The 60,948-nt window shown below is 38.5% G+C and overlaps 2 protein-coding genes across 2 annotated transcripts; one reads left to right on the top strand and one right to left on the bottom strand.

The window, feature by feature from the left end:
• Positions 1-5,328: 5,328 nt before the first annotated feature.
• On the bottom strand, positions 5,329-28,359 carry nagpa (N-acetylglucosamine-1-phosphodiester alpha-N-acetylglucosaminidase). Its single transcript, XM_085291321.1, has 12 exons — positions 28,194-28,359; positions 24,595-24,800; positions 24,144-24,411; positions 21,855-21,994; positions 19,586-19,694; positions 15,928-16,056; positions 15,550-15,755; positions 14,248-14,295; positions 13,782-13,910; positions 11,465-11,596; positions 8,515-8,596; positions 5,329-6,461 (listed from the first exon to the last, which is right to left on the bottom strand). Exons 1-12 carry the CDS (start codon positions 28,274-28,276, stop codon positions 6,200-6,202), a joined length of 1,794 nt encoding a protein of 597 aa, XP_085147447.1. The 5' UTR covers positions 28,277-28,359; the 3' UTR covers positions 5,329-6,199.
• Positions 28,360-28,639: 280 nt separating this feature from the next.
• On the top strand, positions 28,640-55,213 carry ndufaf6 (NADH:ubiquinone oxidoreductase complex assembly factor 6). The gene is made up of 9 exons (XM_085291320.1): positions 28,640-29,005; positions 30,762-30,861; positions 31,404-31,526; positions 31,757-31,813; positions 32,159-32,261; positions 33,192-33,325; positions 43,421-43,522; positions 49,724-49,780; positions 54,722-55,213. Exons 1-9 carry the CDS (start codon positions 28,815-28,817, stop codon positions 54,848-54,850), a joined length of 996 nt encoding a protein of 331 aa, XP_085147446.1. The 5' UTR covers positions 28,640-28,814; the 3' UTR covers positions 54,851-55,213.
• Positions 55,214-60,948: the final 5,735 nt, after the last annotated feature.

Below are 60,948 nucleotides of genomic sequence, written 5' to 3'. Positions count from 1 at the left end.
TTTAATATAAACATCTGAAAAGCTGAAAGGTGACATCCTCCTCTTGAGTTGCATCAGCTGAGCTGAGCAGACTAAGGGGCGGGACAAGGTGCTGAGAACCAGCAGGCCATTGGCTCTTAATGCTGGCTGCAGCTCCAGTCCTGCTGCTCATAAAGTGAGTTAATAATAGTGGTGAAGTTATAAAACACAGACAGTTTCCTTTCTGTTTTAGGAAATTGCAGGAAGAACATGAGTCACAGCTTGGGAAAAAGAGTTTGACTGCATGTAAAAAAGCAATGCAACTGTACACAATGACACTATGGTTTAATATTTTGCAAGACAGCATTAAAGGTTATTCAAATGTTGAAAAAAGTTAAGGAAGAAGCATTTAAATACTTCAGAAACATTACTGAACAGGTTTAAAAAAAAAAAAGGCATAAATGCATGTGAGTTTTTAAATTAGGTAAATGTGTTGATGAGTTGTTGTGTTGTAGAGGTGCGGACACTTAAATCCTCTTTTATACATGAATATATTTACTCACTAATGACCAAGCAGCATTTTCTGGCTTCATTTTAAAATGACTTTATAGAAGACACAAATAGCAGACACTTTTGAATGACTTATACATTTCCTCATTTAATTGAATGATAATATTAACTCATTCACTGCCAGCCATTGGCAGTGAATGAGTTAAACCCATTGACTCATTCACTGCAATTGACGGCTATAGACGTCAATGGCAGTGAATGAGTTAATAAAATTCCTATTAGTCCAGAATGACACCACGTCTAAACTTTCTATACTTAAAATAGGGACCTACAGTACAGTACGTGGATAAATGTACCTTTAAAACTAACTGGTCTAGAATTACCAGGTAAATTGGTTGCATTGATATGGAGTTTCTATACAAAAACATTTAATCCCTTTTTAACCCATTCATACGGATACAATGAGGACAGGGTAGCATTCACAGCACCAGCCTAGCCATTGGATGCAGTGGGAAGATCCATTGTTTCTTCTCAATGACGCTTTTCTGAGTGAACAGCGAGGAGTGACCCACCCACCTTGAGATTAGAAGTTAGCTAATGGACGACCCTCCTACTGTGCAGCCGAGGTTGGGCAACAAAGAATTTGCATCCGATTTGCATCCTCATTGTTCTACAGCAGCTTTTAAAGGTAGAAAAGCCAAATGACTGCTCTCTGAGATGAGTGAAATCTGTAAATTTGTGTTTTTCATCAATAAGAATCATGTTGACACCTTGAGTTGTGATTATCACAAAAATTATATTATAAAACATTTTTTTCTTATTTCATGTATAAGGATGTGTGGCTTTTTTGCACAACTGTTTTCATCATGATGCAGAAGGAAGTTTGTGATGATGCCACATAACTGATGAATAAACAGCAGTTTTCTTTTTTAAAAAAATACATGTTACAATTAAAAATGTCATGTGGAACCCTCTCGTAGCAAAACAGTGACATACCACGTTAGGGTAGTTTGTGCAGTATAAATCCCTGTATTCCTGCTATGATTGGCTGGGAAGCCTGGAATTTCAAAACTCTTAACAAGCGAGAGTCTTCTATCTATATAACCGGTTTTCCAGCTGGTTTGCTCGTGAACTTTTTGAGATGAACGCGGAAGTGAAGCCAACTAAGCTGCTGAGTCACAAACTGTGTTTCTCCACAGATGGTCAGTGCTAACATGGTTACTAAACATGGTGGAGCTCTGCAGAGCGACTGTCAGCAGCTGCTCAGTGTTAATATCCATTGTAGGTTAACTAGGAATGCTTGAAATAAAAGAAATCAACAGGAGAGCATTGTCAGAGAGACCGACAGGAGGTCCTCTACAGAGAGTCACATAACTTTTTATCCATGGAACAGAAACAATAAACTTGCTTGGTTCAGCTAAATTTGTCCTGGTACTGTAAACATTGATGTTACTTTGGTTCCTGCTGACATTAGGGAAAATATCTGTATTTATTCAAAAGCAGTATGATGCCTCTCGTGTCTCTCTGTTAAACGTGAAGCTACGGCCTGCTGTCTTTTAACCTAACTCAGCAAAGCAAACAAAAGCATTCCTTTCTGCAGACAAACATTTTTTTTCTGACTTAATATTCTATTGAATGCTTTTCCTGTTAGTTTCACAGAACCACAGCTGATGGTTTACAGTGAAGAAACTATTTGGATGACTAAGTTTAAAAGCATGGGTTTTCTTTGTCTGAAGATGAATGAGACTGAAAACACTCTTACATTTCCCATGCTTCCTGTACAGAAGTGTGGCAAATATCAAGTTGATAGGTTAGTGTAAGCATACGCAGTGTCCATACTCTTATGCAATGGTGCACTCGCATGTACTCAAAGTAAAAACAGGTCTGAAGGATTTTTTATTTATTACAAAACTAACTTACAGCTATGATTTTTTTAAATTTTACATGTGTAGTTGTCAGTAAATTTGATGCCTACATTTGTAAGATCTGGTTGCATAAGTTAACAAGCAAGTAAATAAACTGACAACACTGGTGTCCACATACCAGAGTGGCAGTGTATAAAGGACTTAGTGTCCTCTGTTTTTTGGTATACTGTGTTGATTCGATTTCATCTTTGTGACTGCCACACTGAGGTGTAAAGGGTGTTCTTCACTTTGCAGTTGCAATCAGTAAACATTGAAGGAGAAAGCATTCTATTAATGCAAATATCACCTTTTATTCAGTGTATATTATGCAACAGTGTGTCGGTCTAATGGCATGATGACTGCAATTTGTGTGGTTTAGATCATGTAAGAGCAGCTAATGCAGCACTTGTAAGTGGTGGAGTATTTGTAGCGTGTTTTATGTGTCCAGATGTCATATGAGTGGTGACCCAATTCTTCAGCTGATGGTATAATACTCAGATCCCCACAGCGCCATGGTGAACTACATAACTCGTTCAAATATTTTAACTTTCCTCTTAGTCCTGCTTTATCCTTCTACCCCTTCTGTAATCAGTTTACATTTGATTGCATAAGTTAAGGGGACTGTGCCTGAATGAGCTCCAGTTATATATTTTCTTTGCCTTCTCCTGTAACTGGTCTGCCCTTTGATTGCTTTGTGGATGCTTTTGGACCGTGAGTTTTGAACATAATTAGAACTGCATTTAAGTTTCTTGCAACTGCCTTAGGAAATAATTAATTTGGCAATTAAATAAAGAATCCATAAATATATACAGAGCCCGCAAATGATGAAAGTCTCATGTCACTGTTTATTAGGGACTGATAGAGAAAGAAAATGCCTTCCGGAGCTACAGTATTTTTCCCAGGGAAGGAAGAGAAATAATAGATTCTCCCATAAAGAATGAAAAATGTATTTTATTAATAGAACATCTTAAGTCCATCATTTAGACTGCCTTACAGAGCAGAAATACAAATGTCCTCAATTCCCTCGTCTTTCTCAAATAAAGCAAAATAAAATGTGAAGCATTCAAGCAACACACAAAAAGCTGAAGATAGGAAATTCAGAACAAGTTAAAAAAAATCATCACTAAAAAAAAAAAAAGTAAAAGTGAAAGTAGGACAAAGTTATATAAAGTGACAAGTGAGCAGCTCATGGTTAAGGTCCGAGGACAACTGTATGCCCCAGTCACCTGCAGGTGAAGGTTCAGCCTGTTTATCTCTGCACAGTTAAAACTTTGTCACTGTGTAGCAGCACTAGAGTTTCCTCATGGAAACACAATGCTGATTTAGAACAACAAATAAACAAAGACAGGATAAGGCCAGTCAGTGAGAGAAAAAAAAAGACAAGTGCATCTACAAAATCGGCTTTAACAGTTAGCACAATGCATAAAATCACTCCATAAACATCCATCCATCCATCCATCGTCATCCGCTTTGTCCGGGGTCGGGTCGCGGGGGCAGCAGCCTAAGCAAAGAGGCCCAGACCTCCCTCTCCCCAGCCACCTCCTCCAACTTGTCCGGGGGAATACCAAGGCGTTCCCAGGCCAGCCGAGAGATATAATCTCTCCAGCGTGTCCTGGGTCTGCCCCGGGGCCTCCTCCCGGTGGGACATGCCTGGAACACCTCACCCAGGAGGCGCCCAGGGGGCATCTTTGTCAGATGCCCGAACCACCTCAGCTGGCTCCTTTCGATGTGGAGCAGCAGCTGCTCTACTCTGAGCCCCTCCATAAACAGTTAATTAAAACATCAAAATGACCCAGTGCTTTCTCTTTGTGCCGTTTGACAGTTAGTGCAGAATGAAGAAAACAGGAAATATAAGTTTCACAAAACATCTAGCAACAGAAGCCAAGCCTGTTTTCCTGTTGGTTCACCGTCTTGATGAATGTTGGGTGGATTCCTCTCAGTATCCCCAGAATCCCACTGACTTTGGTGGTCAGACTTACTTTTCCCAAACAGCCAACTGAAGTCCCTTCTAGAGCTAATTCCATGCAAACACAATCTTTATATAACACAGGACACTAACACAACCGTGTTAGCATGCTGACAAGATGATTTTACTTTTTGGCTAATGTTATCGTATACCAGTGAACCTGCAAACTCCAGTGCTGAACTGAAAACTGCAGTTCCCTCTGATGGCCACTTGAGGCTGGCTCCAGAAGACTTTCATGTTAAAATTCCCAATTTTACAACATTAAAAGCATTTTTAGCTCCAGATCAAATCATCGAACTGGATCTGAACTGAGTACTGTTGGTACTTTTGTATAAATTCATGCATGCTATTGGATAATATGGTCTCTTGTGAGATAGAGTCTGTCCAAAAAGTTTGCACTTCAGATTTCGTGAGAAAAGCTTTAGTTTAGTAAAGTTTGTTAATTAGCAGTAATTAGTGGATTTCTGTTTCAATGTATTACAGTTTACAGATACAGTTTGCTAACCAAGCCTGCTTGCTTACAACTTAGTACCATAACGTCTTGTCTAAATATGATTGGTTCAGACACCACAAAACCAACAAGTCAGTGGCCAAAACACTATTGTTAAAGCCTGGTAATGAAGAATCTAAAGACCAGTTGCTATAGTACCAGCACAAGTTAAAACTCAAGATCTTTTTGCTAGCTTACTCAGAAGCTTTAAAACACATCTCACTGTGTTTGCAGCTAGATTTTCTAAAAGGTCAACTCTTTTAGTCATTTATTTTTCCTGACAACTGTAGCAGTCAGTCTTTATGGTGGTGTTTCAGTTAGCATACAATATTAGTACACTACTATGCTAAATGCTAACGCACCGACCAGATGACGTTGCTTTTGCATGATGGTGCTGTTTGAGTGCAAGAGCAGCGAGTATAATGGCCCCGACAACTGTGTTAGGTTGAAAGTGAACATAGAAAGAAAAGTAAATGATTTCTACTTTGAACAACCAAAACTGAATCGTGATATTTACTTTATTTCGCTTAAAACAAAAATAAATCATCTCATAAATACACTCTGGGTGTCCGATTATGCTTATAAATGACATAGTAATAATTTTCTTAATAACATTTAATATAAAATTGGCACCTTTCTACACAGAAATTCAAAGGGATTATTCACATTTATCTCATAGATATCTGAAATTCAGACATGGAGCTCAGTGCAAATTGAGTAAACTCTATCATTTTGTTTAAAAATTGTCTGATTGAACCACATTTTGCTTGGAACATCAAACGTTTTCATCTTCGTCTTCTTCATCCGATTACATTGCAACACGGGGAAAAGTTTGTCCTATCAGGAATCAGTATCATAAAGTAAGCTCAACAGTCTGGGAGTTCTTTGGTTACATAGCTTCACTGATCTTAAAAATATTGCTGATGCGTTCAAATTAAATCTGATTCTAAAAAGTCAGCTATGAAAAAATATCCATCTGTTTTATACTAAGTGGAAAGATAGTTAACTGACATTTAAGTGAGATAACCCATTAATGCGATCTTGTAATACAGATTCCTGACAGGAGTTTAAAGTTCTTCACAACTTGAAAAGTTGTGGTTTTGCTGGAGTTTAGCTGGAATGGAGACATTCAGATTGCTGATCAAGTTTCAGAGCTGTAAACAAAAACCTTAGGCATGTATGTGGGTTAAAGACTGCAATAAAGCTGTTGTGCTTTGTCCTTTAGTTTCAGTTTCATTTTATCAGGAGTGTTGATAGAAACCTGTCATTGATAAGAAGAGCAAATAAAGCAGAGGGTTACAGAGTTCAGCGTTATCTTTTTGTGCAATAACTGTCTTCACTCACTATCCTTGGTCCTCTTGACAGCTACGACTACCCTGAGTGTGAGGAAGACCAAATTTCATCCTGAGAGTCTGAGTCCTCCAATTGAAGATCCTCTTTCTCAGCTCTCTCAGTGTTGCCTCTGGCACATGAAGTGACTCTGTTGATGTTGTTCAGAGGGACGTACGAATAATCCTTGCGCTCGGGAAAGTGAGATGCCACTGAAACGGCACGGCACGCCTGTACGAGGTGAACCAGCAGGCTGGCTGAGAGGACAGTAGCCAGGGTGAAGGTGATGATCAGCCACGTTCGCCTGAGGAGTGGAGGAGGTTAGATCATTTCAATGATGAATCCAGAAGCCACATGTATCAGTACAAAGCACTCACTGCCTTACTGTAATGAGAGCAAGCAAGGTTTCCTTACAGTGTGCCTTCATTTTAAAACTGGATTTTACTGAGTGACTGAGTTCAATAATGTCCACAGCTGTATTTGCACTTGTGCAGTTTCTCCTTCTCCTACAACTTTAAACAGCTTTTCATACAGGAACTGACCCACTTGTGTGGCAGGGATAATATAAAGTTGTGGGAAATATGTGCATGTTTTTTTTTTAAACATCAAATGTTTAGATTTTTAGGTTCCACTTTTATAGTATTTTATAGTGAACCGCTAACAGTCCTACAGTAGGAAGATTTACTGCTGCAGGGAGATTTAATGCCCAAAGTGACAATGGAAACAATGTAGCTGATGGACATCAGTTGGGAAAACTATATTTAGACTATTTTAAAACATTTACTATATATAAAGACAATGTTATGGGTATGCTAAAGAGAAAAAGAGCCATTAAAAATTACGTGTTCCTGAGTGTTGGTTAAAAACCAAATCAGTTGCTAAAATAGCTGCTTTAGGGTTCAAATGTATTTTTCCAATGTATCTCATTCCTTAACCAATTTGTTAGCCTTCTGTTTATGTAGAATATGTAGAATATAGTTTATCATTTCCTGAAGCAAATACAAATACTTTTCCTTGTCTGATAGTAAGTAGTGAGAGGAAAAAGCAACAAGCCGTGAGAAGAAGTCTGAGACATTTCTCACATGTGGCACACAACATGAGATAGTCTGCTAAGGGTTTCTTCTGACCACTAGAAACTTTCTGTCAGTACTGAGGCAGTTGCCTGGAGGAAGCTGCGTGCAGGACGACTGCTCACTTGCTTTAAAAAGCTACTTTCAGCTGCCTTCTTATTCACAAAGAGGTCACCATCATGTGGAGCTCTGCATGTTAACAAATTTCCCACGTGTGGGACTAATAAAGGTTATCTTATCTTATCTTATCTTTGAATTGGCAGATTTTTACACTATTTGTTAGAGGCAGGTTAAAAACTGTTTAATATTCAATAAGACTGTGCATGAGATTAGCATATATCTAATCAGTTTAACTGCCAGACTGAAAAGTTGGTGGTATTATTGTTACCGTGGTCTTGAGTCAGTATCTCCTTCACATGCTTGTTTGGATGATAAGGGACAGAAACAGTTAAAGATAAAAGAGCTCCACCTACTTTGTCGCAGCTGATCAATCCCTGCCTGAAGTGGGAGTTGGTTTTGGAAAGTTACAAGAAATGAATGACAAAGACAGCCCCATCTGGAAGGCCCTGGGGGAAGGGGATTTCAACGCTGACATGCACTTTGACTACTGCTGAATATAACAAATTGGAACGTGTCCAATTTTTTTAACAAACACTGTTTAAAGGGATTAGTTCTTTTTAAACGTGTCCTTTCCTACATAAGTGACCAAACATTAGAAACCATAGCAACAACTAACAATCCCTCACTTCCATGTGAAAGGTAATGAGGCCAGTGAATGCATCCCACCCCCAGAGTGTCTTTTACATGCCTTGTTTACATGTAAAAGAGAGAGTGTGAGAGAAAAAGCCAAATGCGGGTCTGGGCTGCTTCAGATGTTTTCTATTATTATTAAACTGAACTACAGTATTTAGAGCAGAGGGAAAAACTGGATCACTTATTAACAGGATCTGTAATTTTCTGTATACATAGCAATACCATATATACATGGAACATGGCCAAAGCCTTAGATTTCACAAACAGCTTTTTAAAAGCTCTTGGTTCTGTGTGCAGCCAGTGTGAGTGAATAAGAATTCTTGAACCTCATTCCCATTCATATTCCTTCTTATTTAACACATTAATACTACGTCGAGAGCTGAAATCAATGCTAAAAATGGTATCAAAATGGCAAAATGTAACCACTTTATTTTTTAAAAGGGAGACAATTTATTGAAAAGACCTCAAGATGCACAGCAGGGTAAAAGGTGACAGGGGAGGGTGGGTTAAGGTTGTGTGATCTTTGACACTTACTCCGTAAAATAAGGCCGCTTTCTGTAAGCGTCTTCTTCTCGCCTCCAAGATATAAACATCTTTCTAGCCAGGCAGTGTCCAGCTATGGTGAGGTGAGGAAAAAGAACAAGCGATAAATGACAGAGGACACTGACTGTGGCTGGTCAGTGTTTTTAATCCCATCCTGCATGAAAAGGTAATTTTCTAACCCAGACTTCAGCCACAATTACACTGGCTGCTCCTCCTGTAATTGAAATCTCCTCCACAGCCAAACCTTGGATTTCAAATTGGTGTTTTTCCAAATAGAGCAGCATGGCCTACTTTTATATCAGCTCTGTGTGAAATTTAACCTACAGGCTGTCACCATTAAAGGGAAACTGGAGTAGTTATTAGCAGCTCAGGTTTCCAGCGCAGTTATAGATATTCAGACTATCACTGATATAGTTGGACATGTAAATTAGTAATCAGAAACTAAGGCAAGAAATCAAAGATAATTATATGCAAGTCACACTAAATTTTGCCAACTTGTTACTCTTAGAAAAAGGATTTCTGAATAAAGTCTCCCACGCCTGTGCACCTCTGGGGAGAGGTTTATGTTTCTGTGTTGGCTTTGTGCACACGATGCCTGCTACAGACCTCATCTCATAAGTTATTGTTGGATAAAATATTGCATGGACCAATGAGTTAAACTGCTTAATATTAATTTACTACGTCTTTAAAACTGATATCATAAGTCAACTTTGGAAAATGTTAACAGAATCAGGTGAAGACAGTATTTAAAGCTTCACTTTCTCCCATGTAGCACACAGCTTTAGATGTGTTGTCACGAGACTGAAAACACTGGAGCGATGGATAGTTAGAGCATGCAGTTAGGAAGGTAGGAAGGCCATTTGGAAGTTATGAATTATAGGTTTGTGGTTTGAACTCATACAGCGGTATCCGAGATCATTTTTTCTGTTTTTGTTGTTCCTATTAGAAACATAACAGAAGCAGTAAAAAACAAGTCTATTTATATCATGATGTAAGTAAAATATCAGACCTGTCAGGCCACATAAACAGTGCTTTAGGTCACAAAAAATGGCGTTCCTGAAAACTCGTTATAGGGTCAAGATTTTCAGAAACTTGTTCTGCAATGACATCATGTAACATCAAAGGTGTGTGGCTTTATCACATTTTTATGCTTTTTTTTTTGCTTTTGTGCAATGGCGGACATAGACAAAATACTTTTTCTGTTAACGATATTATCTGCATTTTTCTAAGCATGCGGACACATGCGCACAAATGCAAATCTCGCTTCTTCCTCTATGCACTGTCTTTTGTTTATATAATAACTTCCTGCCCCAGGCGTCTGATTGGCCAGGATTTCTATACAGTTATGCTCTTCACAGCCCTTGACACTGTGTTTTAATATGTTCGTGTGGGTGGAAATATTTTTCAAAACGATGCTTGAGAGGATAGGATTTAAGGAAAAAAAAGAAAGCTGAAACCCCCCCCACAAAAAAACAACATCAATGATAATAATAACATTAAAGGGTATAATGTAATACAAGTAGAGTGCAGAGTGGAATTAAAGCCTCTTTTAAATAAACAATGATTGAACATTACTAACTTTTATGAGGATATTCACTGTACTAGTTTTGGCTACATGTACCTAATATTCTGAAAACAGATTGTAGAGCAGAAAGACATAACCGTATGAGTTACAGTGGAAAGTTTTGAGAGCTGACATGCAGGTGAGTAACATTTCCAGTCCTCCCAGATGAGCTGACACGGTGCTCCTCTGTTTAGACAGACGGCAACAAAGACAGAGCTGCGTCTACATCTGCTCTCTGCAAATATTGAATCATTTGCTCATGTGAGAATATGCACACTTCAACACAATGATAAACACCATCTCTGCCTTTTCTCCTCACGCACACACATACTGAAGCTGATTTACATAGTGTCACATTACTTTAGTGTCTCCTCTCACACTGACTGTTTTTCCTCACATATTCTCTCACTTTCTTACACTATGTTTACTATGTGAGTATCTCACCCTACTTTAAGGAGATGGGATAGAGAATGACTGAATCAACAAATGGAAATATATTTGAAACAAAGTAGCCACATTAACCAGCTGTAAGGACTGAGAGCTGGTTAATGTGTACATGTGTAGTGCTTATGGGCAGCAGGCAAATCAGTATTTAATATCTGCTCAGCTGTTTAACAGGAAAAAAAAAACGAAAGAAGAAAAATGTAAATGAGAAACACCACAGTGGGACTTCAGTTGCACTGAAACACAGTACAGATGACCACATTTTGAAATGTGATACAGTGAAACAGCAAAGTATGTTAGACAAAAGATTTGGTCTCCAACCCTGTGGAACTACATGCTTTAAAAGGTTGCTACTTGCTGTGATTTGGTCAGAAGGCATCTATTAAATAATACTTTAGTCTTTAATCTTTCTCCTCTCTTGTATGCTGGCTGTGAATTTTGCCCAGAAGAAAGCAGGCAAAGGAGATGAAACTGAGTTATTTGCATCTTGTTTCACTTCAAATTCTCTACAAAAACAACCATAAATGTTCCTGCTTTCACAACTAGCGGCATAATTAATAATTAAATATGGTGTAACAAACAGGCTAGGGATGAGGGAAAAGGAAGGAACAGAGGCGCTGTGCATAGAAAAAAAAATTCAAACTGTTCATTCACGTGAAAACCCCTGCAGCTAATCACCAGCTGCATGAGAGCTTAAGGACAGGGTTTCGTTCATCTCTTTACCGCTACCATCAACCACCATATGACCCTGTGTGTACAAGCAGTATGTATGCCTATATATGGGTCTGCACAGGAGTTATTGCAGTTTTGTAACAACTTTGTTTGCATTCTTTTTATTTCAAGCAGTTCTTTTAAGTTTACTTTATGCTTTACGTAGCTTTAAAACAAAAAAAATAATTTAGCTTGGTTAACTTTAATAACCTTGGTCTGTACCTGTGTGTAAGGTGTAGTTGGTGCTTCCTGGCAGTGTGGTGTGGCAGCTTCCTGTTTGTGGGTCACATGGACACCGATCCTCACATTGACACTCATGAGCGCAGGACAGACCATAGAAACCCAGAGGACACACTGAAAGAAAGAAAAAAATGAAGTGAATTTACATTTTTTAATATTTAAATAAAGAACAAACAAATTTAGCAAACTAAATGGTTCATTTTGTGACTGAAATGGTCGTCAAGTTGATTTTTCTCTGTTTCTTTTCAATCAAGTTTAATCGTCGGATCTTTTAAATAAGTTCTGAAAAGTTTTAATACCCGTTTCATTTTTACAGCCAAAATAAAAGCATGAATGAAAACAAAAAGGTTATTGAGTGACTTCACTCAGACTTTTTTTGTGATACACCTGTTCAACTGCTCATTAATACAGATATATAGTCAGCCAATCACATGGCAGCCTCTCAGTCCATTTAGACATGTAGACATGGTCACAACAAGCTGCTGAAGTTGAGTATAAAACTGAGTATAAGAGTAGGGAAAAAGGCAGTTTGGTGCCACACTGGTGGATTTGCATATTTCAGAAAGAGCAGATCTGCTGGGATTTTCCCACACAAACATATGGTTGTCTGCTTTACAGAGAATGTTCTGAATATGAGAAAATATCCAGTTAGCAGTAGGGCTGGGCCATACCATACTGTTCACAGTAATACCGGTATAATGTTGAGCAACGATAAGAAAATGAAATATCGCGATAGAATATGGGTAAAACGCGCATGCGCAGCGCCTTTGTTTTCATACGCACATGGCGGAGAATGAGAAGGACGAAAGCGGATCATTGAATGAAACGGATGAACCAGAATTGGTTTGTAAAAATGTTGCAACTTCAGTGGTGTGGAACTGGTTTAGCTTTCGTCTGTCAGAAAGCTAAACAAAGCACTATTTTTGGTAGAGCATGCTAGCGGGCTGTCGTTATTACCGTGTTCTTTTGAAAATACGGCACACTTAAAATCAATCCTTTTATTTTTCTGAAAATCGACAGTGCCCCTGTATAATCCAGTGGGCCTTATGTATGAATTCTGTTTGTGTTTACTGACCTCGAAATGATTTTATGTGGTACACGGCGCTCGAAAAGCTGTCAAATGTTTTAGTACGACTTTGCTAAGCTACGAAGCCGCACCACTTGATGGATTGTTGGAGCATTACGGCTATCTTAGGCAGGAGCCTCACGGAGTGATACGTACTGTGCTTCAACATAATATTACCGTATTGTGTGTGTATAACCTCTTTTTAAAGTTTTGTGGATATTATACATGGTTATGCTGAGGATATGTCAGCCAACTTCCACTGGAAATGCCTTTTGGTTAAACTGTCAGCAAGGAATTTGCATTTGCACTGTTATATTTTTATATAACTTTAATGCACATAAAAAACAGCTGCTTGTTTAAGTGAAAATACATTGATGTTTTTTTTTGCACTAATAAAGTTGAGGAGTTGTAAAGTATTTTGTCTAGTGTCAATTATATTGTCAGTTATATCGTTATCGCAAATTTTCTAATGTATATCGTGATAAATATTTTTGGTCATATCGCCCTGCTCTAGTTAGCAGTGGTTCTCTTTTTGAAAATGCCTACTTGATGCCAGATATGAGAGGAGAATGGCCAGAGTGCTTTGAGCTGACACAAAGGAAACAGTAACCCCAATCACCACTTTTTGCAAGCAAGGTTTTCAGCAGAGCATGTTTGAATGTTCAAGAAGTCGAACTCTAAAGCAGACGTGCTACGGCAGCAGAAGACCACATTGGGTGCCATTACTCCTCCCAAGGAGAGGAAACTGTGCCTACAATTTACACCTTCTCACCAAAATTGGACAAATGCTGCCTGGTCTGATTATTTTTAGTTTTTGCTGTTACATTTGGATGGTAAGGTTACAATTGAAAGCATGAATCCATCTTGCATTATATCAATGATCTCTATTTCTGGTGGTGGTGTAATGGTGTGAGGAATATTTTCTTAGCACACTTTTGGCCCCTTCGTACCTGACCATGCCTTGAAGACCATAGTGTGATCCACATGTGACACATAATACTAACTTGTATTAAGTGGTGTGAATTCTAGCCAACACAGCAAAGGTTTAGTTAATGATTTCCTTCTACAGCATAAATAAAATGGATGGAAATCAAGTTGCAGTTCAACACATGTGACAGAACATACATGCAATAGTTCAACACAATAGTAAAGAAAATCCTTTTATTTCCACTAAAATTCCGAGTGACTTTCAACAGGTCCGGGTGAAGTGACATTTAGCATGCATAGCTCTACCTTGCTCACAGTAGTTGCCATGGAAACCTGGAGGGCAGGTGCAGCGTCCGTGGACGGGGTCACAGGAACCGCCATTAACACAGGAGCAGGTCTGATTGCAGCCGTCACCATAGAAACCAGCGAGGCACTCTGCAAACAAAAAAACAAAACAAAACAACAGAGACATTTCATGTAAGGAGCGTGTTTTATTTTTGTGTCACAGGACAGCAATCAAACAATGTGTGAACATACATACACATTTAAACAAAATATAACACAAATGAAAAAAAAAAAACAACATGTAAAGGTGCAGTGGGATGACCAACAGACCCACACGGGTGGGAAAAATGCCACATTTAATCAAACCATAACTCACCATTAGAGGCTGGTGTTGGTGAAAGTTAATGAGGTTGCGTATGTGTATAGAAGAACAAAAACATGTGTTTGCATTCTTGCGTACGTGTGACTGGATGAGGCTTTTGATTACCTTGGCTGCAGTTCTTTCCTCTCCAACCAGCATCACAGACACAGCCATCTGCAACACAGATGGAACAGACAGAAAGACATGAATCACAGAGGACAAACAATGAGTCAACAATCAGTGGGGAAAACAAGAAGTTTGATCTTTCACTTATAATACCCCCTCTAGGCAGGCTTGAAATATAACTGTAAATACTGTGCTGCTCTACGCTTCCACCACTCAAGTCAAACTGCAGTTTGTATCCAATTCTGGAGTTTGGAGCATGTCTTTGCACATTGAGCTGACAATCATTGTCAGCTAGACCTCACATCTGTTAACTTGAGTCATCGGACTTCTTAATTATGTTTGTGAAGTTTGGACTTCAGTTTTGAAATTCTACATTTTATTAGTCTGTTACTTTGCACTACTTAGCTGATATCCATGTCTGCGGATTTCAAAAGTACTGTTTATTGTGGCAGCTTGCCAGCCAAGCTTACTAGCGTTTGCTGGTAACTTAGCACTCAACCCTCTTGTCCATATGTGGTAACTTCTGGGCCCAAAATACTCAAATAGCAGCAGCCAAAACGGTAAGACTGAGGTATCAAAATGTGAACAACACAAGCTAAAAAAAAAGTAGGTTTTTAACAGTGTTTTTAAATGATTAAGAGACTGGGCAGCACTTATGTGAAAAGGATTGTTGTTGCAAAGATTAGAAGCCACCATTGAAAAGGCTATCACCTCTGATTTTAAGCCTGGATCTATGATATCAAAGACCTCAGTGCTCAGCTAGGATTTTGCTGTCACCAAACCACTGACACTCTTAAAAAGAAGCAATCAAATTTTAAACTGGATCCTGAAATGGACTGCAAGTCAGTGTAAAGAGGTCAGTATAGGTGTAATGTGTACACCTATCTGTAGGTCCTCTAAAAAGCAATGAAAGGAGATGTTGTTTTTTTAAAAATGGACCCCAAGAGAAGCATATATAAAATGAAAAAAAAATGGAGAACCCTTAGGTATTCCTCAACCAAGTGGGGACACACATAATGAATACTGTCCTAAATGCACAGGGGAACTCCTATCTGACAAATATGACTGGAAATTTTTAAAGGCTGTACTCTTAATACCCAGACATTGGACAAAGATTACTCTTAAACCAGCTGCAACTGCACTAAAAGCTTTAAAACTCAAATTTTAGAGGAACTTAGAGTGCACTGATGTCAAATTCAGTACATCACTGATGACATGTTTACAGGGCTAAAGGTTTAGAATTACTGTACTATAAGTAATCCTGCTATTTTGCTTTATCTTTACCAGCACTTTCATACTTACTGGCGGTACAGATGCCATGGGGTCGGCAAGCTGATGGCTGACACACCAAAGAGTCACAAGCAGCACCCTGCCAACCATCATGACACAGACAGTGTCCGTCCACACAGTCACCGTGCTCGCTGCAGTTTGCTGGCTGGCATAGTCTTTTATGGATACACAAGATGGTGGAGACCTTTCGCTCACAGCGCCACATGTTATCTGAAATACTGGGAGGGAAGGAGATGTGTTGACAGCATGGAAGGACAGAAAAAAGTCTATTAAAAAAATCAATCATTTATTAATTATCATGTACACCTATATGCACACTTTAACATTAAATGTTGGAGAATAAAAAAGTAAGTGTAAAGTTTCACAAGTGTGAAGGGACAACTCACTCACCAATGATCAGATGGATAGCTGGCCAAAACGCCATTTTTAACATAGGTGGCAGATCCGCCCCCATCCAGATTAATGGCATTGATCACTCCATGCTCCTTCAGGAAATCAGCCATCTCCCAAAGACTCAAACTGTGTTAAAAAAAAGCAGCACTGAAAAAACTGAAGACAAACACTGTGGCCATAGAAATGTTGAGGACTTTAGTCATACTGGCAGCGTGTCAGAATCAGTGACTGACAAACAGCCTGGTGCATCTGTTACTGTCCTGTCTGTCTACATTTATTTGGTTCTGTGTTTTGTGTTTGTAATTATGTAACTACCATGTTTCTCTCACAAAATCTTGTGCATGAGTCATTCAGCTTTGTGTATTGTATGGAAACAAACTTGCATGGGTGTTGCATTAGCTTGGGCTATAAATTCCTTGGTATATGCTGCTGTACATTGCATACTTATCCCCACATACAAAAACAATAAAACAAAACAGATATCCATTTACAAGAATATCTCAAATAACTGTATACAAACATTCATAGTCCTCGGAAGGTGAATCCTACTGACACACAGGTAAAAGCTTCACGTGATAAAAAGATCATTTTTGGAGCAGATACAAGGTAGTGCTGACATTTTGCAAAAATGTCCCACAGATCACCTCTCATGGTTGGATATGAATTGCTGGCAATGTGGATAAGTGGCAAGCTTTGGTCAAAGATCATATATTTCAGACAGTAGAAATTACTTCTAAAAGTTATCTAAAAGCTTAGTCTCCAATTTGTCTTTTGCAAACAGTGTTTTTGATCTTGATTCTGTATGATGTCAACAAGGGGAGGGGGATATACTTAATATGGTCACCTCAGGTACATGGTAGCTCTGGGTGTGTGTCTCCACAGAAGCCCCCCTCTGTCATTTAAATCTTTTTTGAGAGGCAGTCATGCAGAAGACAACAGGCCTAAATACACAGTGTCCTTTAAAGGAGAGGAGCTATCATGGTTTGCCTCAGACAGAAGATGACCTGGGGCCCTGCACCAAAGTCCATTATTTTCCACTGTGAATGATGCAAGCAACTCTAGCGGAGTCACAGTTTGCCACAGGTTTTCATGTGTCACCTGCCTGCCAAACTTAAAAAGAGTGAGTCTTTTCAAGGATTCAAGGGTAGAGAAGAAAAGAAAGGTGTGGGATGCTGTAGATGACGTAACTTTAAAATTGAAACTGTGACAATAGATGACAAAACCTCATCTCAGTAGTCTGGCTTAATTTTTGTTTTGTTAATCTAAATGGAATGAAACAACCATTAAACTCTGCAAATAATTAAGATTATGCAGATTAAGATAAAAATGATAGTCCCTGAAGAGAAATATGTTCTTGATCATGAGAGCATGCAGACCTGCCTGTGTCAGAATTAATACAAGAAGAACAAATACCAAAATATATTGTTTTTCATTTACTCAGTATGACTTACCATCATCGTGGTTACAATGGCACTATAATATGAGAAATAAAGTATATACAAAACACAAAATCTTCAAAAGCTAATGAGTCAAAAACACTGCAGTCAAATATTTTCATGTTGTTGGCATTTTACTTTATGTTTGGGTTTGTCTGGCCAAATTTCTAAAACAGACGCCTGATTATTTCACCAATCGCGTGTAGATTAGGCTAAAAAGTCCAAAAATGGCCACTGTACTGTGGATAAGTGGTTCTTTGCAGTTAAGATGTCTCACAATTCAATGCTAATCAATGCATCACATAATGAACACAGAATGATTAATTAATTGTGAAAATAATCATAGATTAAGTGTCTGACTGGCTGATCATCTAGGGCAACCTCCACTAGAATTAGTTGAGAATTTCAAAGAACTAGCATGTCGTTCATGGAAACTAGAGGTCAGTTTCTGAGGTCACAGCTTCCTTCGACCTGACTTTTTCATGTTTTATTGAGTGGGAGGTGGCCCTATATTGAGCAGAGATATACAGAGGGCAGCAGACATGTTCAGACGTGTCCGATTGTTGTGCTTTTCAAACCCCGATCATAAACACAACAATAGAATATCTGAAGTCAGTGCAGGTCTGTGGGGTCACAGCACTAAAGGTGGAGGGAAAATTAGATCAATGCAATTGATTGGTGGAGTATCTAAGAGGGTTGAGCTAATATAAGCCTGATAGTGTTATCGGATCTCTGTTTACTACATTCACTGTCAGCTTGTTTTTATTTTTCAGCCTCCAAATGACCTCGACCTGCATTAGTCCATCATCTTGTTGTTCAATGCTGTTGTTATTGATTAAACTAATCTATAATTAACAGCTATATTTTGAAACAACTTTATATATTTTTTTTTGCATCTTGTGAAAATATCATTTCTCTGCAGAGTTTGTGGACACATTTTTACTGTTGCTGCTTCTAAAAAAAAAGATGTTTTGTTGTCAAAACAAACCTACAAGACAGGAAACAAGCAGGTCGAAAAAGCTGTGTGTTCATGTGTGTTTTGTGTGTTTACGCTTGAGCATCTGTTTACATTTGTGATGTGTCTTCTTAAGCCTTTTCCCACCAAAATACCTGTGGGGGTTTTGTGTGCGCTACGAGTTCAGGAGCCATCCCTGAGGGTCTTCTTTCTTTTGTTTTTTTTCCTGGGGGAGGCAAAAGCAGATCTAATCGTTTGTAGGCTCTGGAAACTGCTGTTCAGTGCTAACTTGGCTGTTTCTGCTCAAAGCTGATTGGCCATTTCTGAACCTTTTGTCCTTGACGGCCAGAAGTCTTCACCTCTTCAACCTCGCCATTAACAGTGTGAAGTTTTACTGACTGACAACAAAACAACAATGCAGCAACCTTGCCTACATTTATAAAACCCGGTGCTGTACCCTGGTGTTGTGACAATAATTCCCTCCATTGTTCTCATTGTTTTTATGGTTTAAAAAAAGAAAGTCATCAGAAAATAAAAACTGATTAGTAGGATGTTGCTGCAAAATGTTTGCAATACCTTACAGCCAAACCAGTACCTGTTGTGAAAAGTTTGAGAGGGTCTTAGGGCTGCTCACTGAGCCCAGATCAGCCAAAATGTCTTTGTTAGACGGTCGTTAGGTAATTTGTCTTGCTTATTCTCTGATATTTCCTGACCACAACAAGGAAGCTGCCAGTGTTAGGCTGTAGATGCTTGTGTCACAAGATCAACAAAAGATAAACACTGATGGATTAAGTTTGGTGTTGGTATAAAACAAATTTTAAAGATTCACTTTTTTCAAGGTTTTAAACATCTTTAGAAAACCAGCAAGTGGAAAATATGCAAACAGTCAACATGTCATTTTCATGGTCATGTCAAGTCTTTCAATGAGCTGAAGTAAACTGGAGACATTCCAACGTACATGGAGGTTGTTTTTCTCTTCACTGTGTGTGAAATCGGTTCCTGGATAATAAATTCCCACTTGGGACATCCTGTGTTGACTCAAAAACCAGTGAATCACTTCAAGCTAACAGGATAAATTGACTCTTTTCTTACATTTACACCCGTGTTTGCCGTTTCTTTTCTAATGGTTGGAGTAGATAGCTTCCCACTCACTGTGTGTAATTTTAAAAACAAATTGTTTCAATTTCATCACTACTTCTTGCTTCAAATTTCTTAAAAAGAAAACAGCATTGTAAACATTGTTTATCACCTTTCCTTTTCTTACCCTCGTGCTTTTGTCTGTCCATCAAAATGAAACAGGATTAACCTTCCCTCTGCATCGTGGCCCACTGCCGTCCTCGCTGAAACTACATCCACAAAAGTGCGGAAACCCCCTGTGAAAATATGAGAAAATGCTTTTTTAATTATGATGTACGATTAACAGTTCAATAAAACCTGTTAAATCAAACTGTCTTGAATTTATCCCACCATAGAACTCAGGATCTACAGAAATGTGCACACCAGTATGAACCAGTTATTCCAGATTAGGAGTTTTGTGATTAATTAACTCAATATTTTGTCTTTTTTATGCTGACCTCACATTTGGGAATTTAAAGTCTAACACCTTTTCCTAACCATGCCTTTACATCCAAATGATGCATTATAAAGACATGACTCAATAATGCCTCAGTGCTGCTATTTCAAGCTAATGGCTGATTTAAACTTCTGCAGTGAATGCTTGTAGAGCCTACAATGTAATATGTAAGTCCCCAGCGTTGCTGCTGGCATTTATGTTTGTGCTTGGTGCATTATGTGTCAATTACCTTGTGGTCATGTCCCTGTGTTTTATATTCCCTATTCCCTCCTGGGTCCCTACTCTTTGTTGTTTTTGGGGGCCAACATACTTTTCCCTCAAGTTCTACCATTCCTTTGTGCACCCCTCACATCCATACTGACAGTTTCATCAATGTCCTTTCAGGAATTTGCTGACATTTGTGAGTCCTTATGTTGAAGCTGACATTAATATTCCTTATAGTGAGATGATGATTGTTTTTCTCTCACTGATAAATTCAAAAACTGCAGTGAAAATTAGCCAGAAATGTGTTTTAATCATACATCCCCAGTAACAAGACCAAACATTTAACCGAACGAATGAAGAAAAAGCAATTACCTTTATTAGAATGACCAATAAAATTTGATAAAAATATTATTTCAATGTTGTGTCTTTGCTCCAAAACAATGTTTAAAATCACTTTTTGTTTCAGTATGGTTCGATTGAAGAGTCAATCCAGGGTACCAGTTCAGTTCAGTAAAGTTTTAAATACTGTAATCAACTGTTGGCTACAGGAACAAGGCAGCAGCTATTGAGACAATAAGGTCGTGACCTTTGAATTTTTTTTCTGGGAGCCAGGTGCTCCAACACTTAAGGTTGCTGTAAGTGTTCCCTATACACAACTAAATTAAGGCAAGCTGCATGACATTGATGAGTAATGTGGCTTTTGGCCATTACATTTAGTCATTACTAATATCTATCAGTCAATACTGAGAACTACTACTTATTCCAGCTAGCTGGTACACAGAGACATATTGTACTGGCTGTTAATGGGCAACACATGAAAGGCTGCACCATGTCTCTTGCACTGCTCTATATTTTTCCATGTTATAAATTCAGCCTTGAAAAAATGTATGGGTTGATAGATAAGGCTAAATAAGACAAGATAAAAATTACTTTAATAACGACTATAGTGGCTTAGGATTAGTTTGCTCTTTGTGTAAGACAAATGACTCTAGACGTGTCATGTTTATCATCTGGCGCCATGCCACACCCCCCGTGTTAGTTCAGAGCTAGATTTAGAAAACCTGGGTCTACACACATGATAGCAGCTGTTAATTTTAGTGAAGACAGAGAGTGTAAGCACAGACAATGTAAAAGAATTAGCTGTCTATAAATGTAAAGACATTGTGGGCATTATGAACAGGCCTCTGGGTTATGCCAGTACTGAAGCACTCTAGCCAGTTAGTTACTGAATCTGATTGAATAAGCCCCAGACAATTCCAAGGTCAGAGAAAATGATGCTGGACAAGCAGAGAGTAATCTAAAATAAATTACCTCCAAATGAACTCTGTTTTTTTTTTTTTTTAACTGAAATCCTGAGAAATGTTTTTTTATTTTATTTCTTCATTTTTTTTTTTTTTGGGGGCGGGGGGGGGGGGTTGGTTACTGACAGCCTGGATCCTTTTATGTAACAGTTTAACGTAACCAAAAATCTGGGTCAATACCGGTCCTAATATCAAATTTTCACTATGCAAGTATCGTGGAATAAGACTTTACAGATAATATCGCAATATCCATATAAGATTTAAAAAAATTCTACCAGTCAGAATCAACCTTTACTTTTATTTGCTTAACTTCAGTCACCATCAATATCAGTATACCGTGACAAGATTTATAAATATCTCTATTTCTCAAATCCTAAAATCTTACGATTGAAAACCTTTATACATACATGTGGTCAAAGAAATGAATCCAGCTGGATGTGGATTTGCATCATTACCTGTTTCCTGTGTCTTGTTGCACTCGGCCTCAATGCTCTCATTGATGTAAATCTCGCCGTTTCTCAGTAACCACACCACCCCGCTGACTAATTGGACAAACGGATTGGACTGATCCAAAACGTCATCCTGAGATAGATACCTGAACGGTAAGAGGGGAGAAAGGAATTCAAAAAATATATAAATAATAAAATAATATAATACTACTGTAGTACATATTATAATTTCATGTTTCTATATTTGATATTTGTGGTGATAAATAATGCTGGTAGGTAATCCTCTACTTTAGTCCAGGCTGAAATGTCTGACATCAATTTGCACAGTTTTTTTATGCACCCCAGAGAAAACAAAGAATATTTTTTTACTTTTGTGTTACGACTACTAACAAATCCTCTTTTTTACCACTTTAGGTTCAGGCAGCTTTATTAACTTTAACAGCATTTCTGTTAACTTAGAGGGATAATGTTAAAACAGCATAGCACGGTGGTTCCCACATTTGTACTCGCTGTAGCTGTTTGATGCGTCTCTTAATAAAAATAAAAAAACCACACAACCCACACACAGATATCAACACTTCAGTTATCTAACAACATATTAGTCATAGCAAACAGCTGTTTGGACTCTGTACTTGATTTAGTTTAGTAGACCAAAGCTACTGAACTTTTGGACACTGTGTCTACAAAGAAAAACTGAGCTCGGCTCCATCTGGAGGAGTAAACAGCCCAACAGTCACTTCAAATTAGGACCCAAAACTGTCATTTTGTGGGCGAAGCAATGCGTCCTATTTTAAATCAGAGGTAGGTTTATTATGAGCTCGACTGACAGGTCATGGACGGCACAAAGGGCCCAAGCAGGACTGTGAGCAGGTTATTTTTTTACTGAGGTCCACTCGCTCCCTGGGAGTGTGACCGACGACACAAACCACATCATGTTGCATCATGTGCATTTCTGACCTCAGTTATCAAACAAACAAGTTACATAGAGTACTTCATGGTTTAAAGATAGACGATGAGCAGATGTTTTGTTTTTGTTCATCGAGGAAAATGTGGTGGCTTCACATATGAGTGTTATTTAACTTCTAGTTCAATTTTAATGTGATTCTCTTTAAAGCATTAATGTAAAGATATGCAGTTTTCTTTTTCTACAACAATTTGATGATAGTTTAATGCATTTCCACTGATTTAACATGCTACAATGATAAACACTAGTTAGATCAGTGAGTGATTCAGACATGAGCTCATCTTCTTTTGTTTTTCACATTAAAAAAGAGCAGAGGTTATAAGCTTATGCAAACAGGAAGTCACTGTATTGCAAATGTGCATTACTTGGGACAAAACCTGAAAAGAGGCCAGTATCAGAGGCAGAGGTGAGAAGATATTTTAGTGCCATGATGTCAGGTACAGTTAAGAACAAAGAGGGAATGGAAAGAGGTTTGTTTTTATTCACGGTGTGGTTTCTGGCTGTTTGAAAACACTGATGATACAAACTGTGAAAGTGGGCTGTACCTTGTAAAAATAAATGCTGGCTTGTACGTTGAATATTGTAATCTGAGAGTTCAATCTAGCAGTAATTCTACAATTATTGGTAACTTCACAGCGTGTCTTCTGTCCTGTCTCCCTCCCTTCACCCCCCCTAACTGGTTGCAGCAGATGGCTGCCCCTCCCTGAGCCTGGTTCTGCCAGACATTTCTTCCAGTTAAAAGGGAGTTCTTCATTCCCACTGTTCCCAAGTGCTTGCTCATACCAGGATGTTTGATTGTTGGGGTTTTCTCCATATTATTTTAGTGTCTATGCCTTTAAATATACAGCACCATGAGGTGACTGTTGCTGTTATTTGGTGCTATATATAAAATTGGATTGACACGAACATTTGTTACTTTAATTCTGCATCTTTTCTTTTTCCTTTGTTTTACAATTTTTATCTTTTTAGGAAAATATCCAACAGTCAGCCATATAAAGCACAGATGCCTGACAGAAACGGTACTTGAGACACACTTGACAGAGGAGAAAACGTGCTGTCTGGAAAATAAAAACATACTGATATGTATGATCACACTTCTTAAAAGGTTTGACTTTTTTTGCCTCCTTGCATACTGTGTGTAATATGCTGTTTAAAGGGTGTTTAAAACTGCATATAAAACATTACCTCACCTTGGATCATGTCTGTTCATGCAGATATCTTTGAGTATTTGGATGAACTCATCCTTTGTCTTTGGGGCTATGATCTAATGGTGAATCAACAATCACTGAAACGGATTTCTCTGTTTTACATTTTCAAGCCGCATTTCTTACCCAAACACTAGGCTGCCGTCTTTTCTGATTCCAAACTGGGCATTTTGCAGTCCTCCACTGTCCCGCACCACCCTGCTGTTGCTCACCACGTTTCCCAGACACTCCCTTGTTACTGTATTGAAGAAACCAGCATTTTGCGCATACAGGCACTCAGCCGCTTCAGCCGTCTCTCGTACTGTTGCCCTCACTCTCATTTCGCAGCCGCCTGGCCCCCCTGGCTCCAACACGGACACCGTCCTCAGGGGGTCGTTGACCACTGTCATGTGTCCTGGTAAGAAAGCCGCAGCAGGATGAGGTGAAATTGAATCTTCAGTGATATATAATAAAGGATTCTTGCCAACACTTTGAGATGAAGGTGGGCGAGTACAGAAGTAAAAAGAGGGATCAATAAATCAAACACCAGAGATTGATATTATTCTTTGTTCCTTTAACTTATGATGTCATCACTAACCATAAACAATTCTGGAGCTCCCCGGAATATTCGACACAAACAACTTGGTCTCAGCAACCAGCTGCCCGCTGCGGTTACTGGAGGCCCAGCTCTCATAGGTGGTGCTGCCATGAATGATGGGCTGACAATCCCTGACATAGCGATGAGAGTGGGAGGGGCCGTGGCCTTGTGTGTAGGGCAGCAGGATGTCATCGTCCATAGCCTCTCTGCAATGAGAGAAGAGTTGTTGGTCTTAATTGAAAGTGACAAAAGTCAATTAGAAAGTGCCACCTGTGTACGTTTGTGTACGTTTGTGTGCAGAAATGCCAAACATTTTCTAGTTCCATCTTCTCACAACAAAGCTCTGGTGCTTTGCTTTGTCATATACTGCCAACCTATCACATATCATATTATTCTGGACAGTTTTTTGATCAATGCCAGCAAACTGAATATTACTATGGGTTCTTTGAGATTACAAGGGGCTCCATGCTTTTATAACCAAAACAATAATAATAAAAAAAAATAAAATTATTGAAATCATTAGTAATCATTAGTTAGTAGCCAACAAATATGTGTTAAAAACAGACACCTCGACTAATATTAGATGCTGCAGTTTCGCTAGAAAAATAACAGCAACAAAAATAACAAATCCTGATATCCACTGCACCAACATGTAATGTCAATAAACCCTTTAGTAGCTCAGTGTGTCCCATTGGCTCTCTGTGAGGAAGAAAAACATTCCCACATCTCCAAAAATAAGAGCTACAAAAACCCCTTCCCCTTAGGGACGCTGTGGAAATAAAAATGCATTTGCGTGTTAATCTTTAAACAAATAAATCATGTGAGGACATATTTTAATGGAGAAAATTTCATCACAGCCTTAGCTGGTCAAATCACAGTTTCATCACATGAAGGAATGTGTTTTCAAAAGTGCTGAGTTGTGGTTTCTGCTCAGGGTCATGCAAAAATAGTCCATGCACAGCCTGTTTTTTTTCCTAAATCTTCAAAGATCCCATTATTACTTGAATGTTAAACTCTTACTCCTTAATTTGGTTTCTTAGAATTCTTATATTCTGAAGTATATATACAAAACAAATAACTTGTATGTATGCCCACTGCCCAGTAAGAATATTTTGGTTCTTTTTACTATATTTTTTTATTCAGGTTTCAATGAAACCAATAGCCTGATGGCCCAGAGCCAATAAAAACGATGTCACTGGCCAGCTGGCAGTTTTTCCACCATTTGGGAACTTTTGCTGTAGCCAGTATTTTTTCCACTAAAAGGGCCATAAATGTTCTTTCTCAAACCACCTGTTTGGACCTCCTAACATCTACCACTAGTTTCTTCATTAAGGTGTGTTTTATAGTGTCAATGCACAATAACATCAAGTTGTTTTATACTATAAGGTAAAGGTCCTGCAGTATTTAGGAGAAAACCCTAACATTTAAGCAACCACCTATCAGCAAACACTTTGAGATCGTGGAAAGGAAAAACCCCACGACCACTTGGGGAAGAGAAGAGAAAAAAAGCTAGTCCAACCTAGAATCTATTAACTAGTTTTCAGCTTAACACTGAGGCAGGATGTCTCTAATTTTAGAGATATTGCTTACATGAAAAAGGAAGACCTACACATTTGTTTAATGTGAGCACTGAAGGAGATATCCTGGCAATAAGATTTCTCACAGTGTTGCTAGGTGAGTATCTGGTTAATTACATCAGTTCTCTCTGAATTTAGGAAAAGAAAATTACAGGACATCCAGATGTTTATGTATTTAAGACGTGCCTGTAGCTTAAATGTGTTATCTGGCTTCACAGATAAATATAGCTGGGTATCAACTGCATAGCAAAGATTATGTATGCAGTATTACAAGCATGTATGGATAGTACTGCACATAGATATGTTTCAAACCATTCCAGTGCAGTTTCTTTTTAATAACAGCAGTATGTTCTAATCTCTGTAGTAAAACATTGTGGTCAGTGGATGCTGCAGTTAAGTCTAACAGGGCAAACAGAGTCCACTGCCCTAAGCATAGGAAAATAATTTGTAACCTCCACTAGTGCTGTTCCTTTGCTGTATTTAACTGAAACTCTAATAATATTATTTAACTATTTCTTGCAGATATCTTTAATAATAGTGTATTCGTAATACCAGTTGAGCTGTGCTAGGAATGTTTAGAACTACTAGGATTTATTGTATAACCAATATATAACCACTGCAACCACTAAACACAATCCTTTACTTCTTAATTATCAATATTAACATATAGAATATACAACTTTCTTATTGCAAATCAGTATGTGCATTCAAAGCAAAGGGGGTTCCATTTCAGAGAGTGTTTAATCTCAGCTGTTCTGAGTTAGTTTCATCTCATTAGGTGTAGAATACTGGCTTATATTTTGTTTGTATATTTTCTTACATTGTGAGTTCTTGTGCTTTGCACCTGTCAGCGCTGACGGACTCGTAATGTACTTGAATTTATATTGTACTTTTGTAGTCTAACTGACCTCAAAGATCTTCTAACAACAAGTCACACTTTTAACTATACATTTATATAACACTTTAATACATACACTTCATGTGCCTGTCAGTACAGAATTCCTACTTATTCAGACACATATGTATTTAGACAGTGGAAAGAAGCTAGGCTACCAAGAGAAAGCTCAGTACCTGTCAAGTTTTTTCCCTCAACCTCTGTAACTGCTGTCCCATAAAAAAAAAAATACACATACATGATTGGTGAATCTAAAAACCATCTAAATAGATATGGGTCAAACTGACCCACATTTATTCAAAGAGTGGTGAGCCTCTGTGTACAAAAATTTGTAGCACCTGTACAATAGCACAAAACCTTAAATTATTGTAATTTTTGTGTATTTTGGTTAATTTTAGGAGAAGTCATAACGTTTCTGGCTAAAAGAATGACATTTAGGCTTTACTTGCTACTGTCAAATATCAAAACTGATCCAATTTAAGTTTCAAGTTTATAATACATCAGCGCCGTCTTGCGGCCAATAAATCCAACTGCGTCAACATTTTCTCCAACCGTCAACTTCCGTGTTAAATGAAACCAAAAACGTGACGGCTCGTCTTGTGACCAAAAGTTTGGGTTAAATAAATATTATGTACAGTTGCAATCACAGAAACACGGGAAAAGTTAAGTGTAAAGAACACTGTTAGTTAGTGAGAAGACATTCAATCGAGCCAACCACAAATGACTTACACGTGTTTGTTAATGCTGTTATTATTTATTATTAGATGTATTTAAATAAGCACATTAAATTACGTACTGTATTTGCGGTTACTAGTGAATAACCGCAAGAGTGAATAGTGAACTCTGGACTCTTCTGATAAGACTTTAAACATTGGACACTGTTACCCAACAGCTGGCAAGTGACCTTACCTAAGTTTGTATGCTGACGTGTAGGTAATTAAACACTGCACATTAAGTCAACTTCATCCCGAAATATCGTCAGCCACCTACCTCAAGTGATTTTTTATTTTACCAGAAAAAGAAAATGAAGAAGACACGTTTCTTTTAATCTTTATTCTTGGCTAACAACAGTTAGTTAGCAGTTGACTATATATAACAGTTAGCTCAACCAGGAAGTAGCGCCTTACCGGGTATTTGTGGTCTGGGACAGCCGGACACAGAGCCACAACAGCAGCCAGACACACGTACATTTCACCGACTGTGTTGCCATATGAAGAGGAAAATTAGCCTGTCAAACTCCTGTCTCCTCCTGTGGATCCCACATCCTTATCAAAGCCAGCAGAAAACACACGGCAAACTCCTTTTCCTGCTAAATTTCAAAATAATGGTTGCTATGTGGCACATCGTTGTCAGAAGAATAGATATGAAAGTTATTTCATGTCTATTTTGCAATATGTTCGTAAATCATTCAAAAACAAACAGAATCTCCCCTTATTTTAATCATCAACTATTTGTGGTAAATGTGAGTATAGGATACCGGCTCTTATTTTGGCAGCAGAGTCATGCCATATCCGGTGGTGTTACCGGAACACCGGTAACTACAATCAGTTCAATTGAATTAGGACTTTTATACCTATTTAACAAATCAGATGTATTTTTTATATTTTATATTTCAAATATTCAATGGAAATTAATTAACAACATGGGCGCTGGCTATTTTATTGATAAATAAATAAATCTGCTGGTTCAAGGTGGTCGGTGAACTATTTTGATGTAACACAAGGTCGGGGTGCACGCTAAAGGGGAACATGGCGGCTGGTGTTAGTGTGAAACATGGATTATTATGCAGCAAAGCCCGGCTGGTTTATGGTCTTCAGAGGAAAATATCACCTTATAGTGTTTGTATCCAGCGAGCAGCCGAAATACAGAGTGTGAGGGCATCAACCAGCACGACGGGAGACTCACAACACACTCAAAAGTACTGCCTGGATCTGGTTAGGTGGGTCTGACTGCTAGCAACACAAACTGGGTTAGTGGTTAATTAGCTAATCTGTGTTTATAGAAAGCAGATATAATCCGGTCACTTATAGCAAGAAACTTCGTCCTGTTATTGAAAAAATAAATAAATAAATGGAAGCAATCTAAAGTTTTTAAGTTTTGTGGGGACACTTCTCTATGCAAGACTTCTTTCAAATATCGCACACCTACAGTTTACATACACCAATTATTCAAATGAATATAAATTGTATGTCATTTTAATGATTTCTTTAATGCGCCAGCAGTTTATAGTTCATTCATATTATCTCACTCTTATTGCCTGTTTATGCCCTGCCCTTATCTTCAACGCTCTGCTCTGTTGTATGTTAATTGCCCCTTGGGGATAAATAAAGTCTTTCTGATTCTGATGGCAGGGTTGGGCCTTGGTGTTTAGTGGGTTTCTTGAACATCGTTAAGCAATTTCCTTTCATATGAGGGCGACAGTTTAGGTCAGGGGTCCCCAATCCCAGTTTAAATCCATCACAGCTGATTTAAATGGATAAATTACCTTCTCAACATGTCTTGAAGTTCTCCAGAGGCCTGGTAATGAACTAATCATGTGATTCAGGTTTGTTGACCCAGGGTGATATCTAAAACCTGCAGGGACACCGGCCCTCGCGGACTGGGATTGGGGACCCCTGGTTTAGGTCTTCTTCCAGACCTTTGCCAAGTGGTGACAAATCCGAATAACTTGTACTTTCATACATTTTTTAAGCCAATGATCTTGGAATCTGCAGTTGTTTAGAAATGGCTCCACGAGACCTCCCCAACCTGTGTAAATCTACACTTCTCCTTAGATCTGCACTGGATTCCTTGGACTTTCTGGTTCTCATTGCTGGTCAGTTCAATGAGGCCTGTAAAAACAAAGCCCTTTTAAGCTTGCAATGAGAAACTACCAGTTCTATTCTTGTTATGAACTGATATGATCATAATTTAAATCATGACATCTTCAGAAAATGAACTAAAATGGAAACAACAGCTGTAAAAAAGCCACGAGGATCACATACCTCCCCTTGTTGTATGTATATGATCATTGTTATTGTCCGTCACTAAGATTAAACAAAATCTGCAGCGCTGACTTTCTTTTCTGTGTTATAAAGCTGATCTCTAATATTCTAATTTCTAAATGGTGCTAGAAAAAAAGACATATTGTGCCCTTATTTTCTCCACCCGTTAACATTGGTTGCTTGAGCTCTTATATGAGAACTTACAGATCAAATGTTTTAGAAAAACAATCGTTTCAAAATACTATTATTTTGTAGGAATATGGGTGGGTCACTTGAATTTTTTTTTCTTAAAAGAATCCCTAACAACTAAGACTTTCTAATATTTTGGGATCCCGAACTGTTCCCTGGGATCCCTATTTGCAGGTACTTTTGTTTAGTTTTTAGTAAAACTGTCAGAAACTCACTGGAGGTAACAAGCTCTTTCGGTTGTGTTTGATGTGAACTTATTTTTGTTTGAACATATTTAAGAGAATTGGTTTGTTTAATCTCCTATTTATTTATTATTATTTTTAAAGTGTTTGTTTTAAAATGTGGCTTTTGAAGTTATCTTGTCCAACTTATGCAAAATTACAGTGTTGTCAAAGGCTATACAGAAGTAGCAAGTTAATGGGACTATTTTGTTATATGGGTATGAAAATGTTTTTGGATAAAACATGAAATCTCATCTGCTTCCCGGCACCCCTATCAGCTCGTTCTCTCTCTCCTCCTCAGGTCCAGAGACTATGATGGTTTCCTGTCCTCTCTCCTCCTCCCAGAGAAGGCACGGCGCTCTTCTCTGGCTCTGAGGGCCTTCAATGTGGAGCTGGCACAGGCAGGTATTGGTACAATCAGGCTGAATGCAGAATGATTACTGATAATACTGCTGTTTTTCTACTACTTGCGTCACTGCCGCTGCTACTACTGTTATACCGCCACTATTCCTGACTATCCTCTATCCTGACTTTCCTCTTAATTAAAATTAAAAAAGAAAGGAATTTAATGAAATCCTTACAGTACTTACTTACTTATTCTCAGCTGCATTTAAATAAAGCACCAAATCCACACTTAAGCTTAAATTTCAAAACTTACATTTTAACTACTGATTTTATCTACTGTTCAGATTTTATCTGTTTTGATTTTTGATTTTATATACTGTTTTGTTTGTTTGTTTTTTGTTTGCTTGCTTGTTTTAATCAATTTTAAATCATGCTTTTATTTGTTTTTGTTTCTAATGTCTCTGTAAAGCACTTTGAATCACCTTGTTGTTGAATTGTGCAATACAAATAAACTTGCCTTGCCTTACAGTGGCTAATTTCAGGTCCTTCTCAAACTGGCTCGTCAACCAATTGTTTTGCTCATTTGTTTCTCTACAAGGTGAAGGACTCTGTTTCCCAAAAGACCATTGGTTTGATGCGAATGCAGTTTTGGAAGACGGCTATAGAAGAAATCTACAGAGATGAGCCTCCGAACCAACCAGTTAGCACTGAGCTGTGGAGGGTAAATATTAGCCAACAGAATACAGGGTATTTTAAGATGTTTTTTCTTCATGTTAGCAATATATAGGGGAAACACTGTCAGGATGTTGGATGTCTTATTTCAGTTTTAAACATGCCATGCAGTGTGTCGGATTTCTGTGTTTCTGTCCCTCGGCTTCAATTAGCTGAGGGGCACCAATCTGAATCAGTGTTGCACCTCAGCTAATTAACAGTCTGTGTGGTGTTTTTCAGGCAGTGAGGACACACAAACTGACAAAGAGATGGCTGCTGAGGATCATAACAGAGAGAGTAAGACAAAATTAAGATGATCATTAAATTCAAATTGCTGCAAGTTTAAATTGTGATATAATAAATGAAGTTGCTGATGAGTGAAACTGAACACGAATAACTGCTTAAATGTGACAATATAAACTTGTCTTTGCATGTGTATATTTTGCTTTTTTTCAATTTTCATTTATTATTTTCGCTTTGTGGGTTATCTACAAGACCTGTCAGATGGTTGCATCCTGTGCCCTTAGAGGTTAAATAATGGCTTATTTTAATGGAAATAAAAACGAAACTTGCCAGCTGCTGTTTAGCGTAATTAAAAATGGGAAAAGTGACATTTCTGTTATTAAAACTTTGTTTTACCAGGAAAAGGACTTGGATGACAGAGCCTACAGGAACCTTCAGGAGCTGGAGGCGTATTCAGAGAACACACAGTCATCCTTGATTTACCTCCTGCTGGAGTGTTTAGGTAAGAAACTGTGTTGATAGCTAAAAGACAAACAGTAATTATAAATTGAGGGGTGTCCCGAGTCCCTCCTAAAGACCTTTATCTGGGCAGATCCATCCATATTTTATGGGTCATTGTTTGCTGAAACAAATCCAGTCAAAATCCAGTAGTTTCTTTTTTTCAGCTCTGCTGTGTGTTGTCACTTCAGTGTGCCCGTGTGGCTGCAGGTTTCTTTAATCACAGCCGGATTCTGCACAGCAGCATTTCACTGGATATGAGAGTGAAAGTTAACAGAGTGTGAAAAGGAAAAAATTATCTGGTCAGTGATTGTTTCTGCTCTGACAGCTGTGCCGGCCTAAGCCAGCTCGTCTAACCCTCTTAGCAAATTCACAAGTTTCATTTTAGCCAGCACAAATTCTGCTTTTTACCATTTAAGCCATTTAAAAACTTAAATATAGGTCAAAATAAATGGTCTGTTGTTCATTTTGTCTTCTTTCTGCTTTCTGTATCCTGCCAAATATTGTTTCTGGTGTTTTGTGCTGGTGGATTCATCATTCTGTAATACCAGCAGGCCCCTCCCTCTAATTGTGTCACATTGTGAGTAAATATGCCAGGAGGCTAGAAGAAGGCTGTGGCTATTACTCTGTGCCAAATACATATTTAATCAACACTGAAGTAAATTTATAGGTGTCAGATTGGATTATGATTTGGAGACATTTAAAATGGAAGGACTGTAGTTAGGATTGGGCCCCTCAAAATGAGAAAAGTCTGTTTTAGATGCTTTAATTGGTGTACTTTGGTGTTACGAAAAAAAATTAATGGTTTTGATCCACACAGCATTTTATTTCCAGAACAAAAACCTGTTTTTTGCCTCAAGTGAGGAGTGTGATTTACCTGTGAAAATGAATTATAGTAGGTGATGCCAAACTGTGTGGCTGTCTTTCTTTGCAGGTGTCAAAAATGTCCAAGCGGACCACGCAGCGAGTCACATCGGTAAAGCTCAGGGAATCATAACATGTCTGAGAGCGACTCCTTATCACAGCAGCCGACGGAAAGTCTACCTGCCCATGGACATCTGCATGTTGGTAAGTTGAACTTTTTCTTTGATTTCAGGCCCAAAGGAGCGAAAAACTTGGGTGAGGTTTGAGCTGCAGCTGTTGAGACTTTAATGAAGGTGACACGTCTGATAAACTGTGGTTTTGTTGACCCAAATCAAACCCAGGAAATCAACAAATTCAGGACTTGAGCCAGATGATTTTTTGGTATCATCATCAGCAGATTAATGTGCCTTTGTTATTTATTTCTTATTTATTGTGTTAAATTCATTTCTCAAGAGTCATACCCTAGCGTTTACTTTAATGTTGCCTTACTCAGGCAACTAAATCAAGTCCCGTGAAAATCAAAGGTTTTTTTGTGTATGCAAGCAGGATGTTTTTGAATTTTTATTAACATCACATCCAGTTTAGAAGCCAATCATGGTCCAGTTTACACGAGAGTGATGTGAAAACTTGAAGCCTGAATTGCATATAAACTTTGCAAGGCTTTTTCAGAAGGCATGGATGTAATTTAAGCATTTCTAGCCTTGTAACAGAAACCTAAGAGTACTTTCAGTGAAGGATCTTTTAAGTGCTACTTCATATTTAGCTGAGTCTGAATCTTCCTCACAAAAGTAACATAAGGCAATCCCACACATGCCAGCAAACATTTGACCGACTCATGGCACGACTCTGCCGCGTTGTCAGTGACGTTCTTGTTGGAACAGTGTTGAAATTTTTGTCCACCATAAACCGAAAACAAAACTGTGAGGCATTATTACACAACAACAATATGGCAAAACCCTCTTAGTTTGCATATTTGCAGGCACAGCAGAAAAACAAAAGACACCTCAAACAATTTGCATCCACACGCTGAGCCATCTGTCGCACACCCAGAACAATAACAGTCCGGCGATGCAGAGGGAGCCAGGATGTGCTGGGCTGTATTTGCTGTGCAGATGCGTTTGGACTATTGAATGTAGCATGCAGGTGGTGCCCTTAAAATCTTCGAAGCCTTGTGACAAAACCTACCTCATGTCATTGCCCTCTGCTGCCTTAAGAGGGCGCTGGTGGTGTGCTGTAATACCCTGCACATGTACACATGCACACTTCGGCTCATATTATCCATGCAGGGTGACTTGCACATCACTAATGAACTAACAAAATGTTATAATGTAATGTTCCCTCAATTAGCAAACAGGAGTTGAATTTCTTGGACACAGCAGGCAGGCGCGATGGAATAAATTGTCCCGATACTCGAACAATCACTCATGTTTAAAAAAGCACAAGGGGAGCAAGTTGAGGAGGGAAAAGGGGCTGGTAAGTAGACTGAAGAGTTAATGTTGTTTAAACAGTCAATCAAATCACTGCAAACATTCACAAGGGGATCTGATTTTTTTTTTTTTTGATGCAACATTCATCTTTTGAATTGCCATAAAATCTTTTCTTTCTTGTTTCTATTTACAAAGATTTGCTTGATTGAATTTCATTAAATTTCCGTTCATATATGAGTCTTAAGATTTAATCAATTACCAAAATATAATATTCAAACTTAATTGGTAACCTCTTCTTTTTTTGGTTTTGCTGGATAGGAAGGATGGAGCACAAAGACAGGACAAAAACTTTTATGTTATAGCAAATTGTATTGAAGAGCAACAGAAAATGCTTTTCCAGCACAGCTCACTGGTTAAGCTGGATTTATAGTACTGTTAGAACAACACACCACAGCCTGATGTGAACCTTTGCAGTTAAGTCACACATTGCACTTACACAGGCTTTAAAAAATCTGATTTGATTTCATGGTTGTAATATGCCACATAAACAGGGTTTATTGATTAACACAGGGATAATGTTTCTGTTCAACTAAGTCTAATGGGCTGTAATTGTATCTAATTTGTTCAAATTGCTGTTACAATAGCTGCTGTTCTTCCCCAAGGAGGGTTTTTAAGCTCTGACTGTCCATGTATAGGTTCCACTGGATCTAAGAGGTCTGCTCTCTTTTGCTGCGTTTTAGTTTAAAAATATTTCATATTTATTTGCTTGTTAAATTAATAGGTTAGATGAGGTAACAACCCTGTTTCCAGGTCCAATCACCTGGATTAGTTAGAAACCGACAGTGTATGCTGCAGCTGATGGGCTCACATTGTTCTCCAATGACTCTTTGGCAGGGTCGGCATGAAGCTTGGGATCAAAACTTTTTCACAGCAAGTAATCCAAACCACACAGCTGCATATTAATGACATCCTTTGTGTTATGGATGGGCTAATTTCACAAGCTCTGGCATTTATCTCTGCCTGCTGAGCATCCTTGTGTATATTTATGGAGGAAAATTTAACCTTCATCCTAGAGCTTCACTGTGCTAATGTACTAGTCTAAAAAACACTGTAGCTACCCACAAGATGGCACATTCTTATGTCAGCCAACTGCAGTAACTCTCCAAATGTCATTGGTAATTAGGTTTTAGTCTTTAACATCTCCAAAGTTATAGTTGTGGTGTCACAGTCTTCACAGTCTTGTGAAAATGGGAACCAAAACTGAAATTACCCCATAATTCAGCAACTTGTAAAGCCACCACTGGTAGTATCATTTTCTGTATGACTTTATCAGCATCTCAAATCATTGTTGAGGAATGTGTTTGCGGCATTATTTCAGTTCATTGAGGTTTGCACATTTCTGTTCACAGCTCTTTTGAGGACCTGTTACAGCATTTCAGTCTGACTGTAGAGTTCTTTGGTATACAGAGCAGTTCAGTCAACGCACAATGCACCTCCACCGCTGTGCTTGACAGTTGGCATGGGGCGTTTGTGCGGATGTATCACATCAGGCCTGCAGAGATGTAGCTCTTGAGTTTTTTGCAGTTTCTTTCACTGAGCAGTCAGACCTTTGAGTCAATTTGCTGGGGCGTCCTCTCCTTGGCATTGTGTTAACACACACACGTGAATGCGCCTATCTGGCAAACTGCCCAAACATCTGGCTTTTACACAGGTGCTCACACTTGCTGATTATTAGTTTACCCTCTCAGGCTCAAATTAAGTTTTAGTTGCTAATACACAACCACGTCCTGCAGGGGTACTTCTGAGTAAAAAATCAGGTTGTTAGTGTTTAACTGTTGCAAATCTGCAACGCCTGCCTTGAGAGGGTTAAGTGCATGTGACTAGCAGCACCTGTAGCTTACACTCTTAACTCCCTTGGAAGCTGTGTGGGTGTACTTAAGTTTTTTTACCCGACTGCAGAGATTCCTGAAAAAAATATTTTTTTCACATGACTGCAGGCATGTCATCTGTAGCTGTCACCTAGCTAGCTAATTTGCTGTTAACCTCTGAATCACCTCAATCTCATAAAACCTTTTTTTTTTTTTTTTTTCACAAACAACTGGAGTGATTAATACTCAGTACTTTATCCGATACTTTATGCACTACATGGATCATTTTATTGGTTGAAAGAATTTGGACTGTTTTTAATATTTGGAACAACAAGCCTACAGTTGGTTAAGGAGCTGTGGTTCAGATTGTCCATAAATTGTGAGGTTGGTGGTTTGATCCCCAGTCAGCATGTCACAGTACCTTTGGGCTTTGGGTTAAATCCTCCCTTAAAAATAAAAACTTGATGTGTGTCATCTTTATGTGATGGCGAAAGCACCTCGTTAGGTACAAAATGAAAATACTATGCGTGTGGGTGACTGTTACTTGAACCGTAAAAGGCTTTGAATTGCCTGAGTCTGTAACAGAACTATTTACATGCAGGATTACTAGAATGTACAGTCTGAACAGTGAGAGTTTTCTCTCATCTTTTATTCATTAACACTGACTGACGTCCTGCAGTTTATTTCATTGTGAGCTCCATTCAGTTCTGTCACAGTCTGACAGGGAGTGACGCGCATCAAAATCTGCAGGATTTAAAGGTAAACCCACTCACTTGTTGCACGAGGTCACAGTGTATTTAGTTTCATTGAAATAAATTTAATAGTATGCACAAATGTTAATTGTATTTTATACACTTGTCAACTTAAATCAGATTTAGTTGCAGGAGGCTGTTCAGGGCCCTTTGTGGAATTTCAATCACCATAACTCACTGCAGGAAACACTGTGATTGGTACAACACATAGAAAGCCTGATGTTTATAAAGGGCAGCAAAAAAGAATGGATGCAGTAATCATCTATTCTATTTTATGCTACTTATGTGGTGGATGTTTTAATTAAATGAAGTACAGATTATTCAGAGTGATTGTTTTGCACTGATTGAGTGGAAAGTAATTTAAAAGAGGATATAGGGCTGTAAAAGTTGCTAAACTGAGATGTGAAAAGTGCCGTTAGTGGGATTTTTTTTTTTTACTTGCCAATATATAAAAGTGCTCTGCTTTGCCTCTAGTAGCCCATAGACTTTTGCAGAACTGCAAAGGATGTTAATTTTATGTTTGGTTCCAGGTGCCTTGCTTCAGTGCGCTGTCTGCTCCCAAACAGCACCAACAGTGTGCGACGTTAGCGCCGCATCATTTCAAGTCACAGAGTCCAAAACCAATGTGTGTCAATCTTTTTATATACAGTCTATGGTCACATGCAAACATGAACAGGATACTGAGTGCAGGCCATTTAATGACCATAGCTGTCTTTAAGAGCAGAGGTTCTGTGGATGTTATACAGGAGCCTGTTGTTGCTCCTTGATATTCCTCTATTGGAGCCTTTAGTAGCAAGAAAATAGTATTAAATGACATTCTCGTTTTTTGAAGTATAGTGAGTGTGAGTGCATCGAACAGTCCACTTAAAAATACAGCAAAAACCTGCCATATGATAAGCTTCTATCATTTTCTGAAATTGGCACAAAGGACTTTCAGAATAGCAACAGCTTTAACAGTCTGGATTGTTCCATCCTTTTGTTAAATGAGGCACATGAAATATTGATTGAAGTTATGCTGGCAGTGGAGATATCATCACCTTTGTGCTCTTATTCCATTTGGCACCATAAATAACACTTGAACTACAAGCTGCGGCACAGCTTTTGTAGGTTGTTTGCAGTCATTCTTCACTCTGCTCAGTATCTGTCTGCCTCTGTCGAAGTTCTGACATTACATTCATAAATATTATGTTGTGAGTGCAAAAATAACAAATCCAAAGACAGGACCAAATTGCTTTGTCTGGATTTTGTCACCTGACTTTTCTCACTCACACAGTGTAACAGCTGGGCAGTGTGGGTACACAATTTGTGTTACTTTGTGTTTCATTGATGCTTGAATTCTGAAAATGACTGCGAAAAAGGTAGAAATTACACAACTGATAATAGGCAGACACTGCAGGTAGTCTGGTTAGAGGTAATTGGATGGTCAGGAACCCCTCATCATCTTTCCTGGAAATAATTTGTCATATTCAACGTCACTTTTATTATTGCCTTCCACTCCCCCCCCCCCCCCTTTTCTACTTTTTTCCATTATTTTCCCGCAATAGCTCATCCTTCGCAACTCTCCCCCCCCCCCCCCCAGCAGACCTAGAACTGAGAGTCTCAGTTTAGTCCCTACTATCTGCTTGTCTGAGATGTAAACATATAGGGCTGTGCGATATGACCAAAATCTCATATCCCCATATAGAATTCTATCGTCCGATAACGATATAAATCACAAAAATGTAACATTTTCTGTAAATTCTGTGAATCTCAGGCAGCTCGACTTGCGGGAAGTGTTTCCAGCTGCGCGTCATGTAGCTGGAGTCGAGTGTTTTAACCGATGCATGAAACGATACATTTTTAGACATAAGTTGTAACGGCCGCCGTTTTCTTTGTGAGTATTTATTACACGGCGTGCTGCCGGGAAAAGCCTGTTCTAACGTTTGAGTCTAAGGTTTATTTTTTAGCACCTGGCGGCTCTTTTTTTACTTCTCATCCGTAAATAATCTGCTCTTTCATGTGATTCAGTTTATTTTGAAAAGTCTCAACAGGATCTTGAGCTTTATTGTGAAAGGTTTATGTGGAACATAAGCAAGCGGACACGCAATGGTGCTACTGTCGTTGTTGCTAACCACAACGCATAAAAACAGGCGCTTGTCCGTCCGTCGTGGTTATATTAAATATAAGAGAAAGAGAGAACTTTAAGAAATGAATATAGCCACTACAGTGACCATCAAAACCATGAAAAAATATTGCCGTAAACAGTTTATTTTGCGACACCACGAAACAAACGATAGCGTAAAATGGAACTAGACGTTTTTATATCGTCATCCGATATATATCGTTATATCGAACAGTGAAGATATCAATTTGCTAAATTATGATTCCTGCTACTCAAATATTTTAAAGTAATCCAGAATATCATATATAGGGCTAACAATACTTAATAATTACTATTAATCCAACAGTCATTCATTGTATGTGGTGAATATGCTAATAAAAGCTTATGATAGCTGATTTTGTCAAATGTCTGTTTTTCTTTTTTTTGGTTTTTGGTTTTGTTTTGTTTTTTATCGGAGCAAAATGAATCTCCTCATGTGTCCAAAAAGAAACCTGTCTTGATTCAAAAAGATGCTGATTACAACAAATGACAATTTAACTAATGATACAGTATGTCTCCATTTTCCAAATCAAGCCAGCTTGTAAATTGTTTCATGGTTAATATAAATGTTATTGTTACGTTTTTGTACTGTGTAATTATGCAACATTATACTGGAAATCCCATCATTTATTGAAGAGGGATTTTTTTTTTCTACACCACCACAACAGATTTTAAATAAAACAAAGATTTAAATAAAGAGAAGACAGATATACTCTCACTGGTCACATTATTAGGTACTGTTGAGTAGCTTGGTAACACAAATATCTGTTCAGCCATTTGCATAGTGGCAACCCATACCTGCTGGAGGAAGTGGAAGGAAGGTGATTTAAATGACTTTGAACAGGGTGTGGTTGTTGGTGTCAGATCGGCTGGTCTTAGTTTCCTACAAAGTCTCCAGGGTTTACAGAGAGGTCTGAAAAAGAGAAAATACCTAGTGAGTGGCAGTTTTAGGAGATTTTAAAATCGTTGTTTGGTGTGAGTTTCAATTCAGATGTTAAGTTCAAAATTTTTTAGTAAAACAGCATAAAAGCTTAGATCTATCCTGCCTCGCGTCCATACTTTAGGCTGATCGCTACAGTTCGTGTCCCTTAATACTAATACTAACTGATTTATCTTCTGATTGCTGCTTACAGCAGGGTAATGTGCAAGGTCAGGAACTTGTTTCTTGGACATGACAATGAATCAGACGGCCCACAGAGTCACCAGATCTCAATCAGTGTATGATGTGGTGGTCAGGAGGTTCAAATAGTGGATGTCATGTCAATGTGGACCAGAATCTCTGGGGAATGTTTCCAGCACCTTGTTGAATCTGTGCCGTGAAGAATTAAGGAACTTCTGAAGACAAAGGAGGTCCAACCTAGTTGTGATTTACAGGGAGTCCTGAAAGATTTCTATGTATTGTATGGTCAATGCCGTATTTGGTTAAAATCCTTGAAATAAACCCGACAGTCTAAACTTCAGTTAAATCTTAAATACGTTATTTTAGGTGACGTACAGATGCCATATCACAAAAGACCAACACTTTGGTCCGGTTTCAGAAAAATTACATGCTATGTGCTGAAAGTTGAAAACTTTTAATCACACAACCATGTGGTCTGAAGGCAGTTTGTTTCTTTCTGTGTCGGTCGATTTGCAAATATGAAAGAAAAAAAAATTATTTGATGACATTTGTTTTGTTTTTTTAGCTTTTCATGGCTTTCTGGGCTTTTTTTTTTTTTCCCCATTGTTTTGAATTATTGTGACATATTTTAATGTAATATTGTTGGTACACAGCAAAACTTTCATAGTTTTTGTTCTCTCCAAAGTCCCAGTGGCTACCAGGCTTCCAAAAGTTGCCTATCATGTTTACAGAAACAGTTATTTTGTGCATCTCCCAAAAGCTCATTTAGCACTTTCTCAAGTTTTCTTGAAGTTTAATTTATTTATTTCAATTCAAAAACCCTTGAACACCTGAGTGTATATATATATATATTTTTTTAGGTACAAAAAGAATAGATCATTGTTACCAACCAAACATACGAGTCTTGAGATATTCACTAAATAATCGCAGAACAATATAAAGATGTTACAGACAAAGAGAATTAATCTTTGTTAATGTAATGCTGTTTGTAGGGAATAATTTTTCTAAATTCTGCTGTAAATATCACTTTTGTTCCTTTTTATATCTCAGCTATAAGGTAACCTGCAAATGGTCGTGCATGTAAGATTTTATATTCTGCTGGAGGAAAAGTGCTCATGGTGCAGAGGAATCAATGCTTTCAGTTTATGTGAAATAAATAGAACAGGCTTTGCTGCTTTAATGATCCATGTAAACTGCAGGATGTCAATAATGGACACCAGTCATTGATTTCTCTCTTCTTCTTAGTGGCCTTGACTTGCTGTCACATCATTATGTGTGGCCACATATGCAGACGCACCAGTGGGAGTTATATTAATACCACATCATCCAACAAGTTGAAAGAACTTATTAAAACGCGACATGTCTGCAGGTGTGGAAAAGCACAAAATTTAGTTCCTTGAATTAAAGTCTTGAATAAAATTTCAATCTTAGCTCATGAATGTGTTTTCCACCTTGGAATAGGCTCAACATTCCTGCTAGACTTTCAACATCAACAGGAATACTAGTAGACATTAAATGTGGGATTGTAACAGTGGATTATGTTCACTACTTTTTTGTTGAGTTTCATACACAGTCGTTAGTGTCGCTGGAAAGGTGGGAGGTATTCTGAAAATCATCAGTTAAAATGACCTGTTGTTATCTTGTCAGCTCGTTGTGCTTATCTGGAGCCAGGGTAATACATTTATGGAAAAATGGGAATTAGTCTGGGATTGAATTGGTTGTTCTGATATGCATTTCTGCATACAGTATACACTTTATTATTATTTCTACCAGTGACCTGTGTTGTTGTTGTTGTTGTTGTTGTTGTTGTTGTTGGTTTTTTTTTTTTTTTCTTTTCTTTTTTTTCTTAAAAGGGGTGTGGGTGGGGTGTTAAACTGCATTTTGTGTGATGTTAGTTACTGCACTAAACACCAATAACTGAAGTGTTTACCACTTTTAAATAAATTGCAAAGGATTTGATGCTTACATTATGTTAATTAAAAAAAATGTATATTGTCATTGAATTGTAAATAATTTATTTGAATTAAATACAATTGCTTTAACTTCCAGGGTAAAAATAATCGCACCCCCTCTGTGAGCAAGCGCTTGGTAAATGGTGGGAATGACGAATCCCCTTTTAACAGGAAGAGACCTCTGTCAGGCGCAGCTGGTTCTCAACAAAAAACTATTATATCGTGCAAAAATTTTCCACAGTAATAACATGGTGATAACACGGAAATTGCCATGGTTTTTAACAGGGTAACTACTTATTTATACGAAAATGTCATTTAATACAGTTTTCTTGCTACTTAAGGCTCCAATATAAGAATATCAAGGAGCAACAAAATGCTTCCTGTATAACATCCACAGAACCTCTGCTCTTAAAGACAGCTATGGTCATTAAATGGCCTGCACTCAGTATCCTGTCCATGTTTGCACGTGACCATAGACTATATATAAAAAGATGGTCACGCATGGGTTTTGGACTCTTTGAAACTTTGAAATGATGCGGCGCTAATGTTGCACACTGTTGGTACTGTATGGGAGCCGACTACGCACTGAGGCAAGGCACCTGGAACCAAACATAAAATTAACATCCTTTGCAGTTCTGCAGAAGTCCAGGGGCTACTAGAGGCAAAGCAGAGCATTTTTATCTATTGACAAGTTAAAAAAACAAAAAACAAAACCTGTAATGTAAACACTGCTGCAGTGTGTGTGTGTGTGTGTGTGTGTGTGTGTGTGTGTGTTTGCGTATTTATTTATTTATTTTTTACTATTCAAGTGTGGGGGTGATATGCCCCCATAGCACAATGTCACATTTCATTGATAGAGCTCCAGGAGCCAACTCGGTGCTTTTTTCAGCATATTAAAGAGAAGACTCGGCTCGTGTGGGAAGTGGAGCTAAAATGGAGACAGCTGAACTGCAGAGATAGTTTTTGTTGTTAAATTGAAAGAACAGCTGTGAACTCAATGCACAAACATCACCGTTTTTTGTTATTGTGTGTCTCTCCAGCACGGAGCTTCTCAGGAGGATTTCATCCGGGGCAGCCGGGAGCAGAACATTCGGGATGTTGTGTATGACATCGCCAGTCAGGCTCACGTGCACCTGCAACATGTATGTACTTCACCTACACAATAAGGTCTACATTGCATGCACATGCACATGGCATATTCCTGTATAGATGTTTCACATGGCAAAAACAAGTTCTTTTTAGTGCTACTTTTATATATGATTCGCTAGTTTATGAAACTTGGCTTCTGGGATTTACATATGCATCGACATGTACTCAGTTGGTTCAGGCTTTTGTCCAAAGTAAGGGACAACAGATCAAAGAAAAGCTTTGAGAATAATTAACTCAACACTCAGCACCATATCCCATTTGAAACAAGTGCAACAAGCCTGCAAGTGTATGAAACAACATAAAGTGCATAGCAAATGACCTTTTTTCATTTTCTCCTGAGAGGTAAGGTAGGAGAGCAAGAGAGCACATTAGATGAGTAAGCACCCTTGTGTGGTTTTTGAAGTCTGAGTGGGAATTTGAGGGCTAGTTGTTGCTCATTTGAGAATATGGTACCATAGGGGAAGCCTGAACAACAGAATTTGAATATTTCTCATCATCCAGCCACTCTGTGACTGCCTTGCTTTTGCTTAAAGCTCATTGGCACTTATTGTTAATTTCAGGAACTGTTCACGAAAATAAACAAAAACAGGAGGCCTAATTTCCTCCTGTTTTTTCCTCCTCTTTAGATACATAGGCCTAAAAAGAGGTCAGTGACCCCCTGGTGACTAGAAAAATGTGTATTTCCTGACGGGTCGGTTGGTAGTTGCTGCAGGTGAAATCAGTCACAAAGAGGGCTTTAAACCAAAAACAACCTCGTGAATGCTTTGATTGCTAGTAGGTTGCTGATAGTTTGCATGAAAGACACCAACTTGTCTGCAAACATTTTCCAACTATGGAGAAAGCAGTAGTGAAACCCGAGTAAGTTCGAAGCAGTCGGGAAATGGAGAATATCTCCTTTCAAAATAAAAGTTGCGCTTTTTAATACATAACTATTGCAGTAGTAAAGGCAACACAGTTTCAGTACCAGTTAGCAAGTAGTTGGCAGTTGTTTGCATGCAAGATGCTAAGGGAAGATGCTAACTTGCACACGAGTTAGCATCTTCCCTGCAGAATACAGGCAACTACAGCAATGTGATCGGCATATATCAGTTTGCGACCAATTTCATATAGTAACTGGAACCATGAGTGTATATTTTATATACATTCATGTATATAAAATTACACTTTTTTCCCTAGCAACCCATTGAATGTCCGTGGGTCTGTAACCGTGTGTGACTGGGGCTTAAAACAGCTGACCACAGTAGCTTTTAGAAATATTCTAATATTCCGCAGTTACAAAGTGTATTTTAAGTTGCATAATAAAAACATTTGGATCTTTCACAAACAAATTCCACACAACATATGCACGGTTATGTCGGCCCTTTGAACTCCAAACTGTGTTTAACTTCAAACAAAAACAACATAAAATTTGTTGGTCTTTACCTCTGCCATTGTGTTGCTCTTCCTCTAATTTGTCAGTGTTGTCCAGTATGTTGCCCTAATGAGTACTGAATATTTTCAGGTGACAAATCGACATCGAAGTACAGTTCAATTGAGTTACAGTTAAAAAGAGAGATGGATATTTTTTTCATATGTTCAGTCAGCACTGCACATGAATATGTTTGCTGGATTGCATTCTTATAAACTACATGTTTGTGTTCACCCAGTTCAAATGTAAGCTTACTTTGGATAATAGTGGTGCTCAGGGGAAATAATCAGGCTTTGTAAACCTGTTAGTGGGAGACACTCGTCTTTCAGTGCGGTATTTCTACAGTATAGAACATAACCAGGCTGATCTGTTAACACACTCAGGATTTCCACAAAGGCCTTGAACTCAGCAGCAGCATCACATCGAGGCTGGCCAAGCTCACAACATATTTTTGCATAATGCCTCTGCAGCACCTGTTGATTGAAATTATGACTCGTTTCAGAGACGAGATGAAGTAAAATTCTCCTCCGCATTACTGTGTTTTATAACACTCATGAACACCTCTTAATCCACTCAAAACAGCATGAACAAAAAGCTGTGCTATAATGTAAATGAACACCAGTGACACATAATGCTTTGACATGCTGTGATGTGCGTCTTGCACATTGAAAATGCCCTGGAAATGTCTTCAGTTTGAGTATTGTCTAACTAATGTAGCTCTAATTAGTTGGGAGATTTATTAACCTCCACTTACATGCCTCATTGATTTTTGTACTTTAGGAGGCTTTTTCATTAAGTGGCTTCCCAAACATTCATCAGCAGTTACTTGTTTTAATTTGAGCCTTTTTTATACCAGTTAGGAGTGTCGCCAACAGTTAAAGGACGTGTGATATTAAAGTGTAAACAATAAAATGTAAATGATTTCTCTGCCATGAATAGATGTAATGTTATTTTTTTTCCTATTGTGGCTATAGCCATTAACCAAAGAGCCAGTTTACACAAATTATGCAAGTAATGACCTCTTTGTGTGTGTGGTATGTTTACATATGTTTGTGGGGATCAAATGCCCCCATTTTGAAGGCATTTTTAAGAGTCAAAATGTGGTTTTAGTGTCAGGACTACAATAAGTTAGGGTTACGCGTTCATTTTTGATTGTAAGCGGCTAGGGAAAGCATTATGTCAATAAGATACCCCCACAAAAATATGTGTGTGTGTGTGTGTGTGTGTGTGTGTGTGTGTGTGTGTGTGTGTGTGTGTGTATGTGTGTTTTTTGGGGGGGTTTTTTGTGTTTTTTTTTTATAATTAAAATAAATGCATATTTAAAATGATTAAAACTGGAAATTTTAATTCAGACAAAATGTTACATTTAATTATCATAAAGTCAGTTTTTCTAAATGACTTCTAATGTTTTTTTTTGTTTGTTTTTTTTAATTCACAGTGTGCTTAAAGTCATATTTGTCTTTTCTACAGACTCCTTTCTAGGTTTAAAAGAAGTGGTACTCTTCCTACACTGTTGGTCATTGAAACAAGATTAATCCGTCCTTGATGTGTTTCTTTTCAAGACTGACTTCTCAATGGGTCTTAGTTCTTATTTGCAGTACTTGTGTAGCAACACCAGTGATAGGAACACTTACTGTGAGCCAGATGAACAACTACATTGTTTTTTGGTTTTAAAATCTCTTTAATGACACTTTAAATTAAATATAAGACCAAACTTGAATCAAAAATTAATTCATTAAAAGGATAAAAAACAAACTATTCTCTTTACAAGTCAATATTTTTATATAATCTCAAAATTAACATTTAGGAATAATTTAAAAAATGGTTGGGTTTAAACATGCTGTGCATTTGTTATGGTGTTCTGTATTTTCATATTACTATTTCTTTGAGTTACAAGTAAGTTGGCTAGTAAGGGCTCACACTTCATCACCGTATTCTAAGCCTTGCTGGATCTAAGTGTCAGGTGCTTTCCTGTATTAAGATGTTTTTAAGCTTGACCTGCAGCTTGACCTGCAGCGCACACTGTGTCTGAGGAGGATGTGCGGAAGTGCTTCAGGAAGGTGAACGCACGCAAAGCTACTGGTCCGGACGGGATTCCCGGCCGCGTCCTCAAGTCATGCGCGGCTCAGCTGGCTGGAGTGTTCACACACATCTTCAACCTTTCCCTCTCTCTGTCTGTAGTCCCAGCCTGCTTCAAAATGGCCACCATCGTCCCTGTACCCAAATCCTCCACCATCTCCTCATTGAACGACTGGCGACCTGTAGCCCTGACCCCCATCGTAAGCAAATGCTTCGAGAAGCTGGTCAGGGACTTCATCTGCTCTGCACTACCCGACTCACTGGACCCTCTACAGTTTGCATACCGCCACAACAGGTCCACTGATGATGCCATAGCCCTGACACTACACACTGCCCTGTCACACCTGGAGAAGAGAGACACGTATGTGAGAATGCTGTTTGTAGATTACAGCTCAGCATTCAATACCATCGTTCCCTCGAAGCTGGACAGGAAACTGCAGGATCTAGGACTGAGCAGCTCCCTCTGCAGCTGGATCCTTAGCTTCCTGTCTGACAGACGCCAGGTGGTCAGACTGGGCAGCATCACCTCATCCCCCATCACACTGAACACTGGTGCTCCACAGGGGTGTGTACTGAGCCCTCTCCTGTACTCACTCTACACCTACGACTGCACAGCCACTAACAGCTCCAACATCATTGTGAAGTTTGCGGACGACACTACAGTGGTGGGTCTTATCACCAACGGTGATGAGACGGCTTACAGGGAGGAGGTCAGCGCCCTGACCCACTGGTGTCAAGACAACCATCTCACCCTCAACGTCGCAAAGACAAAGGAGTTGATAGTGGACTTCCGGAGGTGCAGAGAAGTACACACCCCCATCACCATCAACGGCGCTGCTGTGGAGAGAGTGAGCAGCTTCCGGTTCCTTGGAGTACATCTGGCTGAGGATCTTACGTGGTCAGTACACACAAACAAAACAGTGAAGAAGGCGCAGCAGCGCCTCTTCTTTCTCAGGAGACTGAAAAGATTCGGCATGAGCCCCCGCATCCTCAGGACCTTCTATCACTGTGCCATTGAGAGCATCCTCACTGGATGCATCACCACCTGGTATGGCAACAGCACCGCCTACAACCGCAAAGCTCTCCAGCGAGTAGTGCGGTGCTCTGAACGGATAATTGGAGGTGAGCTTCCCTCCCTCCAAGACATCTACAGGAAGCGCTGCCTGAGGAAAGCGGGGAGGATCATCAAGGACTCCAGTCACCCCAGCCATAAACTGTTCAGACTGCTTCCATCAGGAAGGAGGTTCTGCAGCATCCGGTCCCGTACCAGCAGACTGAGAGACAGCTTCTTCCATCAGGCCATCAGACTGCTGAACACGTCATAGACACCTCAGCTTCACTACTGGAACTTCAACATTATGCACTCCACACTGTATATAAATGCCACTTGTTTTGCACATATTCAACTCTGTATATTTTATTATTATTATTATTATTATTATTATTTTATATATATATATATATATATATATATATATATATATAAATTTTTTTTTTTTTTTTTTTTTTTTTTTTTACTATTTAATTTGTAAAAATGTGTATACACACACACACACACACACACACACACGTAGGAAAATATTTAGTATACACATCCAGAAATGCATACACTATTATATATTGTACATATATTTATTAGTTTCAGGTTGGCCATTCTTGTATTTTGCTCGTTTGTGTTGTTGTGTTTGCACATCTCTGTTGCTTGTGGGGCTCGCACACAAGAATTTCACTCGCATGTGCTGTGCCAGTGTGCCTGCACATGTGATGTGACAATAAAAGTGATTTGATTTGATTTGATTTAAGTTAGCCAGTGTTTCTTATCTGCTTATTGTTACTGTTAAGAATCAACTGCATGAAAATTGGGTGGCCCAAGATGGAGCAATAAGTCTAACCAAACTACTTACAAATTGATTTGAAATTCAGGGAGATTTGATTAAGTGTGGAAAAAGTATTCAGCCTCCCTAAACGCCCAGTAGGAGTCATGCTGCTCTGCAAGAACATTGATGACACGTCAAAGTATAAGATGGAACTAGTCGCCATCGCTTTTGACTTCCACTTGTCCCGATCAAATTTTTAAAAGATACACTGCATACCATCGATATGGTGTCTGAGCTGACAAGCCACTCTCCCAAGAAACCATGAAAAACAAATTACCACCAAAATAATGCATACATGTTTCATCTTTGCTCATTGTAAGAGTCTCTACTGTCATTCTTGGTTACTGTGTAGTATACCACAAACTTCATTCATCTAAATCGAATATGTCGGATTTATTTTTGAAAATTAAAGAGAAGCCAATAACCAGGGCGAAAATCGCAGAAGTCTAGCTCCTAAAAAAGTGATTTGATTGACGTCTCAGTGCAGCAAGTGTAGTTTATGAGCTGCCAGTGTGTCAATATGTTCACTTGCTCCTTTGTATAACAAGAGAAGCACAAAAATGTGTAAGTTGTGTCCATGAGAGAACAAAAAAAGACCTGAGTTCTTCACTGTAACCAGTCCGTCCCACAGCTTCAGGTATGTGCTGTGTGACGGCAGACAAACATGAGATGTAACCGTTTCCTGTTGTTTCTGTGTGGGTGAACGGTCTTTAGAAAAGCAACCCTAAAAGGCCGGTGTGGGCGCGTTTTAAAATATTTGGTGTGGGCGAGTGTAGATAATTTTTTTTTTCTTTCCATTTAATTTCTGTTTATTGTGCTCTCTCCTTCAGGCACAATCCTTTAGCCACAATGTTCCAGCAGCTGCCACTCCAGCCTTCCTCCCCACTGTAAGTCAAATAATGTGGTCATGGTTTTATTCTTTGACAATTTGATGCTGACATTCCTCTGTATGCCTTCTGAACTGCTTCGTATAAAATCGCTCTATATTTATTTTGGAGAAAAATTCATCTGAATGTCAAATATGCCAAAAAAAATGTCTTAAAGTGACTCAGAGCTTTAATTAACCTCCCATGAAAAGCTTTTAAGAACTGAGCCCATCAATTTATTCTAGTGGATTCCTCTTTTTGTTCAGACTACCAGAAAAACAGACTTCCACTGAGGCCAAGGCAAAGCGATTTTTCAGGCTTCTGTTGCACCCAAATATAGTATCCTCATCACTTCTTATCAAGAGTTAAATTGACTTTTCAAACATTCCTTTAGGCTTGAAAATTACGGCTCTATATCTGTAAGATCTATTTGGGGGGGTTAAAATAAGATAATGAAATTGGAAATCCACATCACCTCTCTTGGATATTAATGAGGTGTCCAGTATCCAGAATATTAACAGCAGTGTTCAGTGCAGTTCAGTCAGTGCACCTCCAACACCTCCAGCACCATGACCTCAATTATGGACATAAAGTTGTATTTAGTTGAGCTTCTGCATTGGATTACGTTATATTTCCCAGTTGATTTCCCACTTTTCTGTCTTTAGGACAGATTACATATGGAGGTTTAAAAATGTTTAGAAGTCTTGCTTATTAACTAAAAATGAATGCAAGTCATTGTTTGTAAGAAGCAATCGCAGTTTAAGCCTTTTGACAAACGAGGATCCGCAGAGAGGCGATAGATCACAGAACTGATTATTCTGTGCAGCCATGATGTAAGTTGCGAGAATTGATTTATTTATTTTTAAAAAAGCACGATGGCGTTCTGCTTAAAGACGAAAACATTTAAAATTAGGGCACAAAGATATGTCTCTCTTTAGTTTTCCAGCTGTTACATGCGATATCTCTGGAAGCGCAACTTTTAATTTGGGAAAAGCCTAAACTTTTTAAAATTTGCATATTTTTAAGATCTGTTAACTTTTATGTAACGCTACATTAGAAATCGTGGCGATTAAGAAAACATATTATTCAGTGGGAGAAGAAACCACATAAACGGTAAACCCACTGTGCCAATGAGCTGCCGTGCCCAAAGATGAGTTTGAGAAAACTTGATTTTAACTGTGACTGCACAGTTAAACCAGATCTGCAGGTACAACATTATGACTACTGACAGGTGAAGTGAATGACACTGATCATCTCTTTCAAGTGAACTTTTTGTCCTGAACATTGATGTGTTAGAAGCAGGAATATATGGGTAAGTGTAAGGATTTGTCAGGGTGCCCATGCTGACCCCCCATCTTTCACTGAAAGCACCAACCCTTTCATAGAAACTGTATTCCCTGATGGCTTTGGCCTCTGTCAGCAGGATAATGCATCCAGCACAACTATGAGTTTCAGGTGTTAGGACTTGGTCTCCTAGATCCCCAAATCTCAATCCAATCGAGCATCTCTGGGATATAATGGACAAACAAATGCCAGATACCACAGCACACCTTCAGGGGTGAAGAGGAGTCCATGCCTCACTGGGTCAGGGCTATTTTTTTTTGCAGTAGAAGGGGAACTAACATAGTATTAAGCAGGTGGTTCTAATGTTATGCCTGATCATTGTATACCATATACAAGAAAGAGTGAAAACAACCCTTCAGATTGGCTGTCATTTGGGGAAAACAACAAATGGGGGTTACATCTGGCCACTGGGCCTGGTAGTGAGCAATCATTGCTTATGGCCAAAAAACTCAGTTTAGGTCATTTTAGCTGAATGTCCTTTCTCAAGATGCCTCAGGATGTTACTCATCATTTGCAGTTTGAGCGAGGAGGAAAATTGATGGCACACAATGTTAAAAACAAAAACATGAGCATGCTCATCGTTGCACTGCTGACCTTATTTGTTGCCTCTGGACTTGGGCACTGGACTCTTCATCAAAACACTATTTGGACAGTGACTTGTAGCTACACAGGCAGCTCTTATCTCCAGCAGTGATCTTCAGCATGAAAGCTGGGTCAGTTTGACACAGAAGTTGATAGATAAAATTTGAGGTCAATGTTTGAATCACAGATTCAGCATGATTCAATTATTCCAATGATTCAAGTCCCGCAAGGTTTTAATCACAGATGGTAGTTTAGAAATTCACTTTTAGAACAGACAAGTATGCAACAAAGTGTTTTTCTCATGACGCAGATAGACGTTGTAGTCAAAGTTGAGTGTCCACAAGAAAGACTGTGATTAAGCTGCCTGCTTTTTTTTTTGTTGTTTTTTTTTAAGTGTTATGTGTTTATGTGTTGAGTCCTTTGCTGTGTGTGTTTTCAAAGAGGTGAAGAAGGGTTTTGATCCTTGTTATTTGTAGTCTATCTCCAAAAAAATGAATAGCTTGAAAAAGTTCATTTTAATTTAAAAAGTAAACTGTCAAATTCTATATTTATGACATGTAAAGTGAAAACTTCAAGCCTTTTTGTTAGAACTATTTAAACAGTGCGAATACACACAATCACAGGGATGACACTGACCTGACAGTTGTCCAGATGACAATCATCAGCATCTTTCACAACGAGGGTAAGTCACAGAAAGTTCTGGAAAGGCTGGCTTCTCAAGTGCTGTATGAAAGCAAGGTAATGGAAAATCGACTGGAAAGTAAAACTTTGTCAGAAACACAGGGAAGGGTGCACAAGCAACATGGATCACTTCATCCTTGAGAGGATTGTCAAGAAAAGTCAATACCAGCTTTACAAGAAATGGACTGAGGCTGGTGTCGGTGCATCAAGGGCCACCATGCTTCAGGAAAGAAGCCACAACTGTCACATTCCTATTATCGGCGCACTCCTGAATGAGAGAAGACAGACGTGTCATACCTGGGCTAAGGAGAAGAACTACTGGACTCGTGCTCAATGGTCCAAAGTAGCCATCTACCAGGAGATTCTAGACCACTTCATGCTTTCATCTGCTGAAAAGCTTTATGAGGATGCAAAGTCCTTTTCCAGCAGAAAAGTCCAAAATACTACCAAAGGGTTTGCTAAGCATGCGATTACTGTGCTTCAGTGTTCCAGCCAACTCTCCTGACATCAATCCAATAGAACATTTAAGAAAGATGAGAAACAGCTGAAACTGATATCGTCAAGTCAAGCTGGGCTTCAGTAACAGATCAATAATAACTTAAGTTGAACACCTCCATGACTCATCACTGCAGTAATTTGTGATAAAGGAGCCTCAACCAATTTTTTTTAAAAGCTTGAGGTGTTTCACTTTTTGTGTTGTGGATATAGAAGATGTAAAAGTTTACCTTTTTGACATAAATTATTTAAAAAAAAAAAAAAATTTTCACAGTCGAGTTAGTTGAGATGCACTAGTACTCTAGCGTACTGAATTTAAAGTAATACGTGTTTGGTACCATGAGAATGAAGCACAATATGATTAATCAAAGCAATCTGCTTTATTGTCCTCCAAATATGTTAGACTGTTGCCTACAAAAAACTAACAACTTATGGAATCAACACCTGTTTTTAATTATTGATGTCATTATGTTGCTGCTACCTGTGTAAAATCTGAACAATACATCATCAAATATCTGCCAACTCAGGATGTATCTTGTGTTTTCAGAGTAGATGTATTCAGATGAAAATGTAAAGAACTTGCACTAAGTGCTGTGTAAGAAAACTGCAGCTCATCTCTTTGGAGATGAAATGGCATCATTATATGACTAAAGCTGAATTTAAAAAAAAAGAAAATTGTTTCTAAAATTTTATTAACAGCATTACTAAAGTGTGAGTACCTGGAAATTTTTACTCTACAACACTGAAGTGATGTAATTCACCGAAGGGTTAGTCAATACTTCCCAGTAGCTAAAAATGCAGCACTGCTTTTATCTCACAATTGGTTCCTAAAAGGAATACACTGTTTTAAGCTGACTGTTTATACCTGCATGCAGAAGCTGTTTTCTGAATCTAAAACAATGATTTCAGATGATAATGATGCTGATGTACTGACCTGCATCTACTACAGCACAAAGCTGAAAAGCTCTCCAACTCTGCAGTTTGCAGCAAAAATCACTCTGCACTCCTGAGTGTAGATTATGATGTTCACGCTGCAGTGGACTTGTATTATTTGTCCATATGCATGTGCTTGATACTTTTCCAGCTCAGTGTTCTTGCCCGCACAAGAAAGCCGGCACAGACACTCACGTTTCTCACCGCGCCGACGATTTGATTTAAATGAACGGCAGGCTCGGATGAGTCATGTGAAACAGCAGGGTAAAAACAGAGTAGTCCTAGTGAAGCCTGAGGGACATGAAACGCACAACCGCCGCTTAGGTTCTTTTATATTAACACATGAGTAGTTTATTTAAACCTTACAGTTGAGAGGGTACCTTTTTAGAGCTGAGGACAAATACCATAGCAATATGAATGCAAAGTTCTTTATGACATTGATCACTCAGATTTCTAAGAGAGCTAAAATGCTCTTATCTGATGTAGTCATGCAGATGGTTTTCAAATCATTTGGTGACATTTTGTTTGTTTTCCTACTTTAGTCAAGCTGCAATTTTGTCCTCTATACCCAAATATAAAACCATAGAAGTAGCATTTTTAAGACTCAGTAGTGTACATCTGTGGCCATAGTCAATTTTTGGCTAGTTTCAGGTTTCTGACTCACCTCCATTTTGCTCAGTGACTCACAGGATATGGAGGGGCAAAAAAAAGACATGGCCAGTGGTGTATGTGTTTACTTATTTCTACTGCAATTGCAGTTAAAAACTTGTTCAAGTACCCTAACCAACAACTAAACCATGTTATGAAGGTCTGAGTCATATCCATATGAACAACACCTGTAGGAGGATGAGTCGGTGTTTACACGGGAGCTTGTTAGGTCAAACCTGTTGAAGCCGAAACCAAACTCTCCTGTGATGTGTGCTTCAGGTGGTGTTGGAGGACTATCTTCACAGAGTGAGGAGGGTGGATTTTGATGTTTTCCACAAGAGTCTACAGAACAGAAATCCCCTTCTCCCAATCCAGCTGTACATCCGCTCCTGGAAGAAGACTTATTGACTTCATTTCTCTTCTTCCTTCAGCCTTTTTAAGGACTGCTGCAGGAAATGAAGTGCAGGGGATTTATCTCACCACTACCACCAAAAAACCACAAACCATACCAGACCAAGTCTGTGGTTCCCACAACAGCTTATATCTTTGAAATATTTGTTTAATCCACAAGTTCACTGGAGGTGTCCTGCCATCCTGATCAGAAAATGCTTGTGTAATGTTTTATTCACAATGTATGAAAACTTTGATCAGATGTCTTCTCGTGGCTTACATAAAAATCTAATTGCAAATTGGGTCAGTTGTTGTTGTTGTTGTTGTTGTTGTTGTTTTTTCACTCGTTGTTTCTGTAATAAACACAAACTTACAAGTTGAGACCTGTGGGATGTTAGAAGTCACCTTTGCCGAGCTGGACTTGTACGTTGTTTGTATTAACTCTCTTCCTACAGTAAAGTCTATTTTTAGTAACACATAAAATTTTTACATCTATGTAGCTTTTTAGTGTTATGTCAAGTTGTCTATTTGATGAATACGACGCTGCTACTGTGCTGTTGTTGTGGACATGTTCACTGAAACATGAAACGCTGAGGTATGACTTCAAGCTTTAGCTTCTGAGATCTGAGAAAATAGTGGGTGATAAAACCGGAGCAGTCAGGTGGGTTGGAAACAAACCTCTAGGTGAATATTTAATAAAAACACTTTGAGAGTACCTGCAGACAGTTTTTTTTCAAACATTAGTGACCAACATCATGCCTCCCCAGGAACACAATACATGTAGCAGACATGTTAATTCTGTTGTGAGCTGTGCTACCGATATGGTTTCTACTGTATGTGGAATTGACAGGAGCCTGAGGGACAGACCTCGGGACGGTTACATTAAAAAAATAAATAAAAAGAAACTATGGAATTTTTTTTTTTTTTTTGTCCTTGTTTCCCTATGATTCTCTTGTCTCTTCTGCTCTTACAAATGCCGAGTGCTTTCTCATAGGAGCTGGGGTCTTCAACTTGCAATATAAAGCTTGGGGTAACTGATGAATTGAAGCTAAGTAATGCCTGCTTGACTACATTAACACGTGGATGTTTCTCAGTAAAAGTCTGCCAGACCAGGGTTGGACAATTAATGTTCTCAAGAGCTTACATAGGAAACTGGGACTGTTATGGAGGGCCACACCAATAGGCTTATGAAGAGAGAAAAATAATATGAGCAAAATTGATTTAAGCTTGTTGATGTGGCCCTCCAGAACAGTCCTAGTTTATTCTTTGACAGTACAGCTGTGGACTCATCACATGAATGTCATGGTAATTTGGGGCTTTTAATTTTTTTTAACTGTTCTTTTCCCAGGGCAAAATGATTGTACAACATAGTAAAAACAAGATTTGGGTGCACAAGCTTTGGCAGCATAAAAGGATCTGTTTGACAGCTCTCACTAGATTCACCAACTTGGGAAGGTCTCTTCGAGCCATTTTTAAACAACTGCAGATTTAGAGTTTATCTGTTCAAACAAGTGCAAGTTATTCAGATGAGTCACAAGTTTGCCAAGGTTTCTGAAGTAAACCCAAACTGTCACCCTCAGATCAGAAATTGGTTAGGATGTTCAGAAAAAACCCAGTAATAGCAAAGGTTAAAGTGGTGGAGTTAACATCATGCGCTGGTGCTGTTTGCTGCCTTGGATGGAATAATGAAGAAGGAAGACTACTTCCAAATTCTTCAACTTCAAATGAAATCAACAGTTATATGGTTGGGACACCCACCAAGACAGTGATCGCAAACACATATCAAAACTATAATTTTGACCCTATGTGGATTAGAGAAAATCAGAAGTAATTCAAATTTGTTGTTTTTATGATTAGACAAGTTTTATAATGATTCCAGTATGGAAAAAGAACACTTCAAAAATCATTAATAGCCCGAAATTACCATAACATTCATGTCCATGAAGCATGTGAGCATATGAAAACTTTTGACTTCAACTGTATGTTTCTTATTGTCAGTACCTTACCTACAAATACATTCACTCTTCTGCAACTGTGTCAGTTCAGCTTGCTGCAAAGGGACCTTTGACACACTAAACTCTTATACCAGCCTATAGTACATTAGACCCTTTTGTTAGCTCAAAGAGCCGTGTTTTAATGCTGTTGTTTGGCAGCTGTAATGTCAAAGCATCAGAGTTTCATATGGGCAGAGTGAGTATTCTGGTCATAGGTCACTTATAAAATCCCGAGCAGCTGTCAGCCGAACACACATCGGACCACAATTGATGAGATTGTAGCAGAAAAACTCCATTAAGCCGACTTCACACAGCACTCGTCGACCTTTCACCTTTTGTCATTTTTTTTATTTGATCATTTTTAAGTTAGATGAAAGTTTACTGCCAACAAGTCCTGTTGCTTTTACCGGCAAAAAGTAAGTAGACTGTGAGTCTTCTCACATTATGCTATATGTCACTAACTTAGGTGTCTTTATCCATCATTTGGGTACTGTTGATACTTTGTACGGCTGGTCTGTTCACAGCTTTCCACGTTGTCTCACTGTCTTGAGTACACTACAAACTACAAAAATACAACCTTATAAAGAATACAAGAAAAGCTGGGGAAAACTTTTGCAACTGTAGCAAATTCTGCAAAACTTTTATGCATTATTCTTGGGAGACAGTCTGAATTGTAATCCTGTTATTTTTGTCATTGCCAGTAATTTCAAAAACTTCCCATTTGTTTGATACAAGGGTTTTTAGGCTGCTTTCCTACCTTTAAATGCAGAATTGCTGAGGCAGGAGAGGAAAATATGACTCAAAGCTTTCATATAGTTTTGTTCCTGGCTTCAGGAGGCCCATGGAGCCTCTCAAAGAATGGAGCCACATATAAGTACAGAAACTCAAAAGGTAATGAGACTGAAGATGCATACGTAAAAAGCAGGCAGTTCAAACCCGAAACATTTTATCTCTGAACAGCCCTGTGGAGAGCAGTCTGAAGTTTTCTACGGCACAATACATCGGCGTACTCAGACAGGTTCCTCTGTCTTTGTGTGTTACAGTCACTGTATCAGCAGGTGTCTCGCCTAAAATAAATCTAATGTTCTGCAGCTGTTATCAAACCAAACAGCCCCGAATAGAAAAGAAAGAACTGCAGCACGTCAGCTCAGTTTCACACTGAGGCTGGAAAACATCGAGGAAATTGCAACCAATCAAGTTTCTCTAGACTGAAACAACCCCCACATCATGGCTGTTGTGTCTGTGGGATAGAATACCGCTGGAGCCTTTAAATATAATGAGTTTCAGCTATTTCTTACAGAGCTGACCTGCCTGTTATTCTTGTTGTTCGATAAATGCTGCAATTCTGAGATACGTGGAGGTGCATTACCTACATTTCGATGGCAAAACCTTTTACTAAACTTCCTTTTTTTTAGTTTTACTGGAAAAATATTCGTTATTTCTCTCAAGCAAAAATACATCAATAAGTTCAGATGCAACCCACGACCCTGGAAAGGATAAGCAGAAGCGAATGGTTGGATGGATGGAGGTCATTCACTTACTAAAATACCCTAAAAAATCAGATTTTGCTGTTTCTAAGATCCTGCACGTGGTTCATACACCAACCCCAGCTAGAACAAAGTTGCTCTGTGATTAGTGAATTTCTAAGTAACCAATGATGTCCTAGGAATGTTGTTGTTTACCTGGAAAAGTTAAGATGTAGCTAAGTCGCTCAGTTATGAATTTGTCATTGGTGGTGATCCCAACCCAAATCTTAGAGGAGCACATTCTGCTTGTCAGATCTGGGTAAAAACATAAAAAGTTTTTTACAGCAGAACATCCCTTTAGCTAATCAGGTCTGAAAAAAATTATAAGAAACTAGCAATTTGTTTGCAGCCTCTTGTATTTCATATTTTATTTAAATTTACTGTACTTGCTAAAACTGCTTCAGCTAAATCTTGGCCGGAAAAATCCAATTTGTACCTGAAAAAAAAAAGACTATGATGGCCATTCTAGGAACATGTGGGCTACATGGGCTCTTTTTACATCAAGGACTGCATATTGCAATATTTCATTAACTATTGCAGAAGAAGCAGCGTTGTGTTTTTTAAAGGAACTTCACAAATTCCCAGACCATCTGGATCGATTTGGTTGCTTCCTTCGTGTCCACAGATATCAGCAAGCCTTTAAGCCTCTCTGACTCCACAGCAGTTGCTCTGAGCACCTGTTGAAATGTTTGAAACAGGTTGATTATAAAATCAGTTTATGTGGTGAGGAAACATTGCCTGTTTAAAAAAGGAGAAAACACTGGACAGTACATTATGTGACAGCTCGTAGCTCAAATGCAAAGATTTAAATACTGAAATCTTCTTGCACAATCCTGATGCTGTTTTTGTGGCTCTGCGTGTCATTTTGTATATTTCATGAGATGTGCATTTATGATAAAAAGAAATCACGTGGGAAATTCACCTCTGGGCATCGAGCGACCCCACAGTGCCACAAAATGAATAAAAATGAAAGTTATTTTGAATGCTTGGAATGCTATTAGCATGTTAATTTGGTCCATCTATGACGTGTGTGGTTTCAGATGCTTGGCCTTTTTGTGCCAAACCTGACACAGAGACTACAGATATGTTAGCACCGGCAAAGTCATGTTTGTTTATTTATTTATCAAACTTGCAAGTTGTAAGACATAAAGTCATTATAATGTACAAAAGCACCGGATTAGACCAGTTAAAAATCTGACAAAAATAACAAAAATGTGGCTATAAATTGTGAAAAAATGTAAGTAAGAACGGAGACATACATCTAGAGACTACTTCAAATATTTTTCATTAATGAGTTCTTATTTAATTATTTACAGCAAACCACATGCAGTTCAGTTTTAGAATAATTTACATAACAAAAGAAGGTCACAGGAAGATGATGATTTTGGTTTATAGTTCTGTATTTAACAATGTAATAGTCTCTTTGGACTATGAGGGTCACAGACGACACTTTGTCCTGCTGTGTAAGTAGGGAGTGGGTGCAAGAGAGCCTGGAGAGGTGGAGGTATGCTTTGGAGAACACATGTTGGAATCAGAGGGTCAGGTGGGAAAGGTGAAAATGCAAGGCTGTGCACTGGTCAGAGTCTGTGTAAACCATTACCAAGTTCCAAGAGTTCACTTTCTAATATTGTAGTGTCTTTATCTTAGTGAATAAATTGACTTTGTTGTGAACTGTGAACTGGCTACACAAATATAATTTAATTTACCTTAAAGAACACACAAAATAAGTTTTGACCAGTAAACATCGTTTAGCACGACCTGAACCACAATCTGGAGATTTGTTTATGTAAATTAAGTTTTGATGGCTGAGAAGATGGGCATAGAGAAGACGGGACTTGTGTGTAGCTTGTTTATGAACGTGCGATTACTGTCAGCTGTAGGACAGCAGGGACAGGCCGTTCATAAGCATAAAGAGGCCATTCAGATGCCATTAAAATTAATTTCATGCAAAATCTGATATATTACCTCATGGACATTCATGGATTATTGAAACACATGGACAGAATTTTATATCAAGATTAAAAGAAGAACCTCACCTGGGTTCAGATGTTCAAATGAGTTAATGAAAACCTGAAGTCTAACTTGACCATCCTCTCACATTCATCAACATATAACATAATTAGAGCTCTAAGAGGTTGAAGACAATTTTTCTATAGTTTTTTAGGCTTTCTATAATTTCACATTTGCATAAAATTCAGCTCCTCAAAAGGAAAAAAAAGCAAAGAAATGTAATGTGTTACTCTGCAAGTATATAAGAGAGGAGGTTGAAGAGATTTTTACTGAAAGCCAAAACAGATAAATGCATGTGTAACGCGATTAAAGGACCAGGGCGCCTGACTGCAGCCTCATAGACAATGAGCTATCAGAATAAGATTCGACTATGGAGCCTGAGGGTGTGAATAAAACACAGGAAACAAAAGTAGAGCTCAAATATATATATATTATGTTTGTTATGAGAAGTGTATAGACGGATGTACAAAAGAAATAAAAACATATGCATATATATCACAAACAAAAATAATGTTGACAATACAAAACAGCTTAGTAGGTTCCAAAAGGAGGTGGGATGAGGTGTAGTCCAGTATGTGATTTAGTT

The sequence above is a fragment of the Mchenga conophoros genome, linkage group LG11, assembly GCF_057382185.1.
Source record: "Mchenga conophoros isolate Kocher_MC1m ecotype Shallow Benthic linkage group LG11, M_conophoros_male_GT1.1, whole genome shotgun sequence".
Classification (NCBI taxonomy): Eukaryota; Metazoa; Chordata; class Actinopteri; order Cichliformes; family Cichlidae; genus Mchenga; species Mchenga conophoros.
The sequence above is the reverse complement of the archived record's forward strand: the minus strand, read 5'-3'. Positions and strand labels throughout refer to the sequence as shown.

What these genes read in the sequence shown, in the direction of transcription:
- nagpa (XM_085291321.1), bottom strand. Translation starts at nt 28,276, where the DNA reads ATGGCAACACAGTCGGTGAAATGTACGTGTGTCTGGCTGCTGTTGTGG. An exon ending in TCCCAGACCACAAATACCCG is followed by an intron (nt 24,801 to 28,193) that starts GTAAGGCGCTAC and finishes CTCTCATTGCAG; the next exon opens with AGAGGCTATGGACGATGACA. An exon ending in TGGCAACTACTGTGAGCAAG is followed by an intron (nt 11,597 to 13,781) that starts GTAGAGCTATGC and finishes TCTTTCTTTCAG; the next exon opens with TGTGTCCTCTGGGTTTCTAT.
- ndufaf6 (XM_085291320.1), top strand. Translation starts at nt 28,815, where the DNA reads ATGGCGGCTGGTGTTAGTGTGAAACATGGATTATTATGCAGCAAAGCC. An exon ending in TTAGCACTGAGCTGTGGAGG is followed by an intron (nt 31,527 to 31,756) that starts GTAAATATTAGC and finishes GGTGTTTTTCAG; the next exon opens with GCAGTGAGGACACACAAACT. An exon ending in CTCACGTGCACCTGCAACAT is followed by an intron (nt 43,523 to 49,723) that starts GTATGTACTTCA and finishes TCTCTCCTTCAG; the next exon opens with GCACAATCCTTTAGCCACAA.